The sequence below is a fragment of the Helianthus annuus genome, chromosome 3 (assembly GCF_002127325.2).
Source record: "Helianthus annuus cultivar XRQ/B chromosome 3, HanXRQr2.0-SUNRISE, whole genome shotgun sequence".
Classification (NCBI taxonomy): Eukaryota; Viridiplantae; Streptophyta; class Magnoliopsida; order Asterales; family Asteraceae; genus Helianthus; species Helianthus annuus.
In genome coordinates this window covers 66,973,789-67,045,877 of record NC_035435.2, presented here as the reverse complement: position 1 = coordinate 67,045,877, position 72,089 = coordinate 66,973,789, and the positions used below count along the sequence as shown (strand labels likewise).

General features: G+C 40.0%; 4 long non-coding RNA genes across 6 annotated transcripts; 2 read left to right on the top strand and 2 right to left on the bottom strand.

Annotated features, from left to right (window-relative positions):
* Positions 1-18,905: 18,905 nt before the first annotated feature.
* Positions 18,906-24,848, bottom strand: LOC110927921. Its single transcript, XR_002586004.2, has 3 exons — positions 24,594-24,848; positions 21,619-23,059; positions 18,906-20,091 (listed from the first exon to the last, which is right to left on the bottom strand). It is a non-coding gene; the product is annotated as an uncharacterized LOC110927921 (long non-coding RNA).
* Positions 24,849-25,053: 205 nt separating this feature from the next.
* LOC110929490 lies at positions 25,054-27,874 on the bottom strand. Its single transcript, XR_002587179.2, has 3 exons — positions 27,723-27,874; positions 26,111-26,195; positions 25,054-25,407 (listed from the first exon to the last, which is right to left on the bottom strand). It is a non-coding gene; the product is annotated as an uncharacterized LOC110929490 (long non-coding RNA).
* A 5,591-nt stretch (positions 27,875-33,465) lies between these two features.
* LOC110927922 lies at positions 33,466-34,632 on the top strand. The gene is made up of 3 exons (XR_002586005.2): positions 33,466-33,956; positions 34,068-34,202; positions 34,329-34,632. It is a non-coding gene; the product is annotated as an uncharacterized LOC110927922 (long non-coding RNA).
* Positions 34,633-40,154: 5,522 nt separating this feature from the next.
* On the top strand, positions 40,155-42,409 carry LOC110927923. Of its 3 annotated transcripts, XR_004889193.1 has the most exons (4): positions 40,155-40,623; positions 40,734-40,868; positions 40,995-41,327; positions 42,395-42,409. It is a non-coding gene; the product is annotated as an uncharacterized LOC110927923 (long non-coding RNA). The 3 variants fall into 3 exon arrangements; XR_002586006.2 differs by lacking the exon at positions 42,395-42,409 and having other exon boundaries at positions 40,156-40,623; positions 40,722-40,868; positions 40,995-41,542; XR_002586007.2 differs by lacking the exon at positions 42,395-42,409 and having other exon boundaries at positions 40,185-40,623; positions 40,995-41,542.
* The last annotated feature ends 29,680 nt before the right edge of the window (positions 42,410-72,089 follow it).

Sequence of the window (72,089 nt, the reverse complement as noted above, 5' to 3'; positions counted from 1 at the left end):
GGGTCCACCATGGTTGGACACAAGATGGCCAGTTCGTTCGACCGTTTCGTATAAGCTTCAATTTCTGACCCCGTCATTTTCAAATGGTAAAGCTCCACTTCCAACTTGTGGATGTCATCACGCGTGCAGTATTCCCTTTTAATGCATTCTTTGAATTCGATCGTTCCAGGGGGTGGCGTTAGCAGCTGCCAACCCTAGTATCTGTACTTGCGCGTTGCACCAGGTTAGCGCGATTCCTTCCAAAGTACCAGTGGCGTACTTGACCCTGCGAGCCTCAGGGCATTCACACATCTCGAATACTGACTCGAGCTTCCCAAACCAATGGAGTAGTCCCACTGCTCCTTCTGTGCCACTGAATGTGCTTGGACGACAGTCCATGAAGTTCTTGAATGTGCAGATAGGTTGCTGTGCGTTCTGACCCGTTGCGCGAGAAAGATAGGTCAAGTTTAAGCGCGAGAGTGTGGTCACGAGAGTAGGATCTAACATCCTAGGATAGGTTTGGAATAGCAGGTTATACCTCCTGCTTGTGCGGCTGCAAGCGCCGCAGCAACTTGTTCGTTAATGAGGGCCGTCAACTGGGCTTGAGTCATGTTAACACGTCCAGACATGATCTTCATAGTAAAAGTAGCGTAAGTGAGAATGGTTTGCGAGTAGTGCGATGACAGAAGAGTGTAAGCACATAAGTATTCTCATGTAATAGGGTCATGTGTATCTAAGCATACTACGAGCAAAGTTCTATGCATTTCTAGCAAGCAGGTAATAAACATAACCATATTACCTAGGATGTCGAGTCTTGCACGTGGAACGAAGCATCGTTGTGGATCGTTGAGAGCACTGTTCTGGTTATAGTCTGGTTTTAATAAAACGTTTTCCCATATTAAAACCTAGTTTTCTATAACCAATGGCTCTGATACCAATCTGTCACACCCCCAAAATCCACCCGCGGAGTACCACCGCTTGGAGGCGTGACATGACCAGGATCAAGCCACCAATCATATTGAACATGTAAATAAGTAGTAATAGTTATCCATCAATACGAAAGGTGTTTATCAAAACCAACATAATCAAGTGTAGCGGAAGCATTAATGTAAAAACCCAAACATAAGTATTAAGTGTGTAATGTCATAAACGTTTAACAAGCACTCATGATCCATGCCCACAACGACCTGCTCCTCCTTGTGCAAGCTCCATAAGTACCTAAGGTCCTGCAAGGCATGCAGCAGAGAGTCAACAACTAGTTGAGCGAGTTCACAGTGTACAGTTTAGTAATTGTAATAGTATGAGTAGCATTATGTTCGTTCGTTAAGTCATGTCTCGTATTAGTTTCCATCGCGGCCCTCTCGGCATGTATGCGAAGATTTGGGGAAATACTCCCAAATATCCTAGACTATGTATATTTGTATCACTGGCCACCCTGGCATGTGTGCGAAATTTTAGTATGTATAGTTCGCGGCCTTCCCAAGGCATGTGTGCGAATGATTTGTCATAATATCGCGGCCAACCCCTGGCGTGTATGCGAAGATCAGTTCAAATGGGTATACTAGTCTAGCCGTATCTTATCATTACTCTTCCTCACCCGAGGACCATATCATTAGGTTCTATTAATTTAAGTATGTACGAATAAATCATCCAAATCTCATTCCCACCCTGGGAACCCCATGCCTTGGCTGTGTGAACTCACCTTGGTTTGCTTGGCAGATAGACAACAGGTTTCTTGAACTAAGAGTGGTCAACCACGTCCTAAAAAGGTTACCGATAACAGTCAGTTCTACGTGTACGTGAATCGCATCTTTCACGTACCATTAATTCGCATATTCATTGATCACATAACGCACATTTAACGTACAAGCAGCGCACACATGTAATTCTAGTCATGACGGTTAATTCCGTTCACCTAATGCCATCGGATAATCGCTAAACATGTATTAGCTCAGACACACTACATACATATATAATTTACTCGCATAAACTTCAAAGCCAATGATTAACCATACACGACCCAAATCAATTTCAAACAACATCGATTCACAATTCTCTAGTTATACACAAGTTCACAACACCACTCATTTCACACATAGCACATTAACTGTCCTTTTAATAACTTGGGTGTCAACCTAAATCATTTATACATTTGCTAAGCATGTTCCAAATAACCTGCTATCATAATAATCTCACTTATACATATAATGGCCATTATGAACGCATATAATGATCTATTCCTTTCCCATAACGACCGACCCCATCATTTCTAATAATAATATTTTCGTTATTATTATTCCAAAACAAGCAATTAATGGCCAAACGGTTTCACATACAACAATCAAACTAGTGGACTGCAATATGAATGATGAGCTGACATTTTTGAACTTCACAAACATGTGCACAAGAAATCAGTAGCCGACATCATCGCATCATTGATCCATGCTAACCCTATCATAATGATTATTAAGGTAACTATCATGTGACCACATCATAGTATTCTATCATCGTTCAACATCTTGATTAATATCCAATTCATGCTATGAATGATTTTGACGGACATAAGAGTCTCGTCGTGAACCTGATGACGAAACACAAGTGTTTCGTCGTGTATGGTATTGACGAAACATAAGAGTTTCGCCGTGAGTAACATCGGTGGTCATGGTGCACCGGCAACCCTATGGTTCTATGACAGTCGCATCAACAAGGGTCGTCCTGACGATCATTCAGTTTAACCTAGACACCTAATCAACATATCATTCATGTACTCTACAGTTCAATTCAAAACAAAAACTTTTCTAATTGACATTTGATAATAAACCAATCACAGCAGCAATCGATCTGTACATATGGATCACCATCAGTCTATGCACGTACAACCCTAGGTCATTTGCTAATCATCATGCATACTTCTAATCAGCTATAAAATTTTGAGTAAAAATACAACATGCAAATACTCCAACTCACACTAATCATTACATGAACGCATACCACAATTAATCTAGTTCATGCATAACAGAAACGAGCAAGTCAAGAAACAGTAAAATCCGAATCCACTAACCGAGAGACTCGATCGACAGAGATGATGTTGCCTCGAAAGAGGGGGGGGGGTTTGCATCCACTACCGTCGCTAATGAGGAAGAGGTGAAGGTATTAGGGTTTGCAACTAATATACAATCCATACATTACACCTAACTTACGTATAAAGAAGGAAAGGGATTTGGGCTGGGCTGTCTAAGGTTAACAGGTTCTGATTAGTGTTAGGGGGGCTGGGCCAGATGATAGTAGCATACAGAAACAGTTTAGTAAGTTGGGCCGATTTCTTTATGTGTGAATATGGGTATCAACATCAATTGATTCTAAATTAATTGAACGACACACAAAAGCGTTTACAATTTCACGTGTAGTAAATCAGTTGAACACACGTAATCATATGCAGATAAACATAGAGACACACGCTAAAAGCTGTGAGGTTTCAAGCAATGCTAACCTTAATTATCCGGGTTGTCACAGATAAAGGCGAAGAAATCCCATTCAAAAGCTTATCCACAGATGACAAAAAGAACTTCTCATCTGAACAGAGAATGATTGCTTTAATCCAATCATCGATTAGAGATGACATGTTTGCTTTACTTCAACATGACGGATCATCAAAATATGTTTGGGAAGCTTTACTGGTTAAAGCTGAGGGGGGTAAACAAATCAAGAAAAACAAAATTGCTTTATTAAAGAAAGAATTTGATTTGTTTGATAGCTTGATAGGTGAATCAGTTCGACAAATGATAGAAAGATTTTGTCATCTTAAAATCGAACTTGATAGGTTTGAGATTGTTAAAATACGAGAAGAAATTATTGATAAAATCATAGAAGCGTTACCATGAGCTGATCAGTGGCAAACGTTCGTGTTTATTTTGAAAAATGATGTTTTGTATGAAACAACTACTCTTTGTGTGCTGATTGAGAAGATTGAAACTCAAGAGCTTGAATTGCAGAAACAGAGCAAGATGAGCAATTCTTCACATCAACAGAATGTTGGTCTTTATTACAAAGGTAACATACCTACGGTGAAAGCTGGTGATTCACCAAAAACAGCATTCAATGTTGAAAAATCAAAAGAATCGCAGAAAAGCTCATCAAGCTACAATCCGGGATATCATTCATCTTCTTCAAAAGCAAACCCTGAAGAATCTGAAGAAGTTCTCTACAACATCGCTTTGAAACTGAAGAATTATCCGGCCATGAGCATTAATGCAGCTAAACAACAAATGAGTTTTCTGGCATCTGTGTTAGAGTCAAATAAAGGTTTAGTGTCTGGGAAAATTGGAAACTCAGAACTGACAAAGGAAGACTACGACCAGATCGACCCAGCAGAAATGGAACTCATTGACATACGCTGGTGTTTAGCAAGTTGCATACGAAGAGCTCAGAGGTATATGGAGATTACTGAGAAACAGTCAATAGGTGGTCGGTCAAGAAACCTGGGATTTGATAAATCCAAAGTGACCTGTTTCAGATGCAAACAAAAAGGTCATTTCAAAAGAGAATGCAAAAACTCTGAAGTTGACGAAACTGAGAAACCTTTCAATGATGATTATTACCGAAAGGCGATTTACCACCGTAGCAAAGAAGAGCGCAAAACTGATTGAAAATAATCCCAAAGAGAAATCAAGAGCATGAGCAGTGTTCCATGATGACGAAGGGTATGAATGGAGTGAGATTCTTCCAGAAGAAGATCTTATTGATAATCGATTCACAGCTCATGGCAGAACTATATCAACGAGAAAACATCGTGCTTTTGTCACCGAAATCAAGGAGAAAACAAGAGAAGAAATTCTGAAAGAGAAAACCTAGAGAGAAAGATGCATTGTGGGATACAGAATTGAAGATATGGAAAGAGAGTATGGAGAAGCAATAAGCAACAAAAGATGGGATAAGAAGAGAGAGTGTTATGTGAACAGGGATGGTGAACCGGTTGTTCATCCAAGTGAAATAGTTTTTGATGAAGTTCTCGCAGTAATTCCTCTATCTAGCGAATATTATTCAAATGTTGAAAAAGATAAAACCTACAAGAAAAGGTTGGATAAAATCATCAGAGATGCTATGACATCAAGTCTAAGGAAGAGGGATGAAGCAAGAATGAAGAAAAATGTTGATGAACTGGTGAATGATTTTAAGAAGGTGGCTGAAGAAGTGAAAGAAAAAGAAGAGAAGATTGAAGAAATAGTAGTTGTGAATGAAGAAGTTGTGAAAGAAGCTGTTATCGAAAAACAGCAGGTTGTTGAAGAAGAAATGAAGAAGAAAGAAGAAGAAGTAGTGAAAAATGAGAGTTTGGAAGTTACTGGTGATGTTGGTGGTGAAGCTGATGTTGAAAAACAAAAGAAAAATGATGACCAGACAGAAACTGCATCAAACAACGAGGTGCCAATCAATGAGATAAATTCTGACTCTGAGATCTTAAACGAAACTGTTGAACAGTGCAAGAAATGCATGGAAACATGCAGTGCTTGTACTGAAAAAGATGAAAAGTTCAGAACAAGAAATCTTGAATTCAATAAAATCGAATAAGTTTTCAAAAATAAATGTAAAGAGATGTTAGAAAATGAAAAAGTTTTGAAAAATAATGACGAAAAACTCACAAAAAATGGAATATTTTAGAAAAAGAAAATGAGATTTTAAAAGATAAGGTTTCGAAAATGACCGAAGAATGTGTTCAGAAAGAAAATGCATGTGAAGAGATGAAAAAGGAATATGATTCAATAAAGTTGGCTTATCACATTACTAAAAAGTCATATGAAGATGTGAAAAGTCAAATGAAACTTGTTCAATCAAGATTGAGATACTGTTCCGAAACAACTGATACGCTTAAGCGATAGTATGAAATAAAGCAACAAGTTGTAAATTCTTACATCGAGGATGTTGCTAAGCTAAAGCGTCAAATAGCTGATTTAGAACAGGATAATAACAAGTTAAAAAGCTATCATGCGTCATCATTTGTGCTTGAAAGAATTTTCAACATAAAACCGGGTGATGATGATTCTGAGAAAAACAAGAAAGGTATTGGCTCAAAGTTTCATCAAGTGCCTCCACTGGAAAAATTTGCATTTTATAATGATGAATAGGTCGATAAAGCTTTCAACATGGTCAATCAATTGCCAAGATAACATTGACGTAACCTATTCCAAATCTGATGATTCAAGTGATTCAGAAGTGGTAGGTAAGATCGTTGAAAGTGTGTTGAAAGAAGAGTTGGTTGAAACAGGTAAATCTGAATCACAGGATGAAAATGAAGATAGTTTTCATGAAGAATATATGGAAAACTCAAAATCTGAGAAAAATTTGAATGATGATTCAAAAGGATTTGTTTATACCATGATTGGATCGGACAAATTATTCTTAGATGTTGTATTCCCGATTCAGAATGTGATTTCAGAAAAGATTGACAAAGTTTTCAAGATGGTTGAGATTGAAAAGTCTGAGATTCCAAAGTTTGCAGGAAAGTGTCACAAAACTTTTTATAACAAACCTGGTTACAAGAAGAAAAACATGAAGGCTGGGTTGGGTTATAAGAAGAAACAAAGTTGGAATAAAAATGAAACTCCAAATTATCAGACAAAAATGAATTTTGTTCACGGAACAAGTTCTGAAGAAGAGAAAGAACTCCAATTTAGACGACAGTCTAATGAAGAGTTCTATGCTCAGAAAAAGCAACAACAATAGGTGAAATATGTTTTCAAGAGAACATGTTTCAAATGTAATCAAACAGGACATCTTGCTTGCAAGTGTTCAAATCTGAAACCTGTTGGTGTTAAAACGAAAAAGAAGTCAGATGTTGTGAATCAGAAGTCAACCAAGTTTGATTCAAAGCAAACTTGGAAACCGAAAATGTCAAAGGCTGACTCACAACAAACATGGAAACCAGTGACACCCAAATTAAGAACAACACAAAGTTGGAAAACAACTATTGATGCAACAAAACCAAACCAGTTTTGGAAACCAAAAGTTGTTGTTCAGAATCAAAATGTTTAAAAAGATTTACATTTTTATAAAAGAGGGACTCCAAAAGGTCAAACATAAACAATTAAGAAACAAATGACTTCGTTAAATGATGAAAAAGTGGAAGTCAAAGTTGAAAAAGTCTTTGTTCAGAATGACAAAGATTTTCTTAAATTAAATGATGCATATTGTGTTGAAATGCCTGAGGTCAAAAAGATCTGGGCTAAATTGTTCAAGTAATTGAATTAAATTGAATGTGCAGGTGCATCCGAAGAAAACAGAATGTCATCAAGAAGAGTGTCGGAGCAGCCTGGCACGAGAGGAAGAGGCTGCTGATCCCTGCGATGGTTAAACATGGAGTTTGTTTGATATTTTTTACATAAATAAACAATATTTCAAAAACCCTAAAAATTGAAAATTTAAAAACCAAAAATATGTTTCTATTTTGTCAAAAATTTGAAAAATCAAAATATGTTTGTTTTTAGATTTTGTCAAAAATTTAAAAAAAAAATTGTTACTTGAATACGCTGAAACCCTCACGGCTGAACAAACATGATTAATTTCACAAGATTGAAAAACGGTTTTCAAACTGTAAAATATCAATGTGTTGTGAATCATGGGGGTACATTGTATTTTCTGCAAATCAGTTCACGAAAAGCAGAAAGTTGATGGCGAGACAAAGCTATCAACATCGGGTTGTCAAATTTTCTTTAAATGGTTTTGAATTTTATGGGGAGTAAGAAAATGTCAGAAAATCCAAAAACATTAGAAAATTTGAAAAAAAGTCAAAAACCTGATAAATTTCAAAATGAGTTTTTGTGTAAAAAGAGGAAATGATAGTACATCAGTAGACAATCACAGTACGCTAAAGAAATGAAATGTTAAAATGTGATAAACGGTCTCACTGATGATATGCCAGTAGGTTTTTACACGCTTAGTAGATTGTTTTCGAGATATAAACTTAAATATCAAATACTTATTTATTTCGTGGGGAACATCTACCGGATATATAGGTAACCCCTGAAATCTTGTTTGAAGGGCTTTCTATTTCTGACATACTAGGTCTTTGTACGTGATGATATCTGGGGTATTATACCGAGACTTCTGATTTTGCGGGAGCAACAGCCTAGTCCTCGTATAATACTTTGCACTGCTTTAATCATAAAGCCCACCCTCAGCATAAAAAATGATGAAACATTGAAAAATGCTAATCATGTGCTGTTGAAGAAAAGATCCCCAAACGAGACACACCTAAAGTCGAGTCATCATCTCTTTGTCTGAACGGAAGTTCTAACCTGAGTTCTCATGGTCTCACATTTACCCGTTTACAGATATCATTAGTGTACATTCACCTGTAAGACTGAATATATGAGTCTGGATATGGGAGTATATTCTGAGGTGGGACACACGAATAAGTTTAAGTCCTTAAAACACTAATCTGTATCTCGAAACAGTTGAACTTTGTGTGAAAATTTAAGTGGATCAGTATACTGACAATCTAAGTGAATCGTTTAGAACTTAAAGTGTTTAAAGCTCAACGATACTAGTGATTTGTCATTAACTGATATGATCCTCTGACGCGAACTCAAACAAAAATGTTGTTTGTAAATATTTCTTTACTGCTTTATGTTTCAGAAAAATACAAAAAGATTTTGATTTCATTTTATTTTCGTCAACCAAAGTCTGAATGCTGAGTTTCAAAATCTAAGTACGCTGATCGTGTTTCTGAAAATAAACAAGTTCATTAATTTGAAACTTGAAGTATAAAAAAATTCAAAAACAGTTTGTGAAGTCTCCAAGGTCATTAACTTGGACTTAGACGATTAACTGTGAGGGATTTGGATGCTTATATTGTTAAAATCTGTTGTAATAGAGCCAGTTTTCAATCCTGTTCTCTAAAACTGCCAAATCCATGAAGATTGTTGATAGAGAGAGAGAATCAAGTTAATCCTAGATATATTCATATTATTATATTTAGAGCCAGGATCTTGATTTAGAAATTTTAATAGTGCCAGGTTACGATTCCTGGAAAACCGAAATTGCTTTCATTGTCAAAATATTATGCTGAGAGAGCCAGGGTTTTCAATCCTGGAAGTTCAAAACATTTTTACTTATAAATGTTTGAGTCTTTGCAGATGCTATACCATACTACGATCCCGATAGCCAAGTCTAAGGGGGAGTATGAAGACGAGCTCAACGCAAAGGGGAGCGTGCATTCAAGGAGCCAGGTAACTCTCCTGAAGGAGCTTGTAACTGGAATGCCAGGTGTCGATCCCAAAAGCACGGAAGCTTGACGAAAGGGGGAGCCTGATGAAGATAGAGTTTAACGAAAGGGGGAGCTGAAGCTGAAGACAGATCCACGGGGATTCTGTTCTAGAAAGAGGGAGTCTATGAAAACGTGATAAAGCTTCAAGAAGACTCAGAGAAAGAGAAAGACATGAGGCTATGAGTTTGACTACGGATTGACTGCAACAATATCCAAGGGGGAGTTTGTTGGTGCATTTATGTCTATCGCCTCCGTCAATCCAGTCCGTAGCAGATACTGAAGAAATCAAGTGCTTATATTGTAATATCTAGTAAAAGGCAAGGTGGCATTTATGTAATTAATGAGATTTCTCATTAAAGCTCCTTGGCCTATAAATAGGAGGTTTATGTGTTAGATTTAAGACTTTTTTGACTTTTGCTATTTTGGAGACTTGGAGAGCTCTAGTGTAAGAGAGAGAAGCTAGAGAGAGAAAATGCTCCACGTGATTCAGGTTCTTGTATGATTTCAGATCTTTCAATAGAATCACCGTTTATATTACGTTCTCGTGTGTTCGGTCACGTTCGTGTACGGATTCCGCACGTCACACGATCGGTTCCCAATCGTTTCGGAGTCGAAAACCAGTCCTAACACTTATCATCCTCAAACGAATGGACAAAGCGAAAGGACAATTCAGACAACGGAAGATATGCTTAGAGCTTGTGTAATTGATTTCGGAGGAAATTGGGACGATCATTTACCATTAATAGAATTTTCCTACAATAACAACTATCATACCAGTATCAAAGCTGCACCATTTGAAGCACTTTATGGACGAAAGTGCCGAACCCCAGTCTGTTGGGCAGAAATTGGAGAAAAGCAACTGTCTAGACCAGAAATAGTACAGGAAACAACAGACAAGATTATTCAAGTCAAGGAAATTTTAAAAGCAGCACGCGATCGAAAAAAGAGTTATTCTGACAATAGACGAAAACCGTTGGAATTTCAAGTAGGAGATAAAGTATTATTAAAGGTTTCTCCATGAAAAGGAGTGGTCAGATTCATAAAAAGAAGAAACTTTGCACTTGAAGCAGGTTACTTTGGACTTGTCAAAACCTAACTTCTGATCAGGTCCAGAAAGACTATTTCTACCAGTAATTTCCATAAAGCGCTGTGCTCTCCTCACCAGACTAGCCATACCCCACTTAATGTCTGTTAGCTTAAGCTCCTCCGGATCAATCTGATCGTAATCCTCTTTGGTCATGTCCGGATTCCCGATCTTACCTGCTACCAGCGACTCATACGACTCTAACACAGAAGCCAACAATGCAATATGCTGTTTCGCAGCCGATCCAGTGAACTCATTACCGTTCTTGATAGTGATTGCAATGTTGCATTAGATCCCAGAAACATAAGCCTGATTGTTTGAACTAGACGAACTTTGTGGTGACGTCTGTTCAGTAGCTTTGACATTTGGCTCGAAGCTGGCAAATGGCGAAGGCTTGTTTGTTTGTGGAGTATTTGATGAAGCACTTGATGTTGTGTCAGCACTGAAACCAGTTTGCATCTTTGGACTCAGATTTGTTTGTGCTGGAGTATTGCCTTTGTAGTACAGAGATACATCCTGTTGCACATTCACAGAGTTCATCTTTTTGATCTTCAACAACTCTATCTCATGAGCTTCAATTTTTTCTATGAACGAGCTGAGGTTCAGATTCACAAAATCAGAACTGTTTTTCAACATCATCAGGTAAGTGCCCCACTCGTCATAAGGCAACACATCAGACAACTTATCAATCCACTCCTCATTAGTCTTTGTGATTTCTAATCTCTTCATCTCAAGTACTAAATGGCAATATCTTTCGATCAGTTGCCTTCTAGATTCACCCTTTATGTCGGTAAAAATATCAAACTCCTTCTTGATCAAAGCCTTCTTGCTCTTGATCATGGACACACTACCTTGAAACTTTAACTTCAATGACTGCCACATAGATTGAGCATTGTCCTCATGTTGCAACAACACTAAAATATCCTCTTTGATAGCCTGCTGGAGGATACTAATCATCTTTTTCTCGGCTTTGAAATCATTCTGTTCTGTCTCTGTCAGACTTCCAATACCCTTCTCCATACCTAAACCATCAACTGGTGGAACGTACTTTGCTTCTATCTTCATCCAACATTCGAAATGATTAGCCTGAACCCAGTTTTTAAATCTGCCTGACCATCCTGCATATTCATCTAAGTTCATCAGCTTGGGAGGCTTTTGCATCGTTCCCAATTCATTTTCCATGTTGACGTTCTGAATAATACTTGTTGGACTCTGTCCTGCTGTCATACCACTGCCGGTGAAGAAGTTGTAGAAATCTTGGTTTTCTATTTTAGATGACAATTTACTGAAAAATTTTCAACTTTTGAAAAAACAGGTGACTTTTACTGAAAATACTTTCTACACAAACTGAACTTCAAACGAAATATCACGAACGAAATGGACTTTCACAACCAAAACCTAATTTCAAGTTGAAATAGGTTTCAAGCGGAATCAAGTTTTAAGTTTTCAAGCGAAATATGAACTTATATTTTTCAAGCGAAATCACAGTGATGATTCAAGCTAAGCCCCAGGTATGTTGGACCTTTTGAGATTATTAAAAGAATAGGACCAGTAGCATAACAGCTACAACTACCAGAAGAAATGGCAGGAATACATGGCGTGTTTCATTTATGTAATCTTAAGAAATGCTTAGCAGATGAATCATTAGTGGTACCTCTTAAGGACATAGAGGTAAATGAGAAACTTAAGTTTATAGAGAGACCCCTACAGATTGAAGACAGAAAGATCAAGATTCTCAAACACAATAGATTAGTTCTAGTTAAAGTAAAATGGGATTCCAAGAGAGGACCAGAGTACACTTGGGAGCTTGAATCCGAGATGCAGAGGAAATATCCACACCTGTTCCAGTAGACCTCAAGGACGAGTTCTAAAACAAGGCGGGGAGGATATCCCAACCCTCCTAAAATACTTACTACACCTCTATATGTCTTAAATACACCCCGTATACGAAAACGACCTTGAATTACCTTTATTTTTACAAAAATCAAATAAAACAAGATTTATGAGGCCCTCACGGGGCGTGACCCCTTGGCTACATCTGTCGCGGGGCACGACAAGCTTTACACCAGGCGTAACCCGGTGATGCCACGTGTCCCCTCGTGTCAAAGCTAGCCATTGATTCGACAAGGCTAGGACCTAGCCTAACCTTGTCGCGGGCCGCGAAGGCCCTGTCTTCATTTCTCGCGGGGCGCGATAAATCCCCTTATCAGCCCTATAAATTGAGTAGTCGAGCTTCAGTTGGAATTCGTTCATTATCGCAATCTCTCTCTCAATTTCTGAATAACTAAAATAATTCCCGAGTATAATACCCACTAATTAGCCAAGCTCTGCCTCGTTGTAAGTATTATAACCCCCGGTTACGTATTAGTTACTCTGCCCGATTGATCCAGAGCTCTGTAACGCATGTCTAGGCTCTGCTCGACTCAGTCGTTGGAGTTCTGTCTCGGGGGTAGGGTATAACTAATGTAGATTGGGTTATTATACTAACATGTGTGCATTGTTTATTTTAAATAAATTATAACCAGGAAGTCACCAGGAAAAATCTAAAATAGCAATGTGAGTAATTCCTTTTTTTGTAAACTGTTTTCACAAAACCTCAATTGTTTTAAATTATAATTAACAATGATTGAGTATTTGTGATTCTACAATTACTGTCTGTGTGTTGGGGTTTTGTATACATAACTTGTTACTATACTGTGAGTAGTAACATTACCACAAGTCAGGATTGACAATACCGTGGGTGGTAATTAAAGTAGATGTAAACAAATGTAATTGCGGGTTACCCTCAATGCTCTAAAATGATAAAACCTGTTTTGATTAAACTGGGATTCACTCGCCAGTATTTCTTGCTAATAAAACTTTTAAAACGCGTTTCAGGTAGCAAAATGTGAATGCCAAATAGAAGCCAGCTGGAGAGCACTGAAGGCTTGGAAAAGTGGCTATGAAAGTTACCTAAATAAAGAAGAAGTTTTATTTCAATAAATTAGGTTTTATCCCTAAAAACATGTCTGTAATGGAAACTTGGGTTTTTCCGATATATTTATTAATTATAAAAATGTGGTGTTTTACTCTGATAAACTATTTGCTAACTACGGTCCTGATATAATTTCCGCTGCCAAATTAATAAACACCGATACCACCGAATCTGCGTGTCGCAGCCGCCCGCCTCCCGGGGTAGGGGTCGGGGGTTGCGACACCTTCATTATGGAGACACAAATTTTGAACACTATTTTCGATAAATTTGCTAATCAATTATATTGAATTAACTGTTTCTAAAATTAAAATTAGATACCTTCTTTTGGTAAGTAGGTTATCAAATGAAATTGTAATTTGCAGCAATTCTTGGTTTGTGTATGAAGAGGTAAGGTCCCAAAAACCTCGTTTCGAGTACATGGACCATACCACAACTTCATCCTTTTAGCCTTCTTTAGACCTTGCGCGGCCGCGCACCGGTCCAACAAAGAAAACTCAGAAGAAAAACAACAAGTAACACCTGCGCGCCAAAACGAAACTAACGGATCCTTGCGCCTCTCCCCATAACAGATAAGGATAAAAATCCTATTTTACACTCCCACTTAAATAATGCCCAGAATTGGATGTTATTCTCTTTACTAATGCCACATGGTAAGAAGCCACACTAGATTACAGCTGTAATCTTCTAGAAGGCTCAATCGTGCACCACCAGACGGTTATAACCGTCTGGCCACGTGTCATCATCCCAGGCTCCTTTGAAGTCACGCCGATGGCATGGAATTGAAGAGAGATCTTCACTTGCCCACTTTCCACGTGGCAATTCTCCAACCATTGATCAACAAATTGTGATCTATGTGCTCTCACGTCCCTAAAATCATCAATGGAGGGAAAAATAACCGCTTATGGAGTTAGCATTTTCCGTCAACATTTCAATAACAGGTTTTCCCGCCCAAAATTCGGCTATAAAAAGAAGAGTTATTCAGGTACAATCTTCAAGTTACATTCATTTCACTTATACTTCTTCTTCTTCATATACCGATACTTATTCTCACGCTGGAGGTTGGTCACGGAGAGAAACCCCATTCTCCCCGTGGCGAGTCTGACGGTGTCTGTTTTGCAGCTATCGAGAAGAGAAGAAGATCTGTCATCCCTGAGTCAAATGAGGAAGAACAACCCTTTTATGCAGAACCTAACCCCCTGGTTTATCTGATTCCGGTCATTTAACCAGTGTTTCTTCATTCGCGCCCACGGATTTCTCTGTTTCATAGGTTTTTTCTCGTTTTGATTCACTTTGTCGTTTCCATTTTTAATGGAAGAAACTTCGACTCACCGTCAAAATGGCCCTCGGCCAAATTTCGTTACCAATACCCAGGTTGAGGGGATTGTAGAGGAGGTCTCGGATGACAATGAAGTGCAGTACACGGATAATCATCCAAATGACCCTGTCACCCCAGGGGTACAGGCTGAAATCACTATAAGCTCAATTCTACCCTCAGGAGAGACCCCAATCTCCTGGTATGTCAGATCTCAGGGAGCATTGAACGTTGTGTATGCACAACTCTGTGCACAAACTGCTCCTCCTACTCAATCACGAAGGCCTGTATCCCGTACTCGAGCACCATCAGTACCTCATGTTTCTCAGCATGACGGACCATCACGGGTTCAGGTAGAAGACACAGAGGTGTACTCTAGATCCCCAATGAGACATGAGTATAATCAATCTGAAAATCGACGAAGAGACTATCATGGCGAGTCCCATTCTCATCGTCGTCAGTCAGTTCACACCAGGTTGGGCCCACAACGGAACACCCACAACAGTGAGTACGATCAAACTTACCGTGAAGGAGACAGTGCAAGTGTGTTCAGCCGGTTACTACCGAACTACAACAAATGAAAACACCGCACGGTTTACAATCCCGAAGCTGAACACGATTATAATATGATCTACCGCCTTGCGGAAGCTGCAGAAAATTCCAAGTTCATCAGCGAAATTGCTCTGGCTCCATTAGAGAAAGCAAAACTCCCGTCCAACGTAGGCAAGTTTAATGGTATGACGGACCCAGATGACCATCTTCGGGTCTTCACAAGCACAGAATGGTGGGAGGCTGGACTCTACCGATGTGGTGTCACCTCTTTATTCAAACCCTTACAGGTGCCGCGAGGCTCTGGTTAGACAACCTGCCTGTGGGGAAAATCACATCATGGGTAGACTTGCGTGAGAAGTTTTTGGTACACTTCAGCCAGCAAAGGCGGTCCATCCGCGATATGGCGGACGTGATGAATATCTGGCGTCGCAATGATGAATGTTTAGAAGACTTCGTTACCCGTTACAACAAAGAAGTGCTCGAAATAAGAGACGTTCACGAGCACCTGATCCAAGCCCATGATAAAGTTTTATCCAGAACGGAGTGGCTCCCAAAAAGCTGGGAAAAATTAATGGCGGTGGCTAAGGTCTATGCCCAGACTGAGAAAAATCTCAGCACCAACAGACCGCCACCACCACACAGTCGTCCAACAGACTTAGGCCCGAGCAGCGGGAAAAAGTTTAAGAAAGGTTGGTGCGACTCAAGTTTAGGAAATTATTCATCTGAAGATGCACGAGCTACCATCAATAAGCTCGCTGCACAAAGGGAAGCAAAACAAGAAAATAGAGAGAGACAATGCACTCCTCTGACCAAAACCCCCGAAGAAGTGCTGAGTATGGAGGACTACCAGTTCAAGGCTCCTCCACCTATGAAGAATAAGCGCGACCAAGACCTAATTCAATACTGTGATTTTCACAAAGACAACGGTCATACCACCAATAACTGTATCTCTTTGCGCACTGAAATCGAGAAAGCGCTTAAAAGCGGTGAGCTCACTCACCTGTTACAAAATGTGCGCAAGGAGATAAAGCAAATTACTCGTGGCGAGGAGAGCCCAAGTAAAAAGGCGAAGAATTAAGTAGTAGTTCTATAGTCTCCTTGCAGATTGGACAAGCTCTACAGTTTATCAATTCTCAGCAAGGACTATAGTGTAAGTTAAGTCCCATGTAATTATTTTAAAATAGACTTTGTACGGCCTCTACGCCTTATCCGTGAATAAAAAACAAAGTTTCTATTATTCTTGTGTTTTTCTTACAAAGTGCATTCAATTTCTTTTGGTAAGCGCAAAAACATTATGGTAAATACAATACAAGTCTCATGAGCGGTCAGCGATTACACACATCGTGCAAGACCTTACGTTCACACATGAGCTTTATACCACCTTTATTCGCCTTACCTAATCAAAGTAATTGTACCCATACAAAATATTATAAATCAAAACACATCATACTACTTCTGGCGCACCAACACGCCTTAAAAATTATCAAACTACACGGCAGTGTATTAAGTAAACGTTACTTGCGCGGCAGCGCATTAACAAAACAGGGATATACATCCCAAAAATTATAAACAAATTGTTCATACAACCACAAGAAAAAACCTACGCTAAGTCTTCATCCTCATCTTCTCCATCTGGGAAGATTTCTGTTGGATCGTCGTGTGACCCTAACGAGTCAATCAGAAGAGTTTTTCATCAATATCAAAGGCAAAATCAATGATAACAACGTAATACAGCCTGAATTCCCCTAATCATCTTCTTATTATTCAATTCTAAGCTTTTACAGATCGTTTGACAAATCGGCAGCACCTCGGCTCTGAATCGGAAAAGTTACAAATGACACAAAAGGTTGGGTATTTATAGAGAAGTAATTTCGCACGGAATTACACAAGAGAAATTACCTTCGTGCGAAATTACCACTTTCATGCGGAATTACTAATTTCGTGCGAAATTACTCTTGTGTAATTTCGTGCGAAATTACCCTTTAACATCCAAACCCTGTTTTCCGACCTGCTGAATACTGGTTTATCCTATCTAGACACAAGACTCTATAAAGATGAAGTTAACAGACATCTATGCACCAACAGACTCCCCCTTGGATGTTGACGAAGTAATTAGCATCTAGTCTTCAGTCTTTAGTCTTGTTCTATCGTTCTCTCTGCTCTAATTTGTCTGACACTGTAAAGCATCCTTCAAACTTCAAACTCCCCTTTGAACGTTGATCCAGAATGTAGACTCCCCCTCTTGATATGCTGGGACTCCAAATCTGGTTCAATCTTTAACATTCTCTTTACCATGGGGATTTCACTTCACTGCTATCACACTTTCAAAACTGTAACCTGCTTCTCAAAGATATAACATTACAATCTATTCACAAATTAACTTCTATCATTGTTCATCAGTTTTAGAAATCCACTTAAATCTTTAGGTCCAAGTTAATGACCTGAATACTCAATTTATCTACCAAGTCCAACTCAATGACCTTGGTTGATCTGAGACAAAACAAAAACTGATCTTGTTCAAACATTTTCTGAAAATTACAAGTTTCAAATTAATGAACTTGTGTTGACTTTAATTTTTCAGGTACAATCATAGTTAGCTCCAAACTCATCATCCAGCTAGAATCTTCCCGCATTTGCTCCAGACTGAGAATCTGAAGATCAGCTCTCCACTTTGATTTGTCGATGAAAATAAAGCAGAAATGAAAAATCTTTTTGGATTTTCAATAAAGACTCTAAACTAGAAAAGCAATTTTGAGCTTTTTGAATGAGAAACAAAAATAAAATGCAGTAAAAGTAAACTATTTACAAACATGTTTTTACTGGGCGTGTTAGGGAATCATATCAGCTATCAGACAAGCTACGAGTACCGTTAAGCTTTAATTACATACTCAGAATTAAACAATTCGCTTAGATTGTTGATATACTGATCCACTTTAAATTTTCACACAAATTTCAATCTGATCAGGATACGAATTTTGTGTTTTAGAAACTTAGCTTATACGCGTGTACCATCTCAGAATATACTCCCGTATCCAGACAACTATATTCAGTCTTACAGGTGAGTGCATACTAATGATATCCGTATTAGGTTAAATGCGAGACCGTGAGAGCTCAGGTTGGAACTTCCGTTCGCACAGAGAGATGACGGTTCGACTTTTGGTGTGTTCCCTTTGGGAATCTTTTATTTCAACAGCACATGATTAGCATTTTGCAATGTTTCATCATTTTTTATGCTGAGGGTGAGCTTTTAAGTACAAAGTTGTATAAAGCATTATACGAGGACTAGGCTATTGCTTCCGCAAAATCAGAAGTCCTGGTATAATACCCCAGATATCATCACGTACAAAGACCTAGTATTTCAGAAATAGCGTCTTTCAAACAAGATTTCAGGGGTTACCTATATATCCGAGAGATGTTCCCCACGAAATAAGCAAGTGATGATTTAAGGTTTATATCCCGAACAAACCTACTAAGTGTGTAAAAACCTATTGGCACATCATCAGCGAGACTGTTTAAAACTTTTTAAACACTACAATTCTTTAGCATACTGTAACTGTCTAGCCGATGTACTATCATTTTCCCTTTTTACACAAGCTCTTTTTGTAACGCCCAAATTACACATTCCAAAATGTAATATTATCATACTATTATTTAACAAAATTCGGGCATGACCCGTTCGTAATAAGAACAATTCCCTGTAAGACTAACGCGTAATAACTTAAAATACGACGCAGCGGAAAACAAGAGCCCAAAAATTTCGTTCTTTAATAGACATATCAAACACATGAAGGTTCAAATGCGAAATGCCATATATTCATTAAAACGGATTTATAACGTTTTATAACATTAATACTTCAAAACCTATATGAGTTACACTATGTGACCATTCTACCCCGTACAATCCTTGCTCTCAACTCGAACTATGTCCGCTTCACTTCAATAAATGTAAAGAAAACCCAAGCGATACCTGTGGACACCACGTACAACCAAACCATTAGTCATTAACATACCATACAACATTAAACTATATAATAGAATTTCGTAGAGCATTCTATAAAGTAGTCGTGGAATTGTCCAAGCGCTTTCTTAAATACTCTTATCCAAATCCAGCTCCATTTCTTCATGAAGCCAACGATCCCATACCTACATTACATTCCAACTCAACGCACATCATTAGTAACCATAAATACTCTAACACTTTGATAACGTTCATGCATATGTCTTAAGCATTGAACATTCATTCACACATACATTCACACCTACGTACTTATTATCATACATACATACATATATATATATATACACTTATATATATACATGCGTACCTTCATACATGCCAATGTTCCTTCCTACGCACAATCAGTTAATCACGAATATATACACAAGCTTCTTTTACATGTAGGTTTATGCCAGAATGTCACATTCACAACTTTACATAGTATAGACAATCTATGATTCAACCCACGTGCCCTTTGGATTCCTATACACATACACTTATAAAATTTCCTACACTAACACGAAACAATCCGTTCATTCACTAACCGACAACCGAATCGTATAAAACTTGTTCCTAATGGTCCGGGAAATGTTCCCCTTACATAATGACTAAAAATTCTTACCCAAGGTCTTAACCATAACGAATTTCATTACATTACGCAACATATGCACATAAAATTCGACCCGTTTGAACCCACCAATTTACTTTCGGCTTAAATACAACCTTCTTCAATAATGAGGCATTATTGGCTTTGTACTTCTGATTATTACATGTTCTTTCATGATGTTTCGTAAACATAAGTATTAAAATCTATTAAACCTACTAAAAAGTGAATCGAAATTCACTTACCTCGAGTACTCCAATAAGTGTATTTGTCACCTTGCCTTATCTTGACCCGTTATCCTCCTATGCTTGACCTCTCCTTGACACGTTCCTATTATCTCATTCCATTACATCCATTCAATAGTTAGTATACATAATCATACGCATCACTAATCACACTTCTATTCACGTGTCAATCGCTTAACGAGTTCAACATGTATCATAATACTACAATGCTAATCAATCTAACAATTTATCATTCCATCATCACAACAGTCATACATGAGCTTCTAGCATGCATAATTATGTATTTACATCATGTTCGTTATTCTTTCAAAATTCCATACTTAGAATGATAACCTTTTCTAAGTTAGGCAACTTGCTTCATATGTTAAACATTTCATACCATTTCTTAACACCTTGGTTTTTACACATCCATTCTACTATTTTCTATCAACAACCCGTTTCGACCCGTTGGTGCAATTATATGCATAAACTAGTTGGTAAGTGTTTTAGACACTTAAAACAATCAAATAACTTACTAATAATTTACTAAAATCAGTAGTTCATGATTCATACAAGTGTGCATAACAATACAACTATTTTTACTGAATATTTATACTAAAATTTGTGCGGCAACTTTCTGCGCAGCAGCTGTTCACGACACATTTTAACCCATTTATCTTCTGATTCAGTTCTTCATGATCAATTATGAAATGATCTACACTCAGAGATCTTTCTAAGCATATAAAGATCGTGACAATCGGACGTTCCTATGATTTTATATGATTTTTACAAAATCAGCACAGAAGCTAAAATGCTTCCAAACAGCTTGCTGTCAAAACGAATTTACTAACTTTTCATGCTGTTTTGACCCACTAAATCTCATAACCAGCCTCTTATGACCAAATATGAAATGTAACATGCGAAACAACCTTTTCAACGATATAAGGCTCGTTGTCTAACTCCTAATAACGAATGAGATACGGCCTTTACAAGATGACTATCTAAGGCTGTCAAAAGTGACAAATTTACTAACTTTTCATGCTGTTTTGACCCACTTAATCTCATAACCAGCCTCTTATGGCCAAATATGAAATGTAATATGCGAAACAACCTTTTCAACGATATAAGGCTCGTTGTCTAACTCCTAATAACGAATGAGATACGGCCTTTAAAAGATGACTATCTAAGGCTGTCAAAAGTGACGAATTTACTAACTATTTTACACAAACTTTGTAGGCATTTTATCAAACACTTGGCGGGTTTCGCATTTAAAGCATAATGTACAAATATTCTCATGTTCATCTTCCTAATTCTTGTGCTCACTTGCCATTAACATCTAATTAAAAACTCGCATAACTTCACACCATACTAAATCTAACTGACAAAAACCAATAACATAAATCATAACACTTTCGAATTTGCATAAGATTTGACATGGGTAGTATACCCATGTCGCCACCCTAGCTATAGCAAATGGGTTTTCCCCCAATATTCATCATAATCAAAATTAAATATACTTTGGCATCTACACATTCATTATAACTAACATTCATGCTAAAATCTTACACTATAATCACATATTACACAAAACCCATTTGATCAAACATCATTAAAATACCAAAATTCGACTTACATGATGGTAGAAACGCTAAAGTGATCAAAAATCTTGGTTCATGCATTAGTTTAGCCCTTCAATCCCCCTTCAATTTGATGGATTTTGGTGAAACTAGGGTTTCATCTCACCCTCTGTCCCTGATCGATCGTATATACACACACGCACACTCTATGTGTGTGTTTTTTTTTATACTTTTAATGTTTTAAGTTTTGCCACTTTACACATTTGGCCCCTCAAGAATAATATGTATATTATTAAGACCAAGACTATCCTTACTTGTTCATAACTAGCTTAAATTAAATTTCTCATGGAATTTGGGGTGTTACAAATCTACCCCCCTTAAAGAAGGTTTCGTCCCCAAAACCTCTTTCTTTTCTTCTACAACCCGTCTAGTTTTATTCTTCGTTCCCTCACTCATTCAAGTTACATTAGACGACTTACATAAGCATGTTATGAGAATTTGCCTAATCACAGATCCCATAGTCCATAATTTGAAACTAGCATCCTGATATATTATTCATACTTATCAAGATTTCAAACTTCCTTGCGAAAACCAATCCCTAGTCATCATTAATTTATTCATTTCCGCATACAATCTCGTTCATTCGTACATATTAAACATATCATACCTATTCATCTGGAGGTACTTTTTCAATGATAGTGTAAAATTTTCATAAACTCATCCAATCTTTCTTTACAAACCTTCTAGACGTGTTACTTATTTCATTCATTCGCATACATAACTTCCCGCACATACATCATTAAAACATGATAGTTGTCTTGAATTTCTTAACTTCATAATCAACTTGGGGTGTTCCTAATGTTTAATGAATGCTAGAACTGAATTAAGGACCTTAGCCTAACAAACAAACAATTTCAGCATATGTAGATAAGGGGGACCCGTCGCCGACGGCACATGGTGCGTCGCCGACGGGCTCGGGAAGGTCCCGTCGCTAAACATTGCCCGTAGACAGACAGTTAGCGCGTCAGGTGGAGGGGTGCCGTCGCCGACAGCATAAAGGCCGTCGCCGACGGGCTCTCTGGTGTGCAGACGCTGTTTGACCAAAAAATTTTTTGTTCCCGAGTCCTTTTTCCAACCAGAAATGGTCTCGGGCAGTCCCGAAACCTTCCCTAACATCCCATAACGTCCCAACCCAGGTTATAATAGTAATTTATCCATAACCCATTTCCGTTTTCATCTAAAAGCATAGCTCGAAATCCTTAAATCACTTACTTGCGTGGCGCTTAGAAACGAACACACTTTCACGAGAGCGTAGGTTTGAGGGATTCGAGCATCGTACCTTCATATATTAAATAATTTGCTAACCTTACTACCTTGGTGCAGTACTTGAACATGCAGCAACGAGTCGGTCCTCTTCGTCCCCATCCATACCATGTTTCGTATTGACCTCGTTCATCCGTGTGACGAGCTTTCGCTTATGAACATTCTTTCACTGACCTAGATAGGTTAATCACACTATGATATCTGCCATACTCATTATAAAATTGGGGATTATCACATTTCATTCAAGTTCATTTAAACATGATGTTTATTACTTCTCCTTGTTTACATATTACTACTTCCAAGATTCTTTTTAAAGCACTAGTGTGTTAAGCTTATTCATAACGGGTCAATACATGACCATTTCTTAATATATATATATATATATATATATATATATATATATATATATATATATCCTTCTCATTGTTTGACCTGTTCTTGACGGGTAAACACATAATCATTATTTCGTAATTCTTTAACTCATTTGGTGTACTACACTACACATTTCCTTTCTTCTCTAGCACTCCCTTGGTTTGAAACCAAATTATTTCTCAGCTTCTGCAGTTTGACTTTTCAAGGTCAACTGTCACTTATTTCTTATTATATACATGCGTATCGAAGTATACGTTTGCACTCTTTTTCAATTCAAACATGCTTACGACCTCATAGCTTCACTGTTCCAGTGTTTTCTTGCAAATTTTTACCCTTCCCATTTTAAAGGTTAGTCATAATACTTATTTCGCTTACAACACCAACATTTTAGTTCCATTCGCTTATATACTTTCATTTCTTTTACGCATTCGAGTATCTAATTAAATGGGTAATGGCATATATTCTCATAATGAGATTCAAGCATACCACTTACGCCTCAGTAAAATCGAGTTAATTGTGTTCAACATAAATATTTCGTTCTATCCGTATAACGGGTTGAGCTTCATACATTTATTATTGCATTCACGACCACCCGTTCTAAACGGATGGTACCCTATCCTTACTCGACTTGTTCAACTTGAACCGGTCGATTTGCATAGCTTATCATAACCTTCTTTAGCATAACCAAATCCGCAAGGGATTTGCATCATTCGTATCTTTCATTCTTTGAATCCGTTTCGCGGATTCAAGCATTGCATTCACATCTTTCACCCTTGAATCTGTCTCGCGGACTCAAGCATTGCATTCATATCTTTCATCCTTGAATCCGTCTCGCGGACTCAAGCATTGCATTCATATCTTTCATCCTTGAATCCGTCTCGTGGACTCCAGCATTGCTCATATCTTTCATCCTTAAATCTGTCTCGCGGATTCAAACATTGCATTCATACATTGTCAATCCATACTTTCTTATGGACTCGATATTTCATTCTTATCACTTATACCTTTCACCCTTACATAGTACTCTCAACCTCCCGAGAGTCTTACTACCCATTTCACCCACACACCCAGCCGCTACCAAATCCTATCGGACATACCTGTAACAATCATTACGGTCTCACGAACGTCTTATGTTTCTTGTGTACTGGCCAGGTACACAATCCACATACTAGTTTCGTGTCTTCGTGTAATCGTCACCTTATGTCCGAAGAATTAGGTTTCGGCACGTGTAACATTTTCATAACTTCGTTTCCATTATATTATTATATTTCATTAAAATTTTCCTTCACTCGATAACTTTTAGCATTACATGCACCCTTATGCAAAATTTACGTACCTGGGCAATGGTCTTATTACATGCCTTGGTGTCAGTCCGAGACCACAGTCGTGGATCATCCTCATCCAAACAACTATGCTTATCTTACACACAACATAATGTTAGTTTCTTCATAAACATACTTAAATTCGTACTTACATTTGCTTCTACCTTTAGATCTTGATCGAGTCTTGGATTGTACGGGTTCCTCGTCACAAGAGCACATAGGTTTGAGTTCAAGTATTTGCCTCCTCATACTTGATTTCCCTCAAACCAGGGCTCTGATACCAACTTGTAACGCCCAAATTACACATTCCAAAATGTAATATTATCATACTATTATTTAACAAAATTCGAGCATGACCCGTTCGTAATAAGAACAATTCCCTGTAAGACTAACGCGTAATAACTTAAAATACGACGCAGCGGAAAACAAGAGCCCAAAAATTTCGTTCTTTAATAGACAAATCAAACACATGAAGGTTCAAATGCGAAATGCCATATATTCATTAAAACGGATTTATAACGTTTTATAACATTAATACTTCAAAACCTATATGAGTTACACTATGTGACCATTCTACCCCGTACAATCCTTGCTCTCAACTCGAACTAAGTCCGCTTCACTTCAATAAATGTAAAGAAAACCCAAGCGATACCTGTGGACACCACGTACAACCAAACCATTAGTCATTAACATACCATACAACATTAAACTATATAATAGAATTTCGTAGAGCATTCTATAAAGTAGTCGTGGAATTGTCCAAGCGCTTTCTTAAATACTCTTATCCAAATCCAGCTCCATTTCTTCATGAAGCCAACGATCCCATACCTACATTACATTCCAACTCAACGCACATCATTAGTAACCATAAATACTCTAACACTTTGATAACGTTCATGCATATGTCTTAAGCATTGAACATTCAATCACACATACATTCACACCTACGTACTTATTATCATACATACATACATATATATATATACACACTTATATATATACATGCGTACCTTCATACATGCCAATGTTCCTTCCTACGCACAATCAGTTAATCACGAATATATACACAAGCTTCTTTTACATGTAGGTTTATGCCGGAATGTCACATTCACAACTTTACATAGTATAGACAATCTATGATTCAACCCACGTGCCCTTTGGATTCCTATACACATACACTTATAAAATTTCCTACACTAACACGAAACAATCCGTTCATTCACTAACCGACAACCGAATCGTATAAAACTTGTTCCTAATGGTCCGGGAAATGTTCCCCTTACATAATGACTAAAAATTCTTACCCAAGGTCTTAACCATAACGAATTTCATTACATTACGCAACATATGCACATAAAATTCGACCCGTTTAAACCCACCAATTTACTTTCGGCTTAAATACAACCTTCTTCAATAATGAGGCATTATTGGCTTTGTACTTCTGATTATTACATGTTCTTTCATGATGTTTCGTAAACATAAGTATTAAAATCTACTAAACCTACTAAAAAGTGAATCGAAATTCACTTACCTCGAGTACTCCAATAAGTGTATTTGTCACCTTGCCTTATCTTGACACGTTATCCTCCTATGCTTGACCTCTCCTTGACACGTTCCTATTATCTCATTCCATTACATCCATTCAATAGTTAGTATACATAATCATACGCATCACTAATCACACTTCTATTCACGTGTCAATCGCTTAACGAGTTCAACATGTATCATAATACTACAATGCTAATCAATCTAACAATTTATCATTCCATCATCACAACAGTCATACATGAGCTTCTAGCATGCATAATTATGTATTTACATCATGTTCGTTATTCTTTCAAAATTCCATACTTAGAATGATAACCTTTTCTAAGTTAGGCAACTTGCTTCATATGTTAAACATTTCATACCATCTCTTAACACCTTGGTTTTTACACATCCATTCTACTATTTTCTATCAACAACCCGTTTCGACCCGTTGGTGCAATTATATGCATAAACTAGTTGGTAAGTGTTTTAGACACTTAAAACAATCAAATAACTTACTAATAATTTATTAAAATCAGTAGTTCATGATTCATACAAGTGTACATAACAATACAACTATTTTTACTGAATATTTATACTAAAATTTGTGCGGCAACTTTCTGCGCAGCAGCTGTTCACGACACATTTTAACCCATTTATCTTCTGATTCAGTTCTTCATGTTCAAATATGAAATGATCTACACTCAGAGATATTTCTAAGCATATAAAGATCGTGACAATCGGACATTCCTATGATTTTATATGATTTTTACAAAATCAGCACAGAAGCTGAAATGCTTCCAAACAGCTTGCTGTCAAAACGAATTTACTAACTTTTCATGCTGTTTTGACCCACTAAATCTCATAACCAGCCTCTTATGACCAAATGTGAAATGTAATATGCAAAACAACCTTTTCAACGATATAAGGCTCGTTGTCTAACTCCTAATAACGAATGAGATACGGCCTTTACAAGATGACTATCTAAGGCTGTCAAAAGTGACGAATTTACTAACTTTTCATGCTGTTTTGACCCACTTAATCTTATAACCAGCCTCTTATGGCCAAATATGAAATGTAATATGCAAAACAGCCTTTTCAACGATATAAGGCTCGTTGTCTAACTCCTAATAACGAATGAGATACAGCCTTTAAAAGATGACTATCTAAGGCTGTCAAAAGTGACGAATTTACTAACTATTTTACACAAACTTTGTAGGCATTTTATCAAACACTTGGCGGGTTTCGCATTTAAAGCATAATGTACAAATATTCTCATGTTCATCTTCCTAATTCTTGTGCTCACTTGCCATTAACATCTAATTAAAAACTCGCATAACTTCACACCATACTAAATCTAACTGACAAAAACCAATAACATAAATCATAACACTTTCGAATTTGCATAAGATTTGACATGGGTAGTATACCCATGTCGCCACCCTACCTATAGCAAATGGGTTTTCCCCCAATATTCATCATAATCAAAATTAAATATACTTTGGCATCTACACATTCATTATAACTAACATTCATGCTAAAATCTTACACTATAATCACATATTACACAAAACCCACTTGATCAAACATCATTAAAATACCAAAATTCGACTTACATGATGGTAGAAACGCTAAAGTGATCGAAAATCTTGGTTCATGCATTAGTTTAGCCCTTCAATCCCCCTTGAATTTGATGGATTTTGGTGAAACTAGGGTTTCACCTCACCCTCTGTCCCTGATCGATCGTATATACACACACGCGCACTCTATGTGTGTGTGTTTTTTTTATACTTTTAATGTTTTAAGTTTTGCCACTTTACACATTTGGCCCCTCAAGAATAATATGTATATTATTAAGACCAAGACTATCCTTACTTGTTCATAACTAGCTTAAATTAAATTTCTCATGGAATTTGGGGTATTACACTTTTTCAGTTTTCTATTGTTTTTGGATTTTAGAAATATCTTATGTTTTTGTATTTTTGAATTTTTTTATTGTTTTTGTATTTTCTGAAAATAACCTAACTCCCCCTAAAAACCAAAACAAGTGAAAAATCGACAAACCATTTCAGATTGCTTTTCAGCATCTTCAACATCATCTCCCTCATCAACGCCAAGTGTCACACCCCAACCGATGGCGGAATCATCGGGGTATGGCACTTAGCGAAACAGATTGTCCAGAAGTTTCTACAACAACTATCATTACTATTTAGTTTAAATAATACGTCCCATACCGTATCCCAAATAATAAAACAAGTTATTACAGATAAGCATCTGGTCAAATATATTGTTCCGACAACTCAGATTTAAATTAAATTATAAATGTTGTTCAAATGCCTCTAGAGACTCAATCTGCAAGATCTACAGACAACTATGCTTTAGACGCTTATTCCTAGCTCGCCTTCCTAGCAGATAAGCATCCTAATTGCCTGTCACATACGTTAAAATAAAGTCAATACATAAAATGTAAAGGTGAGCATACAAGTTTGATTATAGCATAATAGAGTTTGAATGGTTTACGCATAACCAGCACGTACACAGAGGAAAACGAAGCATGTTAATTATCAACATGGATCTATCGATACCAATGACTGCGGGTTGACTGTCCGAGACAGTTCGCAATACATGATTACCACCGTAATCCATGCAAGTAATTGTCCTTAAAAACCCTGTGTGAACGGGTGCTGAGTCCAAACTATAGTACTACGTCGTTAAGGTAGGTAGACAGCATTCCACGTGTAAACATAACAACAAGCATTCATTTAGTCACGTAATACATTCATAACAGTTAGCGTATAAAGTAATTGAGTAGTGTGTTCGATTGTGATTTTTGATAGGTAACGTATGTAACACCCAAAAGCGCTAAAGCAAAAAGGGTTCGAGTATACTCACAGCGATTGATTGATGGATTGAAGGGAGTGCTTGAGAGTAGGGTTAGCCTGAATAGTTCGATAGCACAATGATGAGTAACGCGTAAAATGGAAACAAGTGATGATGGGTCGAACAGCCTGGTCGATCGAACTGTAGGTTCGATTGAACGGGTTGTTCGTGCGGTTAGATTGTCCGTTCGGACAGCCTGTTCGATCGGCCGGTAGGCTCGATCGGTTGGACTGCTCGAGTGGATTGCTTCTCCTTTTGAGTAGGATGTGTTTGTTTATGATGGCTTCTTCTTTTGAAGTTTTCGTTGTAGTATTTGAGAACACTGAAATGTCCTTACCTTTCAGGTCGATCGATCGAACGGACCGTTCGATCAGCCAGCTTAACCGATCGGTTAGACACTTCGGTAGTAAGTCCTCAGCAGGATGTCAGCTGATCGGACAACATGTTCGATCGGGTGGCACTCCAATACGTCGAACGAGTTGAAAATCGATTAAGTGTTGAAGCATAGTATCTCATGATCCGAAGAGTAATTCAACCCAAACCGTAGTTCGATCGAACATCACTTCGTTCAATACCATACTTCATGAAATTGTTGAAGAGTGGGGCCCTGTGCTAGCCGATCGGCTGGCCTGGTCGCTCGGCTGACATGTCCGATCGGTTGGGCTGTTCGTTCGAACAGCCTATTCGATCTGCCAGCATTCTAACCTGGTCGGCCTGTTCGTCTAGCATTGGCTTTCTGATTGTTTGACGTTATATTGAGGTATTTTGACACGAGCTGAACCATGGCACCTTCGTTCTTACTTGTTTCCCCTGCTCGGATTGGAATCACCAAAGTCCAGCCGGTGAATGTTTCGGAACGGTAGTTTAACGTTTAACCCAAAATCGGTGAACCTCGTAGACAGAATCCGAATCTTGAACCACACAACTATTAGAATAATTAGTGAGTTGGCTCAAGCTCCGTTTCTACCAGTTTGAAGGCATTGAGTGTAAAAGAGTTGAAAGGAAGTTGGAAATCCTTCTTTCAATCCTTCACACCATATAAATGTTCAGATCTGTGATAGATCTTAGTTTGTTTCTGTGGAAATCGGCTAGATCCAAGTGATTCTTGGTGGATTGAGGCCAAAACATGAAGTTCTTGAAGAACACCATGATGACATCATCCTAGAATGCTTAGATCTTGATGATTTCACCGTTAGAAATCAAGATTTGAAAGATAGAAAGGTGTAGGAGTGTGTATTGATCAAGAAAGTACAAGATTTAAGATGAAAACTCACCGGGATTGAGAGAAATCTGAGAAATAGTGGAGAGCACAAGCTGGTCGGTCAGAGGGTTTCCAAAAATGGAAAGATTGACAATGACAGGCCTATTTATAGGCTTCCAAAAGGGGAAAGAGCTAGCCGATCGGCCAGGCTTCCCGATCGGACAGCCTGCTCGATTGGACAGTCCGTCCGATTGGCTGGGCTGTTCGGTCGGCTAGGAGCCTGATCGATCCACAGCCTGTTTCGAGTGTTCGGGGCGACAATTTCTGATATTTCGATTTCGATTGAAGACGATACGAATACGATAGAGTTTCCTATTCAAATTACTTTTAATCCCAACCACTATATCTACATACAAGCATCTATATTTCACACTATCCTTTCGCTACCATTCATCATAATTCGATTGAGTTCGATTGAGTTTCAATTTTCGATTCGATTGATCACCATACATAACATAAAGTAACATGCACAAGTAACACATAAGGCACACACTGTGACAACTCGAATTTCCAAGATTCCAACCTCGCATTTATTGCACGTTCATGTATTGTTTAGTTGTTTATTTGCACAAATAATTGGCTATGGAACTGTAACGTTTTAATACAATGAAGTGTATTGTGTGATTATGCATGATTATGTGTTAATTGTGATAGACTTGTCAAATGCATACACTTGGTGGTGAAACTGTGAAACTGTTTGAGATGGTGTACTATTGTAAAATCTATTAATTAAGGGTGTAAAGAGTTATTAGTGAAATTTAAATCATACTTAACCCTAATCTCATTCCCTAATCATTCACTAATCATCACAAGAATCAAAACACGTACCCTCACATTCCCTAATCCTCTCTACAACCATCTTCTCATCATTCTTGGCTTCACAAGTCTCTTGCAACAAGTTTAATCTTCCAATCCATTTAGAACTCGCTACGGTCACTACGAGTTTCTAGTCATGCCATTCGGGCTTACGAACGCGCCTGCAGTTTTCATGGATCTTATGAACAGGGTGTGTAAACCCTATCTAGACAAGTTCGTCATTGTCTTCATCGACGACATTCTGATATACTCCAAGAGTCAGGAGGAACACGAGCAGCATTTACGTCTTATCTTGGAACTTCTTCGAAAAGAACAACTGTACGCCAAGTTTTCAAAATGCGACTTCTGGCTTCGTGAAGTCCACTTCTTAGGCCATGTGGTGAACAGGGATGGGATTCATGTCGATCCATCCAAGGTAGATTCGATACGGAACTGGCCTGCACCTCGTACACCAACAGAGATACGCCAATTCTTGGGTTTGGCGGGTTACTACAGGCGATTCATCAAAGACTTTTCGAAGATCGCACAGCCGCTTACTATGTTGACACAGAAAGGTGTTACCTACCGTTGGGGAGATTCTCAGGAAACCGCTTTTCAGTACTTAAAGGATAGGCTTTGCAGCGCGCCTATTCTCTCATTGCCGGAAGGCACGGACGATTTTGTAGTATATTGTGACGCATCGATACAGGGGCTTGGTTGTGTATTGATGCAGCGGGATAAAGTTATTTCCTACGCATCGCGACAACTCAAAGTTCATGAACGGAACTACACGACGCACGATTTAGAGCTGGGAGCTGTTGTTTTTGCGCTTAAGATATGGCGACACTACCTGTACGGTACCAAGTGCACAATTTACACCGATCATAGGAGTCTCGAGCATATCTTCAAGCAGAAGGAATTGAATATGCGTCAGCGAAGATGGGTTGAACTTTTAAACGATTACGAATGCGCTATTAAGTATCATCCAGGCAAAGCCAATGTTGTGGCCGACGCTCTCAGTCGAAAGGACACTCTACCTAGACGCGTACGAGCGCTACAGCTTACTATCTAGTCCAGTCTTCCTGCACAGATACGTGATGCTCAGGTGGAAGCATTAAAACCAGAAAACGTTAAGGCTGAAGCCTTGCGCGGCTCAAGGCAACGATTAGAACAGAAGGAAGACGGTGCTTACTATGTAACGGGGCGCATTTGGGTCCCACTCTACGGTGGTTTACGAGAACTTGTGATGGATGAAGCACACAAGTCTCGCTACTCGGTACATCCAGGGTCGGATAAAATGTACCACGATCTCAAAACAACATACTGGTGGCCCGGCATGAAAGGCCACATAGCGACTTACGTTGGCAAGTGTTTGACATGTGCAAAAGTCAAAGTGGAGTATCAAAAACCAGCGGGCCTACTTCAGCAGCCCAAGATACCGCAATGGAAATGGGAAGAAATTTCCATGGATTTTGTTACAGGCCTACCCAGATCCCAGCGTGGGAATGATACTATATGGGTGATCGTGGATCGACTCACCAAGTCTGCACACTTCCTAGCTATTAAGGAAACGGATAAGTTCTCCACTCTTGCAGACGTTTATCTTAAAGAAGTTGTTTCAAGGCACGGGGTGCCCACCTCCATCATTTCGGATCAGGATGCACGATTCACGTCAGAGCTATGGCAAGCAATGCACGAATCTTTTGGCTCACGATTTGTCACACCCTGGCTTTGCGGAAGCGTGGTTAATTTGGTGTGACTTCTTAATACTATAGCTTAATCATAACAAGCTATATGAATTAAAAATATGCAAGATCATCCATTGATAATAAAATAGTAAAACTGTGACAACCGGTAATTAACGCCTCTTAATTACGCGATTAGCAAGCGTTTAAGGTGATAATAAATAGTGTTTAAGGCACGTATAAACTTAATTAGGCCTTTGGAGTGCATAGGAACGTTTAACCGACTTTACAGTGCGCGTATGGCGATCCGCGGAGAGACTGCAGGATATTAAACGATAACGCGCTGAAACCGAACAAAATACAACGCTGACAAATATAAAATTTGTACGTATAACATATACTTATAGATGTGAATGTGGTTTTACGAAGATATCATGCTTTCGAACATCGTAAAACGCGTACGTGAACGAAAAACGTGACTGTAGATACGCACTGGCAACGAAACGGAAGTAGCGGACACTTATATTCCCTTCAAAACTGAAATATTATGACGTATTTAGCGTCGTAATTGAATTTTATTATTCGTAGTTGAATTCAGATCGAAAAAAAAACGGATTAACAATAACAAAATAAATATTTACGCGATTTTTAACACAACGACAATCGTATGCATCAAATGTCAACTACCGATAGCATTTCGCGTGTTTTAAGCTTTAAATGGTGTTTTGTGGCGATCCATTAAACTCGAGAGTGTAAACGGGTCTTGTAAAAGATTTCGGGCCACTAGACACGAGGTTTGGGCTTGTGGGCCTTGGACCCAAGCCTAAGCCCACTTAAAACAGCATTTAACCTAACTATAAATAACTTAGTAACCCTAACCCTTGTCATTTTGTTCGGCCGCTACCTATCAAATTCCCTGATATTGTGAGTCTACAACCTTATCTTCAAGAAACACTAAACACAGACAAAACATCATCATCTTCACTCTCCTTCAAAACCTCAGAACTACAACATCAGCTACACACCTCTCAACCCCACTCTCTCCACCCTCAATGGCCGACCACCACCACCGTCTGGTGGTGGTGCTACGATGAAACGAGAAGACAGAACGGGAGAGAGAGAGCAACGACTAATGTCCGTCGGTGGATCGAGTTTTCTGGCGACAAATCCGCCGTCGGTGGCGGACCCGCGGCGGCGACGATGGTGTTTTTGGTCCGACGGGTTTCATGGTAAGCCCCCCCCTCTGTTTCCTTTTTTTTATTTGTTTTTTTTTTTTTTTGGATGAAGTTCTGGTGGCGTTTTATGGTTGATGGTGGTGTTTCTCCGAGGTTCGATTGAAGGTTGACGGTAGCCGTGGTGGTTATCGACGGTGTAGATGATGAACGATGATGATGGGGTAGCCGCTGATGAGGATGGCACGGAGGTGAGGCTCCGGTGGGTTTCACGGCAGCCGTCTCCACCCGACAGAAACTCCGGTGAGCTTCATACATTCTGTTTATATATTCTTCTTCAGCCATTCTCCGGATAAAAATTGTTACTGACTTTCATTTTGTTTGGGTTCGTGTTTAACTCCGTTATGGTCCAACTCGGTCCATGCTCAGGTTTCGGGTTTAGTTGGTTCAAGATCGGTTCGGTCAACAAAAATCAACTTGTGGTTTGGCTCATATTATGGTTCGGATCAGTTTCGGGTGGTTCGGGTTCGCGACACGTCAGTCAACGAAAGTCAACTGGTCGAACCCGAGTCAACTCGAGTCAACACAGTTAAAGCGGGTTAACTCAGTGCTCGGTTCACACGGTTCGCATTGGTCTCCGGACAGATTTGTTCGGGTTCAGATTTAAGCATCGAGCATCGGTCAACCTCAGTCAACACGGTCACTAGTCAACACGGGTCAGACCCGATCAACACAGTCAAAACCCGGTCAACTCAGGACCCGGTAACGTTCAGTACGTTAATTAGATTTTATATAGTTAAACGCGAAACCGAGCTCAACCGATACCGTTGGTGATTATCTACGTTTTATTTTGTCGAAAAGTTATTATATATTGATTTAATCGATTGAATTATTGTGAGTTTTGAAAAGAAAATACGACGACTTTTATTGTCGGGTTATTCCAAAAACAAAGGAAGCTCTGTCCGTTTTTCATAAAATCCGTTACACGAAACAGTTATAATTCCTAAGCGACGCCCACCCGATGTCAAAGTATATTTTCCAAAACAAATGTAAAGTGTAATATTTATTTTGACGAGCTATAGATTAACAAAACTCGACTGCTTATACAAAATAAATATTATTATTTATCCTTTTTCGAAACATCGATAGTTCGACTAATTTTGAATATCTCTACTTATTTTAAATGTCGGCAATTCCGAATACTTTTACAATAATAAATATAATGCCTTATATTTATTTTCAAAACGCCGATAACCCGAGCAATCCCGGACACCTTTATAAAACGAATATAATGTAGGGCGACGATAGTTCGGGAACTATATCTTCAAATGCCGTTGATTCGTATACCTTTATAAAAATAAATATAATAATTTATATTTATTTCAAACTTCTAAACGAGGTACGATACCTTTTTGTAAGATTTTAACGACATTATTAATTCGATAACAACGAGCTTATATAGTCATATGCATATATGTTTATTTATTTCCACCCTACGAAAACTACAACGGTATGTTACCGTATTATATACGACATTTCGAATACGTACCATTATTCACCTACGTATTTCTATCCGCAACGACTAACACGACTACGTAAATATATTTATATTTATGCATATAAATATATATTCTAAACCATTCGAAAACTATGATGTTTTCGAGACTTGGTTTCTATTCCGATTAAATGAGATCAAATAACCATAGATCGGTTATTCTAAGCCAAGCTAACAACACCTTCGTAGAGTCGTTTTATTAACGACTCGGTAGAGCTCGGACACGTAGTTTAGCTACGTTTAAATTAGAAACTTACAATTATTCCTTGATTAGGAATGCTTTAGTTGCACGCTAGCTAATTCACGTTCTTGGAACGACACTACGGAATCACGCTAAACTAGCATTGCACTGGAATGTCAAGGTGAGTTTATAACCCCCACTTTTTACTGTTTTACATTTTTTATAAATGTTTTCGGGGGTGGAAAGACATGCAAGTTTTTGCAAAAGCAAACACTATTTTGATGAACGAAAACACATATTTACAAACCATGTTGCAAATGAATTTCAACGAACTCGAAAGGTTTACGAAAGGTTTATACTAAACATACCGGTTTACAAAACATGCATGATTTTCAGGACTAGTGACGAGAATGTCCTAGTTACAACAACGGGACTGGGTTGGCCTGCGTACGAAAAACGAGACAACTCAGTGAGACCATGTCCCCCTTTTCTTTCAACGTTTCGGTTAACAACTTTCAGGGGGAAATACATGTCAAACTTAGGTATGATTAAGTTATGGAATGAACTCTTAGATCATGTGAGCATAGGCTGTAACTGAGGTGCCATTAATCCTTTTGAGGACCAAGGAACAAAGGTTAGATCTAATGGGTACGGGCGAGCCCCACTCACGGTCCATGGGTGACCACTTCGAGTGCTGTTGTGTCCCAGTCGAGGTGATTCGACACTAAAAATTTGCCTACGCGGGTTGAGTACCTCCTATGTCGTCGCATATATTAATGTCCTCGCGAAACATTAATGATCAACATGTTCATAGACGCTTTTCATACCAACTTACAACACTATAACCTTCAAATGTTTTTGATATTCATTTGACGCAAACTCATAATACATGTATTTACAAACTTTGATAATGTTTTCAACTTATGTACAAGTAAGAGGACGAGTTGGTCCTGCTTACAATGACTCTCGTGGGCTAGACTCACAACTTTCATATATCATGCCGAGAAAATGATTTTACTATGCTTTCTCAACAACTTTTAAACCGGTTATCAAAAAGATTTATTTTAAATCTTTTCAAAACAAACTATGAACTCACTCAACTTTATGTTGACTTTTTCGCATGTTCTTTCTCAGGTTGCATTTTCAAAACTATGGAACGGTTGGAATAGGAGAACCCATGGGAATTCAAGTACTTAGCGGCGTTCTTTTTCTAGAAGTCTTAGCTTATTTGCTTCCGCTGTGCAATGAAGATACCGGTCCAGTCACGCCAGCTCTGATTTTTCGGGGTGTGACAGATTGGTATCAGAGCATTAGGTTTCAGCGAATTAGGTTTCTGTAGAGATACCTAGGCTTTAACCTTACTTCCTCTGGGTACTTAGATTATTAAGACTTGGACACATACAGAACGCCTAGGACTGAATATGGGTTTCCAACCGTTGCCGAAAACAATGAGTCAACACTTTTGGATACACGGTACATGAAACGATTACATATAGTAAGCAAAACTTTGAGAGTTTTGGATAACATGCATTTAGGACCTTTGGAAAACTTACGTCGAAACTCATTAGAGGTCCTCACTTAGAAACTGCGACTATTAACTCGCGCAAACGCCATTATATTATGTCGGCTATGCTATCTTACTTACCAGAGCAGGTAACCTACGCGGAACGAAATGCTAGTGCGCACGAGTATACATGAAACTCAAATTATACATCAACGGATGTCGGAGCACATCATATTCTACGCAGAACGAAATGCTAGTGAACAGGTATACATGAAACTTAAACTATACGTCAGTGGACGTCGAAGTACATCACACACGATTTTCGAGGCAAGGCCTTGGGGAAAACCACAAATGGTCACGACAACAACGATGCTAATCCTGTCAGCGGGAGAACTACGGATCGAAATGCGGCAATTTGCCAAGTGATCCTGCAAGCAACACGAATCATGCTGAGGTACGTTGAAACAAGATTTCGTAACGATCGATACTTAGTCTAAAGAGACTCGCAACTATTAGCGCTGCAAAAGAAGTCACATGTCTTCGCATTCCCCCTACTTCATTCATGGCGATTATGCTACGTACAACATACGTGAACTCCCAGGTAAAGTCCTTAAATTTCTTTTGTTGAAATTTCGACTTCTTGCATACAGTGAGTAGATTTTTGCATTTCTACTCCCCCCCTAATGATCGTTGCACCACAAAAATTTTCTTTCATGATAGCGAACACTCGACTGCTCCATTTCTTGACAAATTCGTAAGTTACACATGCATTGTTTGTTGCGCATGTGGTCAGTTTGATTTGTGAAGACCATTAGAGGGCTTCACTCCAAATTTTTGTTTCATCAAAGCTCAAATATTGTTTCGCTATACTTGATCTTTGCATTGTGATCTAGATGAACAACATTATTGCAAAGCGTTGACTCTTTGATATCGAGTCGACAAATCTCTTGGAAAACTCAGTTTCTTTTGTGTGGTATACATGGTTTTTCATTGTGGCCATGTCTAAACTTTCTCATTGATACATGAATTCATTGTTGGAATATGTTTCAACCAAGTTCAATTGTTGAACTTGCTCGTAATATATATTCGATTCAAGATTCCATATGATGGATTGAGGCCATCATATTCGAAATAATCCCAACAAGCACTTCATTTTTTTTGAACCATAACATGCTTGTTTGGTCTTCGACTTCACTGAATCGTTTCCTTGATCACGATCACCTTGTGGTGACGTTCTCACAAATTTGAAGCTTGCGCTAATCTCGTTGCTCACATCATGTACGGATTTATTTATTTATTTATTTATTTGTTTATTGATATTAAATCCGCTTAGTTGATTTATCATTTTAAAGCAATCTTAACACAATCGTGTGTTAAGACAATGGTACACAAATTCATATTATATTCCGGTGTACCTCTTAACGGTTCTTTCACCATCGAGCGAACATTTTGTGATATTCATTGCTTTTCATCTTCGCTCGAAAACATTGTTTATTTGTTTCGTTTTCAATTGAAAATCCTATGAGATTTGTTTGAAACAGGCATTCAGATTCACTTCATTTAGCCCTCATTTGATTTCAAACACGGTGATACTTGTTCGATCACCGCTATTACTGAATTATTTCGATCACTACGACACCTTGTGGTGTCAGTATGAACTTGTAGCTTGGGCTAATCATGATCGAGCATTTCATGCAAAGCACAGGCGGTACTTGTTCGATCACCGCTATTACTGAATTGTTGCATTCACTACGACACCCTGTGGCGTCGGTCTAAACTTGTAGCTTGTGCTAATTACAATCAGTCGTTTCATGCAGAACTATTTATGCTTTTCGTTTGACACATCATTCAAATAGTCTTAATGCAATTATGTATTAAGACGATGATATACCAGGTTCGGTTGTATTTCGTTTCGGTGTATCCTTGCAGCTCAATAATGTCAACACGTTGGTTTTATCTTATTCACTTATTGGTTCAACAGTTGACAAATCATTTCATGATTCTATCTAATTGAGCTTGTTAAACTCGAGTTTCAATCATACAACAACCAACACCAGTTTCTGTTGGTAGTGAATTCTATTGTTTCAAAAATTGATTTGCAGTTGTGAACGTTCATTTGGAATTCTATTGGTCGAAATTCCTCCTTTGTTGGACCCTCGTAGACATAATCACATTGGTGATAGTATCACAACGCTTCGTTCACTTGACATCGATTTCTAGAACAAACTCTGTTGAACAATTGGGTTCTTATTGATGCAAAATGTCCTCACATTCACGTAATCTGAATAACTCTTGCTTTGATTTCGCGATTATTAACTTTGGCATTGTTCGGACTTACCTGCGAAGGATACAACTCTGAGGAGATAACATAGTCTAAATTTCGAGGACGAAATTTCTATAACAGGGGGAGAATGTGACAACCGGTAATTAACGCCTCTTAATTACGCGATTAGCAAGCGTTTAAGGTGATAATAAATAGTGTTTAAGGCACGTATAAACTTAATTAGGCCTTTGGAGTGCATAGGAACGTTTAACCGACTTTACAGTGCGCGTATGGCGATCCGCGGAGAGACTGCAGGATATTAAACGATAACGCGCTGAAACCGAACAAAATACAACGCTGACAAATATAAAATTTGTACGTATAACATATACTTATAGATGTGAATGTGGTTTTACGAAGATATCATGCTTTCGAACATCGTAAAACGCGTACGTGAACGAAAAACGTGACTGTAGATACGCACTGGCAACGAAACGGAAGCAGCGGACACTTATATTCCCTTCAAAACTGAAATATTATGACGTATTTAGCGTCGTAATTGAATTTTATTATTCGTAGTTGAATTCAGATCGAAAAAAAAAACGGATTAACAATAACAAAATAAATATTTACGCGATTTTTAACACAACGACAATCGTATGCATCAAATGTCAACTACCGATAGCATTTCGCGTGTTTTAAGCTTTAAATGGTGTTTTGTGGCGATCCATTAAACTCGAGAGTGTAAACGGGTCTTGTAAAAGATTTCGGGCCACTAGACACGAGGTTTGGGCTTGTGGGCCTTGGACCCAAGCCTAAGCCCACTTAAAACAGCATTTAACCTAACTATAAATAACTTAGTAACCCTAACCCTTGTCATTTTGTTCGGCCGCTACCTATCAAATTCCCTGATATTGTGAGTCTACAACCTTATCTTCAAGAAACACTAAACACAGACAAAACATCATCATCTTCACTCTCCTTCAAAACCTCAGAACTACAACATCAGCTACACACCTCTCAACCCCACTCTCTCCACCCTCAATGGCCGACCACCACCACCGTCTGGTGGTGGTGCTACGATGAAATGAGAAGACAGAACGGGAGAGAGAGAGCAACGACTAATGTCCGTCGGTGGATCGAGTTTTCTGGCGACAAATCCGCCGTCGGTGGCGGACCCGCGGCGGCGACGATGGTGTTTTTGGTCCGACGGGTTTCATGGTAAGCCCCCCCCTCTGTTTCCTTTTTTTTATTTGTTTTTTTTTTTTTTGGATGAAGTTCTGGTGGCGTTTTATGGTTGATGGTGGTGTTTCTCCGAGGTTCGATTGAAGGTTGACGGTAGCCGTGGTGGTTATCGACGGTGTAGATGATGAACGATGATGATGGGGTAGCCGCTGATGAGGATGGCACGGAGGTGAGGCTCCGGTGGGTTTCACGGCAGCCGTCTCCACCCGACAGAAACTCCGGTGAGCTTCATACATTCTGTTTATATATTCTTCTTCAGCCATTCTCCGGATAAAAATTGTTACTGACTTTCATTTTGTTTGGGTTCGTGTTTAACTCCGTTATGGTCCAACTCGGTCCATGCTCAGGTTTCGGGTTTAGTTGGTTCAAGATCGGTTCGGTCAACAAAAATCAACTTGTGGTTTGGCTCATATTACGGTTCGGATCAGTTTCGGGTGGTTCGGGTTCGCGACACGTCAGTCAACGAAAGTCAACTGGTCGAACCCGAGTCAACTCGAGTCAACACAGTTAAAGCGGGTTAACTCAGTGCTCGGTTCACACGGTTCGCATTGGTCTCCGGACAGATTTGTTCGGGTTCAGATTTAAGCATCGAGCATCGGTCAACCTCAGTCAACACGGTCACTAGTCAACACGGGTCAGACCCGGTCAACACAGTCAAAACCCGGTCAACTCAGGACCCGGTAACGTTCAGTACGTTAATTAGATTTTATATAGTTAAACGCGAAACCGAGCTCAACCGATACCGTTGGTGATTATCTACGTTTTATTTTGTCGAAAAGTTATTATATATTGATTTAATCGATTGAATTATTGTGAGTTTTGAAAAGAAAATACGACGACTTTTATTGTCGGGTTATTCCAAAAACAAAGGAAGCTCTGTCCGTTTTTCATAAAATCCGTTACACGAAACAGTTATAATTCCTAAGCGACGCCCACCCGATGTCAAAGTATATTTTCCAAAACAAATGTAAAGTGTAATATTTATTTTGACGAGCTATAGATTAACAAAACTCGACTGCTTATACAAAATAAATATTATTATTTATCCTTTTTCGAAACATCGATAGTTTGACTAATTTTGAATATCTCTACTTATTTTAAATGTCGGCAATTCCGAATACTTTTACAATAATAAATATAATGCCTTATATTTATTTTCAAAACGCCGATAACCCGAGCAATCCCTGACACTTTTATAAAACGAATATAATGTAGGGCGACGATAGTTCGGGAACTATATCTTCAAATGCCGTTGATTCGTATACCTTTATAAAAATAAATATAATAATTTATATTTATTTCAAACTTCTAAACGAGGTACGATACCTTTTTGTAAGATTTTAACGACATTATTAATTCGATAACAACGAGCTTATATAGTCATATGCATATATGTTTATTTATTTCCACCCTACGAAAACTACAACGGTATGTTACCGTATTATATACGACATTTCGAATACGTACCATTATTCACCTACGTATTTCTATCCGCAACGACTAACACGACTACGTAAATATATTTATATTTATGCATATAAATATATATTCTAAACCATTCGAAAACTATGATGTTTTCGAGACTTGGTTTCTATTCCGATTAAATGAGATCAAATAACCATAGATCGGTTATTCTAAGCCAAGCTAACAACACCTTCGTAGAGTCGTTTTATTAACGACTCGGTAGAGCTCGGACACGTAGTTTAGCTACGCTTAAATTAGAAACTTACAATTATTCCTTGATTAGGAATGCTTTAGTTGCACGCTAGCTAATTCACGTTCTTGGAACGACACTACGGAATCACGCTAAACTAGCATTGCACTGGAATGTCAAGGTGAGTTCATAACCCCCACTTTTTACTGTTTTACATTTTTTATAAATGTTTTCGGGGGTGGAAAGACATGCAAGTTTTTGCAAAAGCAAACACTATTTTGATGAACGAAAACACATATTTACAAACCATGTTGCAAATGAATTTCAACGAACTCGAAAGGTTTACGAAAGGTTTATACTAAACATACCGGTTTACAAAACATGCATGATTTTCAGGACTAGTGACGAGAATGTCCTAGTTACAACAACGGGACTGGGTTGGCCTGCGTACGAAAAACGAGACAACTCAGTTAGACCATGTCCCCCTTTTCTTTCAACGTTTCGGTTAACAACTTTCAGGGGGAAATACATGTCAAACTTAGGTATGATTAAGTTATGGAATGAACTCTTAGATCATGTGAGCATAGGCTGTAACTGAGGTGCCATTAATCCTTTTGAGGACCAAGGAACAAAGGTTAGATCTAATGGGTACGGGCGAGCCCCACTCACGGTCCATGGGTGACCACTTCGAGTGCTGTTGTGTCCCAGTCGAGGTGATTCGACACTAAAAATTTGCCTACGCGGGTTGAGTACCTCCTATGTCGTCGCATATATTAATGTCCTCGCGAAACATTAATGATCAACATGTTCATAGACGCTTTTCATACCAACTTACAACACTATAACCTTCAAATGTTTTTGATATTCATTTGACGCAAACTCATAATACATGTATTTACAAACTTTGATAATGTTTTCAACTTATGTACAAGTAAGAGGACGAGTTGGTCCTGCTTACAATGACTCTCGTGGGCTAGACTCACAACTTTCATATATCATGCCGAGAAAATGATTTTACTATGCTTTCTCAACAACTTTTAAACCGGTTATCAAAAAGATTTATTTTAAATCTTTTCAAAACAAACTATGAACTCGCTCAACTTTATGTTGACTTTTTCGCATGTTCTTTCTCAGGTTGCATTTTCAAAACTATGGAACGGTTGGAATAGGAGAACCCATGGGAATTCGAGTACTTAGCGGCGTTCTTTTTCTAGAAGTCTTAGCTTATTTGCTTCCGCTGTGTAATGAAGATACCGGTCCAGTCACGCCAGCTCTGATTTTTCGGGGTGTGACAAAAACATTGTCTTAACGGGTTAACACCCGACAACCATAAACTTGTCTAAACATTACAAATGCAAACTTAAAGTAAACATGGTTCAGGGACTGTGACTTGTCCAGGAAAGAGTCACAAGCCTCGAACCCTGGATGACCTCGGGCCTAATGCAGCGGAAACAAGCCATACCGCGCCAGATCGTTAATTCCCTGAAATACATGTAAGTTGAAAAATCAACAATAATGTTGAGCGAGTTCATGCGAAAGTGCGTAAACAAACCTTTATCTTTATCAAAAACCTGGTATGTAGCAAATAAGGAAAAAGAGATCACCAATGGTTTGCAAGGCCATTGATATGTGTGAAGTGCAAGTAGGGATGACTCAAACCTAGCGGATTTATGCGTCGGGCACTAAGTCACCCCGAGGTCCGTTCAGCTGGACCTGGGGCTGGGCTCGCTACACCCAGATAGATCTACCGCTCCTGTCCCTCGGTCCTACTACGAGGATTAATGGCCTCAAGTTGCGCCTACCCACTCACATGATCTAAGTAGTAACCCTCCTTACGCTAACCATACCATGTATCAAGTATTCATAATCATAGTAACATGTATTTCACCCCCGCAGTTTATAAAACTGAAAACAGTTAAGAGAAAAGGGGGACATGAACTCACAGTGAGTGCGTCACAATACCAAGTAATCCAAATATCCAACTGCTGCGCAACGACCTACATGTGCTAATTCTATCAGACGGATGGCCGTGCCTTAGCTTTATAGTTTACATTTTCGGGAAACAGTTAGACAACCGTTCCGCGTATATACTTGGTAGAAAATCTCCTTCCCAAGGATGGGGGAATTAATACATGCGTGTTTATAATGTTAAGTCTCACTTAATATATTTTATTTCTCATTCCAAAATATAATTATTTTTCTCAATAATAATATATTTTCTCTTCACATAATACTTTCCAAAATAATATGTTGACAAATCCGCATTCGTGAATATTTCCGTATAAAGCGTAAGTTACGTTTTGGCGATTTAGTGGTAATAATAATTACCGTTGTAACTTATATGTTTGTCGTGTAGGAGTTGGTATTATTTTGGGTTCGACAAAGTTTGTAAATATTATTTTTACTCTAAAAACAATATTTATATATTTTCACAAAATAATCATAAACAGTGTGGTGAAAAAATATATTTATCGAATAAATATTTACCACGTTTAGTTTTTATGAAAATCCCACCTCCGATTATTTAATAAATAAAGTCATGGCGAAATATATTTTGAAAATGTATCAAAAATAGTCTAACACTTGTAAATAATTCTAAGTGTTAGATTTTAGAAAAATTTCGCCAGAGTTTCCCCTGTAACTGGAGGTGGCCACGCTTTCAAGCGTATCATTTTCTTTTACAAAATCACTTCAACAATTTCTTTAATCAACCAATCAAGTTCCGATACTTCAAACCAGTTTCAATACATTAAACTTGTAGACTAGTATGTAAAGTCGCGTTGTTACATGAACTTGTAATTTTTCCGAAAGTCGTAATGTAGATCACCTTATATTTAGTGGATCTATGTATAAAATAGTTTAGTCTTGTAAAAACCCCGTTTTTGGAACAAATCATCCTTTACAACTTCCCGACAACTTTTATAAAAATTGTTATTTTGTCGGATCTTTTCGTTTCACAAGTGTTTATACACTTGTAATTTGTAAAAATCATATTCATTAACATGTCATCCAACTTTTATAAAACATGATTTTCTCGACACTTGGTTCTACGAATATACCACTTGTACATACGCAGATCGGCTCGTTTTAAATACTATTTTACAAGTCAAAATACTTTTACACAAGTTCATGTTTCTCGTGTGGTGGAGTTTCACCTTTTAACCCTTGTACCAATAGAAACAAGCGTATGTCAAGATTCGTGATCTTAACAAAGTCGGGTTAAACGATGATAAGAGCCACCACATCGTAGATCGGGCCTCAATAATCAACATATTCGAATACTACGACTTTTACACGCGTTATAAGCTTTTAACCAACAATATTCGAGTTTTAGTAGTCTTTAAAGATTCAAAACGCATGATTCCAACTTTTAACCGTTAAAAATCATATTAACTACTTTAGATACGATCAAGAGTGAGTTTTAAATGTTATACCTCTAGCTCGGGGCTAGGGAAGATTTTTGGCGAAAATGGCGTGGATAAAAGCAAATGAACGAGGTCCTTCAACTTCCGCTTGCTTCAAGCTTCCTTGTACGTGATCCTCGACACTTGTATAAGCTTGGAATGGCAAGATCAAAAACCGGCAACGGATGTGTGTGTGTGTGTAGTTACGGCCGAGAGAGAGAGAGCAAGAGGGAGAGTAGAGATGGTGAGTTGTGTGTGAAGACTCTAATGTGTTATGTGTTGATTTTATAGACAAAAGTTGTGCCATCGTCCAACGGTTTTTCAAGCTCTCTAGATATCCACGAAATCAAATAAAATAATCAAAAACTTGTACCCTCTTGTCCCCTTGGTTGGCCGAAATCTTTAGGGGGAAAGGACATCCGGTTGGATCTCGATTGTTCAGTTAGAGCTCAGTTACATTAAGTAGGTTAAGTTTAGAGATTAACCCCGTTAGTTGTTTGATGCGTTAATAAAGCGGGTGTTAGGGTAATCAGGGACCCTAACTGGCTCAGAAAAAGGCTAATAATATTTCTGGCAATATTTTTATGTTCCGGGTATAGTCCGGTTGTTCGGTTGGATAGTAATCCGTTAAAGTGCTTAAGTAATCCTTTAAGCGTCGTAATTAATATTTTTAGCGACACAATTTACTCTGCAAAGTGTCAGGAATATTTCCCCATGTTTTGGCACTTTATTAATTAGCTAGAAGCTAGTGTGTTGATAAAAGTGTTGTGTTTCGTGCTTCGAGTACGTTTTAGGCACATCCAATCTCTGTATCTTATTCCTAGAGACGCAGTTATACAACCCTTGTATCCCTACACACACTACGGGTGTAGTAAAATATTTCTGGCTCATTCAGGCCTTTAGAGGCAGTGTCTGCCTGATGCTGGCTATATCAGCATGTCAAATAGGTTATCCGTTCAAGTGCTACTGTGCTTTTGTGCATCATGTTTGTCACTAGAGTTCAGTGAGTAAATAATGTAGTGACGGAAAAATCAAAGTATGATGCAGATATGTACAAGTATCAGCAATCAAGTAGCAGTTTATCAGAAATCTCAGTTAAGCACAATAATTAGGCAACAATTAATAGTTAATTAAGTCGTACGGATTCCTGGTTTAGTGAGGATTGTCACATTCTCCCCTCGTTAAATAAATTTCGTCCCGAAATTTTAAATTCTGCTAGTAGAAGCAGGGTTCTTAGGAAATAAGTGGGGGTATTTCTCTTTCATTCGGTCTTCACGGTCCCAGGTGAATTCAGGACCATGTCTAGCATTCCATCGAACTTTAACGAGCTTGACACTGCTCCGGCGGGTCTTGTTCACTTTCCAATCCGTGACCTCGACAGGTTCTTCAACGAAGTGGAGCGTGTCATCAATATGAATTTCGTCGGTAGGAATGGCAACGTTAACTTGAGTTGGACTTCTCTTCAGATTGGATACATGAAATGTATCGTGAACATTATTCAGTTCGGCAGGTAAATCCAACTTGTATGCTACGGTCCCAATTCTTTCCAAAACCTTGAAAGGACCAATGTAGCGTGGATTCCACTTTCCACGTTTCCCAAATCGTGCCACACCCTTCCAGGGTGATACCTTCAACAAAACCATATCCCCAACCTCAAACTCCTGAGGTTTCCTTTTCAGATCTGCGTAGGTCTTCTGACGGTTACGAGCCGCGCTAATGCGATCTCGAATCTGCGCAATCTTATCTGTAGTTTCCTGAACTACATCGGGACCTACCAATTGTCTATCGCCTGCGTCAGACCAACAGAGCGGCGACCTGCACTTGCGCCCATATAACGCTTCGAATGGCGCGGCACCAATACTGGTGTGGTAGCTGTTGTTGTATGAAAATTCAACCAGCTGGGGTAAATGCCTATCCCAGCTACCGCCTAAATCCATCACACATGCTCTCAGCATGTCCGCCAATGTCTGAATCGTCCGCTCACTTTGACCGTCGGTCTGCGGGTGAAAAGCTGTGCTCATATTCAGCTTTGAGCCAAAAGCTTCCTGGAAGGATTGCCATATCCTCGATACGAACCTCCCGTCTCTATCCGAAATAATCGAGAGAGGTACTCCATGGCGTGTAACAATCTCTCTCATGTATATTTCAGCCAATTTGCTTGTATTATCCTTTTCGCGGATAGGTAAGAAGTGTGCTGACTTCGTTAAGCGATCCACTATCACCCAGATAGTGTCATGGCCTTTTGGCGTTCTTGGCAACTTCGTAATAAAATCCATGGAGATTTCTTCCCACTTCCACTGGGGAATTTTTGGTTGCTGCAGAAGTCCCGAAGGCTTCTGGTATTCCGCCTTAACTTTGGCGCAAGTTAAACATTTGCTCACGTAAATAGCAACATCGCCTTTCATTCTAGGCCACCAGTAATAATCCTTAAGATCCTGGTACATCTTATCCGCTCCAGGGTGGATAGAGTACCGCGACTTGTGAGCTTCATCAAAGATAACCTCTCTTAAACCACCAAACAGAGGAACCCAAATCCTTTTCTCAAAACACAACGTTCCTTCCCTGTTTGGCACCAATATCTTCTCCATCCCACATAGATATTCTTCCTCAAGGTTTCCCTCCTTGAGAGCTTCCTTCTGTGCTGCACGAACGCGTGAGGAAAGGTCGGTTTGAATTATCATTTCCATAGCCCTAACCCTTATGGGCTTGATTCTCTCCTTACGACTTAGGGCATCAGCGACCACATTCGCCTTCCCTGGATGATACTTGATCTCGCAGTCGTAATCGTTCAACAACTCGACCCATCGCCTTTGCCTCATATTCAACTCCTTCTGGTTGAATATATGCTGGAGGCTCTTGTGATCTGTGAAAATCGTACACTTTGTACCGTAAAGGTAGTGTCTCCAGATCTTTAAGGCAAAAACCACTGCGCCTAGCTCCAAATCATGAGTGGTATAGTTCTTTTCACGCACCTTCAGTTGGCGTGATGCATAGGCGATAACCTTTTGACGTTGCATCAGCACACAACCCAATCCTTGACGCGATGCGTCGCAGTATACCACGAAATTGTCAGTGCCTTCTGGTAGAGCTAAGATTGGCGCGTTGCAATGCTTGTCTTTCAATATCTGAAACGCTTCATCCTGTTTGATTCCCCAATCAAACTTCTTATCCTTCTGCGTGAGGAGTGTCAACGGTTGAGCGATCTTTGAAAAGTTCTCGATGAACCTTCGATAATAGCCAGCCAAACCCAAGAATTGCCGAATCTCAGTTGGCGTCTTTGGCGTTTCCCAATCCTTGATCGCCTCGATCTTGGTTGGGTCCACATGAATCCCACCTTCATTTACCACATGTCCAAGAAATTGCACTTCTCTTAGCCAAAACTCACACTTAGAGAACTTGGCGTATAACTGTTCTTTCTTCAGCAGCTCCAGAATAGCTCTAAGATGCTGCTCGTGCTCAGCCTTCGTCTTTGAATAAATCAAGATGTTGTCGATGAATACAATCACGAACTTATCCAGGTATGGCTTACAAACTCGGCTCATCAAATCCATGAACACTGCAGGTGCGTTTGTTAATCCAAACGGCATAACGAGGAACTCGTAGTGTCCATATCGAGTTCTGAAGGCTGTCTTCGGGATACTCTCCTCCTGTATCCGTAGCTGATGGTATCCAGATCGAAGATCGATCTTTGAATAGAAGCTTGAACCTTGAAGCTGGTCGAACAGATCATCGATTCTTGGCAGGGGATACCTATTCTTAATCGTCAGCTTGTTCAACTCTCTGTAGTCAATACACATCCGAAAACTGCCGTCTTTCTTCTTCACAAACAAAACTGGAGCTCCCCAAGGCGAGAAGCTTGGTCGGATAAAACCCTTGTCTAACAACTCTTGAAGTTGTGTCGACAGTTCTTGCATCTCAGACGGAGCAAGTCTATAGGGTGCCTTAGCCACAGGCGCAGCGCCTGGAACTAAGTCGATGCGAAACTCCACTTGCCTTTGAGGTGGCAAGCCAGGCAAGTCTTCTGGAAAGACTTCTGGGTATTCCCTCACGACAGGGATGTCTTCGATCTTCGGCTCAGCAGCCTTTTTATCCACAATGTGTGCCAGAAAAGCAACACATCCTTTCTGCAAACACTTCCTTGCTTTCAGGCAGCTAATCATCCTTAACGGCGTCTCACGCTTCTCTTCGTGAACAACAATGGTCCCACCATCATCGGTCGGGATACGAACGACCTTCTCATGACCAACTATCTCAGCCTTGTTACTAAATAACCAATCCATCCCTACCACCACGTCGAAGCTTTCCAACTGGACTGGTAGTAGATCGAGAGCAAACTCACGCTCTCCCAACTCGATTACGCAACCTCGAATCACCTCGTTAGCTTCTACTAACTTCCCATTCGCTAATTCGATCGAGTAAGGAATATCTAACTTACTAGCGGCTAAACCAAGCATGTTCTTAAATTCTAGCGATACGAAGCTATAATCGGCACCAGTATCAAACAAAACGGATTCATAGCGTTGGTTTACAGGGAACGTACCAGTGACAACATTGGGATCCTGGCGCGCTTCCCTGGCCTCCATGTTAAAAACTCTTCCGCGTGCTTGGTTTAATTCTGGGCAATTTCTCTTGTAATGCCCTTGATCTCCACAATTGAAACATTCGGGTCTCTGCCCGTTTCCACCATTGTTTCCAGCTTGGTGGTTTCCTTGGTTCCGATTCATGGCGCCCGCTTGGTTAGCATTATTGGCACGGTTCCCATCACCTCCCTGGTTTCCTTGTGGGCGGTTCCCATTACCACCACGGTTATTCCTATTCCCAGATCCTCCCTGGCCTCCCCGGCCAGCACTAGCCCAACAAAAGTCCTTCGTATGACCAGTCTTCCCACATGTTACACAAACTCTTAGGCTGCAACGTCCAGAGTGATGTCGTTGGCATGAGTTGCACTTGGGTTGTGCACCCATGTATCCCTTCCCTTTCTTTTTACTACCAGCTGTATCTGGCGCTGGCGCGTTCAATTCCCCTTTCTTAACCACCATCCCGGTGCCCTGCTTGAAATTAGAAAACTTTCGCTTGTTTCCACCTGACGACTCCACATGAGTCTCTTTCTTCTTCGGCTCGACTTCATCAAACTTGTTCAACCGAATTGCCTCTTCGGTGAGAGCTACACTCAAATCAATGGCTTCAGTGATTGTTGCAGGTTTGGAGGAGGTCACCATGCTGATTATTTGAGGAGCTAGTCCCCAAATGAAGCGTTCAATCCTCTTGAACTCCGGTGTAACCATGTAGGGTACCACATGCGACAAATCGTGGAACCTCTGAACATACTCAGCTATCTTGGGACCTTCCATCTTCAGGTGCCAGAATTCGGTTTCTAACCTCTGGATTTCAGCGCGAGAACAGTACTTTTTGCGCATAAGTTCTTTCAACTCAGTCCACGTCAGTGCGTAAGCTGCGGCTTCGCCAAGGGTCTGGACCTGTAGATTCCACCAGGATAGGGCTCCATCCACAAATAGCCCTGAGATGTAAGTGACTTGTTGATCTAGCGCGCATTTGCTCATGCGAAGTACGGACTCGGTTTTCTCAGCCCAGCGGACGAAAGCAACAGCACCACCTGTGCCATCGAAGTTTATGGGCTTGCAGTCCAAGAATTGTTTGTAGGTACACCCATGCGGTGGATTGTTGTTGTTGCCCGTGTTGCCAGAGTTGCTTCCACTCATTCCTCCCTGAGAGGCAGCATATTGAGCAATAGCAGCAGCAATGACTTGCTGTAATTCGTCCTTAGTAGTAGGCATCGGCTGAGGTTGTCGTCTTGGCGCCATCTTCTAAAGATGTGTACGTTGGTCAGGCCATAATAAAGCGTACGTATATAGTAATAATAATAGCACATAACATCTCATGTTATCAATATATCACACACAACATCCCATGTCCCAACATCCCATGTCACAAATATCATACATACAACATCCCATGTCCCAACATCCCATGTTGCAAATATCATACATACAACATCCCATGTCCCAACATCCCATGTTGCAAATATCATACATACAACATCCCATGTCCCAACAATAACAGTAAGAAATCAAGTGCATCAGATATGGTGAGAATACCGCGATTGCTACATATATCGAGACCATAAAGTGTAGTAAGTGTGTCATACAACCATCAACCAAATAGGGGCTACATCACCCCTGTACAAAACTATATCATATCAGTATCACATACATCAGGTACATCAAATAAGTATCAACAATAGTCAGAAATCATCAGATGGTCTCCAAAAGGCTGTGCAGTCACAATCGCTGTCGTCTCACCATCGTCTACCACTATGGCACCAATGAGCTCTATGCGGATGGGGGTGGAGGAGGGGGAAAGTGAGTGTAGAGTAAGCGGCGTAGATGAAGCCAGTCCTCCTCCATCGCCTGCTGAGTGCGAATAACAGAAGCGATCTGCTGCTCCAAAGTCGAAAGTCGGGCAGCAAAGTCCGGGGGTAATGATCGAAAAGGCTGAAAAGATGAAGATGTCTGACCATGATATGGACCTAGTGATAACTGAGCTCTCTCGAGCTCCTGGAGTCGCTGGGTATGGGACTCATGCTGATGGACAAAGGACATCAAGACGTCCTCTATGGTATGTCCCATATGGAATGGATGATATGGATCAGTGGGTGGCATCGGAGAGGAAGATGACCAAAGCAGTGGCGTGCTGGTGGGATCGAATGGTGCTACATGAACAGAAGATGGAACAGGTGTCATCTGAGGTACGAAAGGCATAGGCATCGGTACGTGACCAAAAGGGTGGGCTGAAGAGCCCTCTCCAGGCCCCGCTGGAGGTACAAACGGTGGGATCTGAAATGAAAAATCAGCATGCTGTGCATCAGTGTGATGTGGTGGAAGCGGTGGAACGTCCTCGTCAGCAGGTATCCAACCTTGCTGTGCCTCCTCATCGGGTGGATCCATATGCTTTGCAAACAGAGCGTGCTCAGGCTCGAGGGGTACAGGGTCAAACGGAGCAACATGCTCAACTGGGTAGTCAACAGGGATATCAGCAATCAAAGGGGGATCAACAAAAGGTGGATCAACAAGAAGATCATCAGCTATCAAAGGAGCATCACCAACAGGTGGGTCAGTCAAAACGGGCTCAACAGGAACGTCAGCATGTACTAAGTCATGCTCATGCACAGGATCGAGAGCAGCTGCCTGCTCTGGGGCCAAGGCAGGCTCTGGGTCGTCAAAAGCCATGTCAAAATCAAACTCTGGATCAAAGGGATCAACAGGATCAACGGGATCAACAGGGTCCTCCATATGCTGGTCCATAGGAATATACTCAATATCGCGGTCAGGATCAAATCCTGGAGGAAAAACGGGATCCGAATCCTCAATGTCGTCGTGCTCGAACACAAAGCTCGGGATGGGTACGGCAGAAGATGCCTGATCGGGGTCCGAGTCGTGTATAAAATGCTGCGTGCTCACCTCGTGAGACGGTACAGATGCCACAGACTCAAAGGAGTCTGGGACTGGCGAATGGGCGGGCGAGTCTCCAGCTGAGGCACCAGCGATCATCAAGAGACCGCCAGCGGGTAAAGGGGCTGCATCAGGAATCTCATCCTCGTAAGGCTCGTCCTCGTAGAGATCAATGTCGCCGTCAGCCTCGGCATCTGGTAATAGCTCGTGTGCTGGGTAAGAAGCAAGGGGTATGGGAGCTGGAATCGCTACCAAGGGAAGATACTCAGCAGGATCGCCATCAATAGGCTCATAAGCACCCTCGGGTAGAGCGAAGGGCAAGGAGTCATCATCATCGGTGCTGGTGAAGTCGGAGGTATGCACCTCGTGCTCTGAAGACACAATGTCGTCCGACACTAGTGGCTGGTGAGTCCATGGGTCTGTAACATAAACACAAAATATGCACAAAATCAGTAAATCAGGTAATCACACAAGTTACCAAGTAATAATCACATAATCCTCCTAGTCCCACTAGCCTCCCAGCCTCCTAGACTGTCCTTCCTAGTCCCACTAGCCAACTTTCCCAGCCTCCCAGACTGACTCCCTAGTCCCACTAGCAAACTTTCCCAGCCTCCCAGACTGACTCCCTAGTCCCACTAGCAAATTCTCCCAGCCTCCCAGACTGACTCCCTAGTCCCACTAGCCAACTACCTCGATCCATTAGATCGAGCCTCGGCCTCCCAGACCGAGCCTCAGTCTCCCAGACCGAGCCTCAGCCTCCCAGACCGAGCCTCAGCCTCCCAGACTGAGCCTAAAAATAATAAATAAAATATGCTCAACATTTGTTTATAAAATCGTTTTGGATCTGGACTTAAGTGGTATGTAGTAAAAATGTTTTTGTGAGAGCCCTAGTGATCATAGTCTAGACTCGAGAAAGAATCCTAGTTCGCTATGATCAGAGCTCTGATACCAAGCTGTCACACCCTGGCTTTGCGGAAGCGTGGTTAATTTGGTGTGACTTCTTAATACCATAGCTTAATCATAACAAGCTATATGAATTAAAAATATGCAAGATCATCCATTGATAATAAAATAGTAAAACATTGTCTTAACGGGTTAACACCCGACAACCATAAACTTGTCTAAACATTACAAATGCAAACTTAAAGTAAACATGGTTCAGGGACTGTGACTTGTCCAGGAAAGAGTCACAAGCCTCGAACCCTGGATGACCTCGGGCCTAATGCAGCGGAAACAAGCCATACCGCGCCAGATCGTTAATTCCCTGAAATACATGTAAGTTGAAAAATCAACAATAATGTTGAGCGAGTTCATGCGAAAGTGCGTAAACAAACCTTTATCTTTATCAAAAACCTGGTATGTAGCAAATAAGGAAAAAGAGATCACCAATGGTTTGCAAGGCCATTGATATGTGTGAAGTGCAAGTAGGGATGACTCAAACCTAGCTGATTTATGCATCGGGCACTAAGTCACCCCGAGGTCCGTTCAGCTGGACCTGGGGCTGGGCTCGCTACACCCAGATAGATCTACCGCTCCTGTCCCTCGGTCCTACTACGAGGATTAATGGCCTCAAGTTGCGCCTACCCACTCACATGATCTAAGTAGTAACCCTCCTTACGCTAACCATACCATGTATCAAGTATTCATAATCATAGTAACATGTATTTCACCCCCGCAGTTTATAAAACTGAAAACAGTTAAGAGAAAAGGGGGACATGAACTCACAGTGAGTGCGTCACAATACCAAGTAATCCAAATATCCAACTGCTGCGCAACGACCTACATGTGCTGATTCTATTAGACGGATGGCCGTGCCTTAGCTTTATAGTTTACATTTTCGGGAAACAGTTAGACAACCGTTCCGCGTATATACTTGGTAGAAAATCTCCTTCCCAAGGATGGGGGAATTAATACATGCGTGTTTATAATGTTAAGTCTCACTTAATATATTTTATTTCTCATTCCAAAATATAATTATTTTTCTCAATAATAATATATTTTCTCTTCACATAATACTTTCCAAAATAATATGTTGACAAATCCGCATTCGTGAATATTTCCGTATAAAGCGTAAGTTACGTTTTGGCGATTTAGTGGTAATAATAATTACCGTTGTAACTTATATGTTTGTCGTGTAGGCGTTGGTATTATTTTGGGTTCGACAAAGTTTGTAAATATTATTTTTACTCTAAAAATAATATTTATATATTTTCACAAAATAATCATAAACAGTGTGGTGAAAAAATATATTTATCGAATAAATATTTACCACGTTTAGTTTTTATGAAAATCCCACCTCCGATTATTTAATAAATAAAGTCATGGCGAAATATATTTTGAAAATGTATCAAAAATAGTCTAACACTTGTAAATAATTCTAAGTGTTAGATTTTAGAAAAATTTCGCCAGAGTTTCCCCTGTAACTGGAGGTGGCCACGCTTTCAAGCGTATCATTTTCTTTTACAAAATCACTTCAACAATTTCTTTAATCAACCAATCAAGTTCCGATACTTCAAACCAGTTTCAATACATTAAACTTGTACTAGTATGTAAAGTCGCGTTGTTACATGAACTTGTAATTTTTCCGAAAGTCGTAATGTAGATCACCTTATATTTAGTGGATCTATGTATAAAATAGTTTAGTCTTGTAAAAACCCCGTTTTTGGAACAAATCATCCTTTACAACTTCCCGACAACTTTTATAAAAATTGTTATTTTGTCGGATCTTTTCGTTTCACAAATGTTTATACACTTGTAATTTGTAAAAATCATATTCATTAACATGTCATCCAACTTTTATAAAACATGATTTTCTCGACACTTGGTTCTATGAATATACCACTTGTACATACGCAGATCGGCTCGTTTTAAATACTATTTTACAAGTCAAAATACTTTTACACAAGTTCATGTTTCTCGTGTGGTGGAGTTTCACCTTTTAACCCTTGTACCAATAGAAACAAGCGTATGTCAAGATTCGTGATCTTAACAAAGTCGGGTTAAACGATGATAAGAGCCACCACATCGTAGATCGGGCCTCAATAATCAACATATTCGAATACTACGACTTTTACACGCGTTATAAGCTTTTAACCAACAATATTCGAGTTTTAGTAGTCTTTAAAGATTCAAAACGCATGATTCCAACTTTTAACCGTTAAAAATCATATTAACCACTTTAGATACGATCAAGAGTGAGTTTTAAATGATATACCTCTAGCTCGGGGCTAGGGAAGATTTTTGGCGAAAATGGCGTGGATAAAAGCAAATGAACGAGGTCCTTCAACTTCCGCTTGCTTCAAGCTTCCTTGTACGTGATCCTCGACACTTGTATAAGCTTGGAATGGCAAGATCAAAAACCGGCAACGGATGTGTGTGTGTGTGTAGTTACGGCCGAGAGAGAGAGAGAGCAAGAGGGAGAGTAGAGATGGTGAGTTGTGTGTGAAGACTCTAATGTGTTATGTGTTGATTTTATAGACAAAAGTTGTGCCATCGTCCAACGGTTTTTCAAGCTCTCTAGATATCCACGAAATCAAATAAAATAATCAAAAACTTGTACCCTCTTGTCCCCTTGGTTGGCCGAAATCTTTAGGGGGAAAGGACATCCGGTTGGATCTCGATTGTTCAGTTAGAGCTCAGTTACATTAAGTAGGTTAAGTTTAGAGATTAACCCCGTTAGTTGTTTGATGCGTTAATAAAGCGGGTGTTAGGGTAATCAGGGACCCTAACTGGCTCAGAAAAAGGCTAATAATATTTCTGGCAATATTTTTATGTTCCGGGTATAGTCCGGTTGTTCGGTTGGATAGTAATCCGTTAAAGTGCTTAAGTAATCCTTTAAGCGTCGTAATTAATATTTTTAGCGACACAATTTATTCTGCAAAGTGTTAGGAATATTTCCCCATGTTTTGGCACTTTATTAATTAGCTAGAAGCTAGTGTGTTGATAAAAGTGCTGTGTTTCGTGCTTCGAGTACGTTTTAGGCACATCCAATCTCTGTATCTTATTCCTAGAGACGCAGTTATACAACCCTTGTATCCCTACACACACTATGGGTGTAGTAAAATATTTCTGGCTCATTCAGGCCTTTAGAGGCAGTGTCTGCCTGATGCTGGCTATATCAGCATGTCAAATAGGTTATCCGTTCAAGTGCTACTGTGCTTTTGTGCATCATGTTTGTCACTAGAGTTCAGTGAGTAAATACTGTAGTGACGGAAAAATCAAAGTATGATGCAGATATGTACAAGTATCAGCAATCAAGTAGCAGTTTATCAGAAATCTCAGTTAAGCACAGTAATTAGGCAACAATTAATAGTTAATTAAGTCGTACGGATACCTGGTTTAGTGTGGATTGTCACACGATTAGACATGAGCACAGCATATCATCCTCAGACGGATGGGCAGTCTGAGCGAACGATCCAGACTCTTGAAGACATGCTTCGGGCATGTGTTATTGATTTCGGCAACGGCTGGGAAAAGCATCTCCCTTTGGTGGAGTTTTCGTATAATAACAGTTATCACACCAGCATACAAGCCGCTCCATTCGAGGCATTGTACGGACGTAAATGCCGGTCACCTCTCTGTTGGGCAGAGGTGGGGGATAGTCAGATCACGGGTCCAGAGATTGTAGTGGACGACACGGAAAAGATTGCACAGATACGACAACGCATGGCGGCAGCACGCGACCGTCAGAAAGCCTACGCAGACAAGCGTAGGAAGCCTTTGGAATTTCAGGTCGGGGACCGGGTTTTACTTAAAGTCTCACCCTGGAAGGGTGTAGTTCGTTTTGGCAAAAGGGGCAAACTAAATCCGCGGTATGTCGGACCGTTCGAGATCATTGAGAAAATAGGCAAAGTGGCCTACAAGCTAAACCTACCAGCTGAACTCGGTACAGTTCACAATGTATTTCACGTATCGAATCTGAAGAAGTGCCTGTCAGATGAGACCCTCATAGTTCCTTTTAAGGAACTCACTATCGACGAGCGGTTGCAGTTCGTCGAGGAGCTAGTTGAAATCACGGACCGGGATGTTAAGGTCCTCAAAAACAAGAGAATCCCTCTTGTTCGAGTTCGTTGGAACTCCAAACGTGGCCCAGAGTACACCTGGGAACACGAAGACCAGATGACAGAAAAGTACCCCTAGTTATTCGAAAACCGCGCAACCACTACTGCGGCTGAAGCTACTACTGCGGAATTTCGGGACGAAATTCCAAATCAACGGGGGGATGATGTGACACCCCAGGAAAACCAGTGAACAATACAGCTTACCTAGCTTCCTCAGTGAGTGCGTACCAAATTTCGGGACGAAATTTCTTTCAAGTTGGGGATAATGTGACAACTCGAGTTTCCAAGATTCCTACCTCGCATTTATTGCACGTTCATGTATTGTTTAGTTGTTTATTTGCACAAATAATTGTCTATGGAACTGTAACGTTTTAATACAATGAAGTGTATTGTGTGATTATGCATGATTATGTGTTAATTGTGATAGACTTGTCAAATGCATACACTTGGTGGTGAAACTGTGAAACTGTTTGAGATGGTGTACTATTGTAAAATCTATTAATTAAGGGTGTAAAGAGTTATTAGTGAAATTTAAATCATACTTAACCCTAATCTCATTCCCTAATCATTCACTAATCATCACAAGAATCAAAACACGTACCCTCACATTCCCTAATCCTCTCTACAACCATCTTCTCATCATTCTTGGCTTCACAAGTCTCTTGCAACAAGTTTAATCTTCCAATCCATTTAGAATCAATCAAGGTAATTGTTTAATCATTGTTTGATGTTAATTGTTGATTGATTGATTGATGTTAAAACCCTAGTTCTTCATGTGATAGGCTGTGATTATTGATTTGATTCTGAATTATTGTGATGACGATGATGATTAGTTGTATGCTTGATGGATCGCTCATTTTATGATAGTTGTTGTAATCATCGATTGACTTTATGATTCCTGTAATATGTAAGATTGATTAGGGTTTTGATAGTATGAATGATGAAGTGTAACTGCCATGATGTTGTGATTTGTCTTGGAAAAATCACGTATGTTGTTAGTCCGTGGTTTAGGTCAGAGTTTTGGATTGTTATATGATTGAGTTTTGTGCATGATTGAGATGTCTGAGTTTATAAAATCAACATATTATAAGAACATGACCCTAGTCCGACTTTTAGATGATGCATGTGTCCGAGTTTTGTAAGTAATCTCATGTCCGACTTTTAATTAACCAAAAGATCCGACCTTTTATGTTGATTAAGTGTCCGAGCTTTAACCCCCACTCCCTTATGGTCCGACCTTTAACACATTGTGTGTGTCCGAGTTTTAACTAGTGTCCAAGGGTCCGAGTTTGGTGGGGGTGGTGATTAGTCCGACTTTTAAACCCCCCACCCCTGTTCTATCCGAGTTTCATAATCTTAAGGGTCCGAATTCTTGGCCCAAACCACTGTCCGAACTTTAAGCCCCCACCACCCCTAGTCCGAGTTTTATAGGGGGTTAGTTATCCGAGTTTGGTTGTTATGTGGGTCCGAGTTTTAATGGTTATCACGTGATGTCTGAGCTTTGTTAATGCTGTTAAGTCTACAAGCCTCTGTTAAGTTGCTTACTTAGCTGAATTGTTTAACTCTTACATTTTATATAACTCGGTTAAGGAAATACATTTAACGTTTGTCAACACGCTAGCTAATATGTCCTGTTAGACATGTAACATTTCCAATGTATGAGTTCTGTTAAGTGCGTTAATGGTACGAAACATGTTAACTGCCTGTTAATCTTGCCAAGCATAAATAGTGCGATTTTGACTAAACTGCATACGTAATATCTGATAACTGTTTAAACACACTTCGTGACATAAATGGCATGCGAACATGAACTGATTTACTACACGTGCAATCAATAGGACTTGACTGATTACTTGTGAGTGCATAACATAGCATACCGAGCAAACCAAGGTGAGTTCACACAGCCAAGGCATGGGGTTCCCAGGGTGGGAATGGGATTGATTTATTTATTTGTACTTCTCTAGATAATGGAACGTGGTGATATGATCCTCGGGTGAGGAAGGTGATTACTTAAGATACTGCTAGACTAGTGATGCTTATAGAACTGATCTTCGCACACACGCCGGGATTGGCTGCGATAATGTGACTGATCTTCGCACACATGCCAGGGTTGGCTGCGATAATATGACTAATCTTCGCACACATGCCTAGGAAGGCTGCGAACTATACACTAAAACTTCGCACAGGTGCCGGGTGGCCGCGATACAAACATACCTAGTCTAGAATACTTGAGAACTTTCCTTAATCTTCGCATACATGCCTAGAGGGCCGCGATACGAACTATTACGATACATGACTTAATGAACGAACACAAGGCTTACCATACTATTACAATTACTAAACTATAAACTGTGAACTCGCACAACTAGTTGTTGATCCTCTGTTACATGCCTTGCAGGTCGTTAGATACATGGAGCTTGCACAGGGAGGAGCTGGTCGTTGTGGAGTATGGATTCGTGGATGTTTTGTTACACGTTATAACACTTGAATTTATTACATACATTGGGTTTTCATATTATGCTTCCGCTACTTAACTATGTTTGGTTTGAACATCAATTGTATTGAATTGGGTTTTACGAACTACTTTGATTATTATATACTATGTTCAATATGATTGATGGCTTGATCCTGGTCAGTCACGCTCCCAAGCGGTGATACTCCGCAGGTGGATTTTTGGGGGTGTGACACACACACACACACACACACGTAATATAACACCAAATTTGCATAGTTCGAGTTTCGAATTTGATTGATGATTCGAGTAGCTTGATTATTGATTGATTAACTTTATCGCATTATTACTTCCTACTATTCACAGTCGTAAAGCGTTTCGCGTCGATTAAACATTCGATTACTTCGATTCCTTTGATTAACAACACTTACTCCACATAATACAAATAAAACATAAAATAGACTAATTACAGTCGAAGAGGTCAAACTTGACTTGGACTTTGACTTTGAATTTGACATTCGAAAACACGGGGTGTTACAGCCTCCCCTTGTTTAGGGAATTTCGTCCCGAAATTAGGCTGAAAGCTGTACAGCACCGTGAATGATCTTACCAATTTCTCGCTTCAGATCTTCATTTAAACAACTGCGGGTACTTAGCCTTCATGTCGCTTTCGAGTTCCCAAGTGAACTCTGCGCCTCATTTGCCTTCCCATCGGACTTTCACGACAGGGATGCGCGAGCGTCTGAGTTGCTTGGTTTGGCGATCCATGATTTCGACAGGCTTTTCCGCGAAATGCAGCGTTTCATTGACTTGAAGTTCGTCGAGAGGTACAATTAGATCATGATCAGCTAGACACTTTCGGAGGTTCGACACATGGAAAGTTGGGTGGACGTTACTAAGTTCCTCCGGTAGTTCGAGTCTGTAGGCGACTTTTCCGATCCTTTCCAGAATCTTAAAAGGTTCAACATATCGAGGCGCTAGTTTCCCTTTCTTGCCGAATCTGACCACACCCTTCCAAGGGGCTTGCTGTGACAACCCTCACTAAACCAGGTTTCCGTACGACTTAATTAATAATAATTTACTGCTTAATTACTGTGCTTACTTGAATTTATGGATAGACTGTTACTTGACTGTTGATACTTGTACATATCTGCATCATACCTTACATACTGTCACTACATTATTTTCATGATGCACAAAAGCACAGTAGCACTATGAACGGATAACCTATTGAACATGCTGATAAAGCCAGCATCGGGCAGACACTGCCTCTAACGGCCTGTATGAGCCAGAAATATTTTACTACACCCATAGTGTGTGTAGGGATACAAGGGTTGTAGAACTGCGTCTCTAGGAATTAGATATAATGATTGGATGTGCCTAAAACGTACTCTAAGCACAAAACACAACACTTTTACTAACATACTAGCTTCTAGCTAACTAATAAAGTGCCAAAACATGAGGAAATATTCCTGACACTTTGCAGAATAAGATGTGTCGCTAAAAATATTATTTACGACGCTTAAAAGATTACTTAAGCACTTTAACGGATTACTATCAAACCGAACAACCGGACTATACCTGGAACATGAAAATATTGCCAGAAATATTATTAGCCTTTTTCTGAGCCAGTTAGGGTCCCTGATTACCCTAACACCTGCATTTAAGCGCAACACTTAACTAACGGAGTTAACCCCTAAAGTTAACCTATTTAACGTAACTAAGTCCTAACTACACAATTGAAATCGAACTGGATACCCCCCCCCCTAAAGAGATCGGCCAACTAAAGGGAACACAAGGGTACAACTTTTGATTATTAAATTGATTTATGTCTAGTATCTAGGAGACACGAAATCCGTTGGACGATGATCATAACTTTGCCTATAAATACATGAGCTTAACCTTAGAGATTTATCACTACACTTCACCAACACACTCTACTCTCTCTTGCTCTCCCCACTCTCGGCCGAAGACCCCCCCACCCCCATCCATCATTTGTCGACTCTTGTTCATCCATTCCAAGTATATACAAGCTTCACGGGTTACGTATTGGGAGGCTTGGAGCAAACGGAAGCGGAAGGACCTCGTTACTTAGCTTTTATCCACCACCTTTTCGCCTAGATTCTTCCCTAGCCCCGAGCTAGAGGTATAATGTTTAAAACTCACTCTCGAACATATCTAAAGTGGTTAATATGATTTATAACGATTAAAATGCGGAAACCCATCTTTTGAATCTTTAAAGTTCACTAAAACTTGAATTTTGTTGGATAAAAGCTCATAACTTGTGTAAAAGTTGTAGTGTTTGAATATGTTGATTATTGAGGCCCGATCTACGTTGTGGTGGCTCTGATCATCGTTTAACCCGACTTTGTTAAGATCATAGATCTTGACATAAGCTTGTTTATATCGGTACAAGGGTTAAAAGGTGAAACTCTACCACACGAAAGACATGAACTTATGTAAAAGTATTTTGACTTGTAAAATAGTATTTAAAACTAGCGGATCTACGCATGTACAAGTGGTATATTCGTAGAACCAAGTGTCGAGAAAATCATGTTTTATAAAAGTCGGATGACACACTAACAAATATGATTTTTACAAACTACAAGTGTATAAACACTTGTGAAACGAAAGATCCGACAAAGTAACAATTTTTATAAAAGTTGTCGGGAAGTTGTAAAGAATAATTTATTCTAAAAACGGGGTTTTTAAAAGATTAAACTATTTCACACATAGATCCACCAAATATAAGGAGATCTACACTATAGTTTTCGGAAAAACTACAAGTTCACGTAATAATGCGATTTACATACTAGTCGGCAAGTTTGGTGTGTTGAGATTAGTTGATGTATCGGAAATTGTTTGATTGAATCAAGAAATTGTTGAAGTGATTTTATAAAAGAAAATGATACGCTTGAAAGCGTGGCCACCTCCAGTTACAAGGGAAACTCTGGCGAATTTTTCTAAAAACCTAACACTTAGATTATTTACAAGTGTTAAACTATTTTTGAGATGTTTTCAAAATATATTTCGCCATGACTTTATTTATTAAATAATCGGAGGTGGGATTTTCACAAAAACTAAACGTGATAAATATTTATTCGATAAATATATTTTTCACCACACTGTTTATGATTATTTTGTGAAAATATATAAATATTATTTTTAGAGTAAAAAAAAATAATATTTACAAACGTTGACGAACCCAAAATAATACAAACGCTTACACGACGAACGTATAAGTTACAACGGTAATTATTATTACCACTTAATCGTTAAAACGTAACTTACGCTTTAAACGGAAATACTCATGAACGCGTATTTTGTCAACGTATTATTTTGGAAAGTATTAAGTGAAGAGAAAATATAGTATTTTTGAGAAAAATATTTATATCTTGGAATGAGAAGTAAAAATATATTAAGTGGGACTTAATGATATAATACAAATACACATGTATTAAATCCCCCATCCTTGGGAAGGAGATTAACTACCAAGTACATGCAAGATATAAACACGAAATAGTTGTCTAACTATTTCCCAAAAATGTAAACTATAAAGCTAAGGCACGGCCATCCGTCTAATAGAATTAGCACATGTAGGTCGTTGCACAGCTGCTTGATTTGGAGTATACTTGGTAGAGACGCACCGCTGTGAGTTCATGTCCCCCTTTTCTCATAACTGTTTTCAGTTTTCTAAACTGCGGGGGTGAAATACATGTTACTATGTTTGCGAATATTTCTGATATGGTATGGTTAGCGTAAGGAGGGTTGTTATTTAGATCATGTGAACTGGGTAGGCGGAAACTTGAGGTCATTAATCCTCAGGGTAGGACCGAGGGGCATGAGCGATAGATCTATTTGGGTGTAGCGAGCCCAGTCCCAGGCCCAGCGTAACGGACCTCGGGATGACTTTGTACCCGGCGCATAAATCTGCTAGGTTTGAGCCTTCCTACTTGCATTTCACACATATCAATGGCCTTGCAAACCATTGGTGATCTCTTTTTCCTTATTTGCTACATACCAGGATTTTATACTTACAAAGGTTTTTACTTACTCACTACACATGAACTTGCTCAACAATTTTTGTTGATTTTTCCAACTTACATGTATTTCAGGTAATTAAGGATCTGGCATGGTATGATACGTTTTCACGCTGCGTATGAGAAATAAGGTCATCCAGAGTTTAGGGGTCGTGTCTCTTGCATGGACGAGCCACCGCTCTTAAACTACGTCTGCTTTATGTTTGTGATTCTGAACAATGTTTTTATGAATTAGGTTGTAACTTCCGTTGCATGTGTCGGTACTTTAAAACAATGTTGTGGTACTTTTATTTTGAAACTTAATCAATGGATGATCTTGCATGGTTTTACTTTCATATAGCTTTGTTATGATTAAGCTATGGTATTAAGAAGTCACACCAAATTAACCACGCTTCCGCAAAGCCAGGGTGTGACAGCTTGGTATCAGAGCTCTGATCATAGCGAACTAGGATTCCTTCTCGAGTCTAGACTATGATCACTAGGGCTCTCACGAAAACATTTTTACTGCATACCACTTAAGTCCAGATCCAAAACGTTTTTACAAACAAATGTTGAGCACATTTTATTTATTATTTTTTTAAGCTCAGTCTGGGAGGCTGAGGCTCGGTCTGAGAGACTGAGGCTCGGTCTGGGAGGCCGAGGCTCGATCTAATGGATCGAGGTAGTTGTCTAGTGGGACTAGGGAGTCAGTCTGGGAGGCTGGGAGAATTGACTAGTGGGACTAGGGAGTCAGTCTGGGAGACTGGGAGGCTAGTGGGACTAGGAAGAGTAGTCTGGGAGGCTGGGAAAATTGGCTAGTGGGACTAGGAAAGGACAGTCTGGGAGGCTGGGAGGCTAGTGGGACTAGGAAGATTATGTGATTATTATTTGGTAACTTATGTGATTACCTGATTATTTGTGCATAATTGTGTTTATGTTACTGACATCATGAGTCACCCGTGCCATGCGACATGTTTATGCGTATGAGATTCGGATACCACCGGACCTTTACCCATAGTATCTGACGACATTATATCTTCAGAGCACGAGGTGCATACCTCCGATTACACGAGCACTGATGACGATGACTTCCAGCCCTTCGCTCTGCCCGATGGCGCTGATGAGCCTATTGATGACCCTCCTGCTGAGTACTTGCCCCTAGTTGTGATTCCAGCTCCTATTCCTTTAGCTGTCTATCCCGCATATGACTTGCTACTCGACGCCGAGGCTGACGGCGATATCGATTTGTTTGAGGACGAGCCTTTTGAGGATGAGATTCTGGATGCAGCCCTTCTTCCCGCTGGCGACCTTCTGATGATCGCTGACGCCCCTGCTGAGGACTCACCCGCACATTCACCGGTCCCAGACTCCTTTGAGTCTGTGGCATCCGCACCTTCTCACGAGGTGAGCGCACAGCACTTTGCACACGACTCGGATCCTGACCAGGCATCCTCTGCTGCACCTATTCCGAGCTTTGCATTCGAGCGTGACGATATAGAGGATTCTGATCCCATCTTTCCTCCGGGATTTGACCCGGATCACGACATTGAGTATATCCCGATGGACCAGCCCATGGAGGATCCCGCTGATCCCATCGACCCTGAGTTTGATTTTGTGATGGCCTTTGATGATCCCGAGCCTACCATAGCCCCCGAGCCAGTAGCTGCTTCAGACCCCGTATTCGAGCATGACCCTATTCGTGCAGATGTACCCGCTGTGGATCCTTTGATTGATGATGTACCTATCGATGACCATCCTATTGCTGCTCCACTATTGGAGGATGAGCATGCTGTTGATGCCCATGTTGATGCCCCTCACATTGCTGATATTCTTGCTGATCCTGTTATTGCCCCTTTCCCTGACCTTGTGCCTGTACAGTCCAATCATGCGCTTCTTGCGGCCCAAGTTAATTCTCGATACGCGCACACCCGAAGTGGGTGGATACACGATGACAATAGTTACCCACCTTTGGAGTTTCTAGTGACACTCCCTTGTGACTCCTGTTTCAGTCCCTTTTCTAGTTCCTATGGATGCACCTTTGCTTCCCACACTCACCACTGATACTCACCACACCGCTACATGACCGGAGCCTGTACTTGAGCCAGCTAACTACACCATCGAGACAGCTCGCTGTCGCGCCTGCTGAACCTACACCTTTACGTGGTCACGACCTTGTTTCTTTTTAGTCGGCCAGACGTCGCACTTCTTATATCTACCTGCATCGGACAGCCCCCCCCCCCTCATTTGTGAAGAGGTTCGTTTTCCCCTTGTGAAGATCGATGCCCGCTGCGCCATCATGCCTAACACCTTCTATCAGGATATACCCGCACCTAGAAGAGATTCCCCCTGGCCGCACCGCTTGCTACATTCACCACTACAACGTTCGATAAGCCAATTGGATGGTGCCTACAAACGCACTATGTTAACTATAAACCCTTACCATTTCTCGCATTATGAAAAACGCACACAGGATAGGTTGCTCCAGTAACAGCAACTGCAAGTTAAGGATAAGAGTCGCGGAACGTTGAAGCTGAGCTGACACCTCGAAGGGCAACTTCAAATGCATAACATTACATAACTAAAAACATGAGTTAAGTGTCTACATCACAAGACAGCATATTGTCTGAAAACTTTAAGTAAAACACCACGTCCTTCACCAACATGCCTTGATCCGCCACATACATCAGGATCCCTTTTATGCTCTTAACCCCTGATATTCCACCGTCCCCTGGGATTTTTGATAATCGTTCCTTTTACCATTAAGCGGCAATTCAGTTAACTACTTCGAGGAATATACAAGCTCGCGGAGAAATTCAAGCATGTCGACAGTTTACTACTCTCTTCTCCCCCACCTTAATTACTAGAAATGTTGATACCTGGATAACGCAGATTACGTTACGATTGGGTAGAGACCCTAAGATTGTGGAGATTTGAGAGGACCACGTCTGACTACGCAATTTAGATATGCTAATATACTTGTTGGGCAAGAGTAGGGAGACCCGATGGCCCTGATAATGTGATACATTTTGTAAGGCAATGAAATTGTAGCCGGAAAACGATGGAAACCAATTATCATAAAGCATGTGCTAAAACATTATGGCCAATAATCAACGAAAGCTCAGTCACCATGTCATTGCTAAATGTGATCAGTAACGCTTATGCGCGCACTAAAATTTTGATACTACATGTTTACGTGCTATACTTTTATTCAACGAAACCCTCAAATTACGTACGAACGTTATGATTGTGATGCAATGTGCTTACCCGTATAATGAAAACCTAATCATAAGACGTAATACCAATATAATGGGAATGTGCTATGACTGAGAAACACGTGTTTGTTTGATATACGTTCGGCAAGCATGATCCCAATTACTTGCTTGATGAATTGCGTGATGTGTAATATAATGACTTAAACATGTGAGATACATGTGCTCCAAACAACTATTTATGTTCCCTGAATAGAAGAGACCTGACTAACATGAACTTCTTCCTAGAAGATGTCGCATCAAGAGATCACCCGACTGACTGAGGCAGAATGGTTAGCGCACGCCTCTCGAGTCAGAGCTCGGCACGAGGTTCTTCGCTACCAACATGGCGAAGGTGCCTCGGGGAGAGACCTACCTAACGGTAATGTTTAAGTCACTTGAGACACATTACAATACGTTGGAAAGTCCCTAAAGTGCCCTGCTAATACCTATTGTGATGACGAATTCTTGGATACAGGGTGTACCTACCAGTTTTTCCTAGAATGCAACCCTCCGAATTTCGATGGCACGGGAGGTGCCATAGCATTTGTAAAATGGGCTGAGAATGTGGATTCCGTTGTGCGAATGAGTGGTTGCACGCCAGAGCAGCAAGTCCCATACATTTCCGGATTGCTACAAGATGGAGCTCTGTTATGGTGGGACCGTAAGGTTCGAGAGTTGGACGAGGCTGTAGCTTATGCGATGTCATGGAGCGAGCTGAAAGAGATAATGCGAAAGGAGTATTGCTCTCAGAAGGATATCCAAGGGTTGGAATTAGAGTTCAGGGAGCTACAGAAGGAAGGTCCAGATGTGGTAAAGCACGTGAAAAGGCTTTACGATTTGTCGCGAGTCATTCCGTACCTAGTGGAACCCGAGTTGAAGAGAATGGAGCAATCTATTTGGGAATTGACACCCCAGGCCTTGAGCTTGATGATGGCATCGACGCCGCCATCACCCGTGATTGCCCATGTAACAGGACTGGAGCTCACTAAGGAAGCATTTAGATTGGTGAAACTATCAATCCCGGATGAGAAAAAGGAAACAACAATGGAGACATCTGGGAAGAACAAAAGAAAGCTTGGCAAATCACAGGGAGGTGATCAGGCAAAAGAAAGGAGAAGGGCCAAAAAGGGAAAGATGTACCTGGGTAATCTACCTAAGTGCGAAGTATGCCAGCGCCATCATAAAGGGAAGTGCAGTATTAGGAAGTGTGACAACTGTGGAAAAAGGGGACACGACAGGGAAACGTGTTGGCAGGAGACGAAAAGAGGAAAGGAAGGTTGTAACTGCGGTGGTATGGGGCACCTTAGAAAGGATTGCCCAAGGGAGACTAACCAAGACCACGAAGAAGCATCCAACACCGGAGCTAGTAAGGCCTGCCAGGATCCAGATATGGTCACTGGTACGTTCTTTGTCAACCCAAAGTCTTGCATTCACGTTATTTGATAACGGTGCCGACCTTTGTCTCGCATCTCATGAATTTAGGAATCTACTTAGGTTAGTAGAGAGTAAGTTAGTCGACCCACTCTTAATGAGGCTAATTAATAAACGACCTCGACATAGTAACTAGGATAAACCCGCGATCGAGCAACCAAGCAGAAAATCGTTACCCACGTCCCGGAGATGAACGACGAAGCAATCATGACTCATGAGGAAAGATACGCCTCTACAAACTACAAATTGCCTGAAGGCATGGAGGATGTTGCGTGAAGAATAGGTTGCTTCTTGACCCATGTCGGGGACAGGGAGAGCCAAAGAACTAAGATCTTCTTAATACAAGAAAATGCCCTAAGGTCTCCACAAGGACTTGCCAGAATGTTCTCTCCTACGGCTAATCTAGTTCGCGTCAGATAAATTCCCAACGTCACACCTGCGGTCAATACCCCTTAACGACTTATACCCTCGGAAGCGCAAGGATTGACGGTGAAGCTACAGAAGTTGATGAAGAAGGAAGATAACAGACCAAAAATCCCCTGTTGGGAAAACCCCATATCTGCTCGTTAAAAAGGAGGATGATGATTTTCAAGTAAACATCAGCTACCAGGAACCGAACAAGCTAACCCACCAAAATCAGCGACTCTTGCTAAAAATTTTGCGGACCTCTTGTACTGTCACACCCCCAAAATCCACCTGCGGAGTATCACCGCTTGGGAGCGTGACTGACCAGGACCAAGCCACCAATCATACAGAACAATACATATAATAAAAGTAGTTTGTCATTCAAACCAAACCAGTTCTATATGAAAGGTGTTCCAAACCATAAGAAAGTTATCATTGTTTAGCGGAAGCGTATTAATAAAAACCCATCGTAAATAAGTATCAAATATCAAAAGTGTTTAACAGGATAATCACGATCCAAGCCCACAACGACCTGCTCCTCCCTGTGCAAGCTCCGTATACCTAACGACCTGCAAGGCATGTAACAGAGGATCAACAACTAGTTGAGCGAGTTCACAGAAAGTAAATGCGTAATAGTAAGTTCGTTTGTAACAGGTGGCTCTACTGGGCCGTTAGTGCGTTCTATTGGTGGGGGCTTCCCATGTTGTATAACTACTAGACTACTCGTAACCATAAGTATCCTTCACAACCGAGGATAGTAATAAGCATAAGTATCCTTCACATCCGAGGATAGTAATAAGTATAAGTATCCTTCACATCCGAGGATAGTAATAAGTATAGGTATCCTTCACAACCGAGGATAGTAATAAGTATAAGTCTACGTAGAGGGTAAGTATGTGTCCTGCACAACCGAGGACAGTGAATAGCATAAGTATGTGTCCTGCACAACCGAGGACAGTGGTATGGTAGTCTAGTAACAGTGCGTACACGAATCTAGTCAATATCATTCCTTCAATCCCATTCCCAAGCCCTTGGGAATCCCATGCCCTAGTAAGGGTGTGAACTCACCTTGGTTTTCTCGGTATGCTAGGTTATGCACTCACAAGTAATCAATCAAAGCCTAGTGTATACACGTGTTCACAGTCAGTTCACGTTTGTATGATGTCGCAAGCAAAGTTCATCACATAGCGTGTGTAACAGTTAACATCAGACATTGCAACCAGTTAATCATCTTCATACATTTCATGATTGATGGGAAGAACAGGTTAACAGGATTCGCATAATAGAAATGTTATATGTCTAGCTGTGATAATCATCCTTGCAATCATAACAGAATTAACGTGTTTAACCGGATTACACTCTAATATAGTTTACTAACTAAGAGAGTTAATAAGGCTAATGTTTAAGCAATAATCAGATCATGCATATAACAAACAATCAGGCTATTTCATTGCATCATCAAACATTTAGGCAAAGCTTCCTAGTTAACATTCAGACAATCACTATCCTTATGAAATTCAAATCACGAACATACACCAAACTCGTACCACCTTGCTTGAACCCGAAAAATCTATGCTACATATGTAAAAGTCGGACATCTTTAACTTAAACAAACTCGGACTTAATGTCCTTGTATAAACTCGGACATCAGTGTGTGGGGGGGGGGGGGGGTTAACAAGGTCGGACCAAGAGGGCATGATGTCAAAACTCGGACCAAACCAAAGCAACCACTTCAGCCCAGAGTTTCTTTGATGAAACTCGGACAAGAAGAGGGGCTGCCCTAGTTAAAGAAGCTCGGACATGGGGGGGGGATTAAAAACTCGGACCCCCTTCCATTCAATAAACTCGGTCCACACTTCCATTCAATAAACTCGGACTGATTGATTTAATAAAAGTCGGACTAGGAGTTTCTCTTAAAACTCGGACAAAGGAAGCCATTAAAACTCGGACATAGCATGTTATTCAAAACTCAGACACTCAATTATGCACAGAAACTCAGACAACAATTTCAATCCTACGATCTTTGTGATTATAGCAGTTACGTATATCATTCTGCAGTTACGTTCTTATGCTCAAGCAAAACCCTAAATCCAATCATATCGACGGCAGAAATCAAAGTTATTCGACCGATGCTAAAACAACAACAATCATCACAATGATAACATGCATCTAATCATCGTCATAATCTCAACTATCCAGGAACAATTCACAGAATATCACATGAGAAACTAGGGTTTTCCATGAACACATAATCAAGAAATCAATAAACAATAATCATTTACCTTGTGTTGATCCTA